Raw genomic sequence first — 72,089 nt, 5'->3', positions numbered from 1 at the left:
ATGCCACCTGTTCCGTACCCGGATTGAATATCTAGGGCACATAGTTTCAGCTGAATGGGTAAAACCATCCCCAGAGAAGATTGCAGCGGTACGAAACTGGCCCACTCCAAAGACCGTAAACGAAGTAAGAGCTTTCTTGGGACTAACTGGCTACTACCGGCGCCGGAATTTCCTGAAGAACTTCACACACATAGTGAACCGGTTGCTGGAACTGTTGAGAGGGGTTCCATCTGGAGTGAAGAATCAGGAGATACAATGAAGAGAACGGCAGGAACAGGCATTTCATACTCTAAAAACTGCCCTGACAGAGGCACCAGTGCTGGCCCATGCCGACTTTTTGCAGCCCTTCATTCTTCATACGCATGGCAGCCTGCAAGGACTAGGAGCAGTGTTGTCACAAATCCAAGATGGAAAAGAATGGGTGATTGCATATGCGAGTCGCTCCCTCCATGACTCCGAACGAAATCCCGACAATTACAGCTCATTCAAGTTGGAGCTGCTGGCAATGGTGTGGGCTATGACCGAAAAATTTGCGGAATATTTGGCAGGGTCCGAAGTGCTTCTGCATACTGACAATAACCCATTGGCTCATCTGGAGAATGCGAAGTTAGGGGCCTTAGAACAACGCTGGGTAGCAAGAATGGCAAAATTTCCATATGAAATCACTTACGGCCGAGGGGCCAAAACCACCCATGCAGACGCCATGTCCAGAGTCCCAGATTGACACCCTGATCCCAATTGGGTTGAAGAACTTAAGGATGAGGAAGTTCCTGTTTTTCGAGGTACTGTCAGGATATTGACAGCGACGCAGGATTAGGTACCGGCGGGTGTTCCAAAAAGTATCCTGAGACAGCCTCGTGATAAATGGGTAAGAATTCAACAAGAAGATGAGGAACTCACACGGATCTGGTCTTGCGTGGCCCAACAACAACTGCCCAGCAAGAGCGAGAGAGAAACTCTGACCACTGGGGCTTTGCAAATACTTTGGCAGTGGGAAAGTTTACATGTGAAAGACGGGCTCCTATACCGGCAGATTCAGCTACAGAAAGCTTTGCCCATTATCTGGCAAGTGGTGATTCCGGAAACACTGGTGCATGAAGAGGCCAATGAACAAGGAGCACACTTTGGTCCTGGAAAAACTCTACACTGGCTGCAAAAAACAGTTTATCATCCCCTACTGAAAACTGCGGTTGAAGAGGTGTGTCGGCAATGCAGGAACTGTGAGCTGACCAAACCACCAGAGCATCAGCCCCATTAGACATGCTGATGATTGACTATATAACAATAAGACCAGCTTGCCAAGGATATGAACACTACCTGGTGATGGTAGATCATTTCACTAAATTTGCGGTAGTGACTTCAACTCGAGATCAAACTGCAGAGTCTGCAGCACATACCATCTGCAAAAACTTCATTCAGGTATATGGATGTATGAAGGGAATACATTCAGATCAGGGAGCCTGCTTCCTGGGGAACGTAATGGAAGAGCTGCATCATTTATACCAGATTGAAAAGTCGCGAACGAGGCCTGTGAATGTTTTAACCGCACCCTCATCCAAATGTTGAGAACCTTAGATGAGGATCGTAAGGCCCGTTGGCCAGAGTTTGCACCAGAACTGGTGTGGGTATATAATAACAGAGTCCATAACACCACGGGACACACACCTTACTCCCCTATTTTTCAGCCGAGTCGGCAAAGAGATTACTGTGCTGGAGTTAGACCCTGAAGAGGATTACCCACGGACGGAGGTGTCCAATTGGGTGCGAGAATATCGGCATCGGCTTCAGACCCTGCACCGCCTAGTAAAGACTAGGTTTCAAGAATTGGAACATGTTGCAGCCACTGCGAGGGACAGCTTTGCAGGCCGGAGATCGGGTGCTGTGAGAGACAAGCATCCACGAAACAAGTTTGGTTACCGGTGGGAGAAACACCACACCGGGTCATGTGTCGAGTCTATTAAATCCAACCCGAAGAAGAAGAGAGTACCCACTTCCCATGTGGTTCATTGAAACATTGTTGTGAATTCTGCTTTTGGGCTCCCTCCGGTGGTTGTAGAGGGTAATGCAGTTGTGCCTGGACTGCAGGATTGGACAGGTGTATCTACTAATTGCAAGACTGACTGGGGTATATAGCTTTGCAGGACTCTTTAGTCCCTGCCAGTTGTCCATTGTTTTTGGAGGATTCACTTCCCTGCTGGTCTCTCCAGTTTGCTGTGCTTTTCTACAAAGATAAGTCCTGGCTTTGTTTTTGCTGTCCACCTGCTGTGGACCTTATAGTTCTGTGCATTTTCATGTTTGTCTTTTCCAGCTTTGTCTGTGAAGGATTTTTTGCAGCCAAGCTGTGTCTCTGGAGATGCAGATATACCCTCCATGTCTTTAGTCAGATGTGGTAATTTGTATTTTCTGTGGTGGATATTTTCTAGTGTTTTTTACTGACCGCATAGTACTCTGCTCTATTCTTTCTTTTTAGCTAGTATGGCCTCCTATGCTAAATTCTGATTTCATGTCTGCGTATGTTATTTCCCTCTCCTCTCACCATCAATATTTGTGGGGGGCTATCTATCCTTTGGGGATTTTCTCTGAGGCAAGATAGGTTTCCTGTTTCTGTCTTTAGGGGAAGTTAGTTCTGAGGCTGTGCCGAGGGGTCTAGGGAGTGTTAGGTACCCCCCACGGCTACTTCTAGTTGCGCTGCTAGGTTCAGGGTTTGCGGTCAGTACAGGGACCACCTTCTCCAGAGTCCATCTCATGCTGCTCCTAGGCCACCAGATCATAACAAACATGCTCCGGCCGTGTGTATCTCTTGATCAAATTGTAAAAGAAGAAGAAGAGACTCCTCCTGCTGAGAGCCCTGTTATGACCTGGTGGTGAGGACAATAATGGATCTGGTGGTTAAGAGCACACGGAATGACCTGATAGTTACTAATAATACAGGACAAGCTCTGAGACGTGGGAACTCTGCTGACCGCAATCCCTAATCCTATCACACACACTAGAAATAGCCGTGGAGCGCTCCTGACGCTCCCTAGGCGCCTCGTCACAGCCTAAGGAACTAGCTAGCCCTAAAGATAGAAAAATAAAGCCTACCTTGCCTCAGAGAAATTCCCCAAAGGAACAGGCAGCCCCCCACATATAATGACTGTGAGTTAAGATGAAAATTACAAACACAGAGATGAAATAGATTTAGCAAAGTGAGGCCCGACTTACTGAACAGACAGAGGATAGGAAAGGTAACTTTGCGGTCAGCACAAAAAACTACAAAAAGACCACGCAGAGGGCGCAAAAAGACCCTCTGCACCGACTCACGTTGCGGAGGCGCTCCCTCTGCGTCCCAGAGCTTCCAGCAAGCAAGACAAAATCAAAATAGCAAGCTGGACAGAAAAAATAGCAAACAGAGAAAAACAAGCAGGAACTTAGCTTCTGCTGAGAAGACAGGTCACAAGAACGATCCAGGAGTGAACTAGACCAATACTGGAACATTGACAGGTGGCATGGAGCAATGATCTAGGTGGAGTTAAATAGAGCAGCCAGCTAACGAATTAACCTCGTCACCTGTGGAAGGAACCTCAGAAGCCGCCGCCCCACTCACAACCACCAGAGGAAGCCCATGGACAGAACCAGCCGAAGTACCATTCATGACCACAGGAGGGAGCTTAACAACAGAATTCACAACAGACCCCACCCGTGAATCAAGTTGAGGAAGAAGAATGTGAAGAACAGTTGTCAGTGGAAGAAAAAGTAGAAATGACACCTGAGACATCTTAGACTTCAGAGACTCCTGTAATTCCCGAAATGACTGTTCAACCTGTATTGGGCGTGTCCCCAGCCCTGTCAGTCCAACCAAATTCATCCACCTCTCAGGACTCGACAGAGACTCCCAGTTTACGTTGCTCTGAACGTTCAACCGCAGGAACGTTTTGACCTGGAACCTTTCATCTGGAGATAAATTGTGCAAGGAATAGGAGAATGTAAATGCCTGCTGCAAGAGATCTCGCCTGCGGAATGGCGAGCACAAAGGAAGGGGAAATGTAAGGAGGAGAGCCAGCCTCGGCGTGCCTTGTGCGGGATGAGTCCAGAACCTTTGGTTCTGTCACCCAAGTTACAGGGGGGAGAGTTTAGTGCCCTGGACAGACCTTTGAACTTGAGATCAGGGGGCATGAAGGGTATAAGAGGAAGACAGTGCGTGGGAATGAGAGCTCAGTTGGCGGAAAGCTGTGCTGTGCAGAGGCAGAGTGAGAGCCCTCCGGCGCTGTTCAGTCAGGACAAAGTAGGCTCAAGTCAGAGAGGCTTACAGAGACTTACTGGAGACTGTAGGAAGAGACATCTCCTGAGATCCCTGACATCCACTCCCGCAGTGTCACTGAGCGTGAGTGAGCCCTTCCCAAGACCAGATTTCAGGTGGCGCAGTTCGAGTTTCAAGATCCCGGCCGTGAACAAGTGTGGCCATTGAACGTATGCGCTCCCGCCTGCATTAGTGTTGTGTCGACGCTTAAAAAGAAAGGACTGTCCTCTCTCCGGCGTGACCCATCTTGGAACCAGGACCCGCTAAAGGACATTTCAGGATGCCCGACGACACCGGAACCCGGGACCCATCACAGACCAGGACGTCGCCGGATTCTTCAAGCGTTCAGGCTGGAACGCCACCGCTATCTTCACTGAGACTGATTGTCATCCACGCCGGACTGATATGTTTGATACCCTTGAGCTTTCCTCAACTCTTTATTGCCCCTGCTATACCTACATCCACTAGACAGTTTTATTATCCTTTTCCCTCTCGTCTACTCTCTCCCTGCATGGAGCAGCGCTGTTTCATTAAATTCCTTTGGTAACCCTTGCTCTGCCTCATACCATTACTGCATCCTGATACCTGCTCACATGTGGACCACCTATGTGTAGCAGGACTTTATGATGTTGGGAGCTCGGAGCTCTGCTACTATGTTATCTGAGCCGGGAGTGACAGCGCCCTCTTCAGAACTGCTAGGTAGAGAGGGAATATGCAAGCCCAACAGGCACTGTTGGAGTTACTGCAATTAACCTGAAAAAGATGGAATATTTCTGTTGGACTGGAATCCCACCTTGACCAGTCTGGTTATGTGTGAGGGACCCAGACTTTGCTGCCATACAGGAGGATTGAGGTGATGATGACATACCAGATTTTTAGCGAGACCCTCACTAGCGGCTTCAGATGGTAGAGTTTCCTTTGGATGGCATAGAAGGTTTTCCAGGTTTGGTCAACTTGTTTGAAGCTCCCTGACTGGTGAATTTCTAGGCCAAGGTAGGTGTAGTTGTCTATTCCTGTAAGGGCACAGTTGTTTAGCACAAATGAAGGGTGCTGGTCTGATCTTGACTTTCTCCTTTGGAACACCATGATGTTGATTTTCTTTGGGTTGATCGGTAGTGCTCATGTGGAGCTGAATTTCTCTAAGATTTTCAGGTTGTCTTGGAGGCCTTTCTTGGTTGTTTCCCTTATACTATTATATATCATTTTGGAAGTATTACAACTTTCTTGGTTGATAGCAGCAGTAGGTCATCTGCATACAGCAAGAATTTCACCTGAAGTCATGATTCCAGAGAGGTGGCTAGCTCATTAATGTAAATGTTGAAGACCATTGGACTTCGGCTGCAGCGCTGTCTGACTCCGCGGCTCTGCTGGAAATTAACTGTCATGATGTGACATGACCCAATGGGGGGTTGGTCAACGGACAGTGTAACACACACACAACGGGATGGAAATAAGGAGAGGAAGGGCTCCCGACTGGGAAATGGGGGATGTCACAACCTGAGCTCAAACCTCAGCCTGTTCCTGCACTCCCATAATGCCCTAAGTGGGTCCTTCCCCCCACCACAGTCAGGAACCTCATCCCTCGCCGTCACCTAGCACTGCCCTGGCTAGTGCACTGGCTGGCAAGGGGGGCTAGCCACACCACTGTAGATAGTACCACACAGGGTACAGTGACAAACACGAAAGGGACATTGAATAAACACAACACTTAGCTTCCAGACACCGCTGTCAAGCTCCACACTGCAGATGACACAGAAACAGGACTCCAAACACCTGAAGTAGCTTACACCAGAGAGCTGCAACTGCACGGCTGGTCTCCATAGAGAATCAACAGTCAGCTGATGCATCAGGTGACCATTTTAATGATGGTGGGAGTGGTCACACCCCCATAAGCTGACCCAGCAACTCTGCAGTTACAGCAGATTGCCAGTTGGGGGAAAAACTGTGACATTAACCCTCGCTAGTCCTGAAAGGAAAAAGCTACATTTAAAACAGAGTGGAACCAGACCTGCCACGAATCCAAAAATGGATTGTGACATAAGTCATCCTTCATGGCTTGTCTCCCAGGGCCAGAAAGATTATACAGTCTGGACTTTGGTGGTTTAGCTCCGGGGGATAGATTAATAGGACAGTCATATGCACAATGAGGAGGCAAATCCTGACACCCCATCTCAGAGAAAATGTCCTCAAAACCAGACAAAAACGCAGCCTACATGGCTTGCCAAAACACCAATGGATTATGTTTCACCAACCAGGGAAGACCCAATACAATTGAGGTGGGAACACCGTCCAGGACATAGCAAGGCATTATCTTACAATGAACAGTCCCCACCCTCAGTCTTACATTATACACAATCTGAGTCAGAGCTTTCTGTGCAAGAGGTGCTAAGTCAATGACAAAGATGAAAATGGGCTTAACTAAAGTAGAGCAAGCAAGCCCATGAGTACTAGCAAACTCAGCATCAACCATGCTGACTCCAGCTACACTGTCAACAAATTCAGAAATATCCTCGGATTTGCTTTCCAGCACCACCTCTGCTGTCAGGACAAACCGGGAACTGCAGGTTGATGATAAATGCACCCCTTGCATATTCAACTCCAGACTACCAATGGTTAAACTAGTCTCCTTTTGCTTAGGTATCAAAGGACAGCCCTAATAAAATGTCCCTTTTTTCCACAATAAAACACACTCCCTTCTTTTTGCGAATCTCCGGGGAAATGTATGAAGCAGAGGCACCCTCTAACTGCATGGGTTCCTCTACCTTCCTCAGAACTGGTTCACTGCCAGACCGCTCCCCTGGCAACAGGGCAATACCCCAAAAAGGAGGCTCTGGAGGTCTTACCCACCTTTCCCGGAGGCATCTAACAACACATGTAGCCAACGACTCAGCAGTCCCCAAGGACTCAGGAGTTTTATACATTGCCAAAGCATCTTTCAACCTTTTAGTAAGGCCCTGAAGAAATTGACTTCTGAGAGCCAGATCATTCCATTTTGTATCAGTTGCCCATCTGCGGAATTCGGAGCTATATGTCTCCACTGACCAATTCCCCTGCTGAAGACGACATAACTTGGATTTAGCCAAAGGGACTCATCAGGGTCATCATAGATAAGGGCTAGAGCCCCCAAAAATCCCTACGCAGACTGGAGACAAACCGAATCCTACAGCAAAGAGAAAGCCCAAGGATCTCCTTGCAGCAGAGAGATCAAAACACCAATTAGTTGCTCCTCATTTCTGGAGGAGTGAGGACAAAGTTTAAAATACAGTTTGCAAGTTTCCTTGAACACAAAAAACTTGTCCTTACCTCCTGAAAACCTAACCGGGAGGGCAACCTTGGGTTCAGGCTGGACTGGCCTACCGGCAGAGACCCCAACATTAGCGACCTGCAGCCGCTGTTGCTGCTACTGAATGTCATAGTGGAGGTCATTCACTCCAGAGACAGACAGCGTAGCTGCTCTGCCAGCCTTGCAAACGGATCCACAACCAAAAGAAGAAAAAACACACCCAAGGGAAAAAACACACAAATAAAACCACTTGTCAGTTTTTTGTTTTTTTTTCTAAATATGCACGGCCGGTGATAATGTCACGCACAGTGTGGGAAGACTAAGTGCAACACGAAGGGATGAGAGGAAGGAACCCCAAACACAGAGACCTTCTGCAGCTAGATCGAGAGCAACTGCCTGTTGCATCTGACACACCTGTGACATCAGGGGTAGGAACACAATAATATAGTCCACCAGTATTACATTGTCATCAAAAATTCTTACAGCCAGAAGTGCTGCAGCGTGAGTGTGAACAGTTGAAGGATTTTGTTGCGGAAAGTCTGGAGAAGGGACATATCTGATCCTTATCTTCTCCCGTGGTGGCAGGGTTCTTCATCGTGATGAAAATAGATGGTAGTCTACCTCCCTGTTTAGAATTAAACCAATCCAATTGGTTTAGAATTACCATCCAAGATCCATACCCTCTTCCTCTGATTACAGATCTGTTCAGCCAGGTTGTGGGACCTAAGGTGTTCTCCAAGTTGGATTTAAGGGGGGCATACAACCTGGTTAAAATCAGAGAAGGGTATGAATGAAAAATGGTGTTCAATGCCCCTGAGGATCATTTCGAGAGTCTGGTCAGGCCTTTCGGTCTGACCAATGCACCTGCAGTATTCCAACATTTTATTAATGATATTTTCCATCATTTGGTGTGCAGATTTGTAGTGGTCTATCTGGGTGATAATTTGGTTTACTCACCTGATGTGGAGACACATCGGAGGCATGTTAAACAGGTGCTGCAAATATTAAGGGATAACAAACTATATGCCAAGCTAGAAAAATGTGTTTTCGCCTTCAAGGAGGTACAGTTTTTGGGGTACCTGTTGTCATCTTCGGGTTTCCAGATGGATCCGGACAAGGTCCATGCTGTGCTTAATTGGGACTATCCAGAGATCCTAAAGGCTCTACAACATTTTCTGGGCTTTACTAATTTTTGCAGGAAATTCATCGAAAGTTATTCATTAATTGTGAAACCCCTTACTGACATAGCAAGGAAGGGGTCGATTTTTCTAAACGGTCGGATGCTGCCCTGCAGGCTATTTACTCCTTAAAGAGCTTTGCCACGGTCCCTATGCTCAGTCAACCCAATTTTTCCTAACGCTTTGTTGTGAGGTTGATGCGTTGGAGGTGGGGGTTGGGGCTGTGTTGTCTCAGGATCTGTTCCCTGGTAAATGGCATCCATGCACTTTCTTTTCTAAGAAATTGTCTTCGGCTGAGAGAAATTATGACGTGCGCAATAGGGAGCGTTTACCGTTCCCTGGTAAATGGCATCCATGTGCTTTCTTTTCTAAGAAATTGTTTTCGACTGAGAGAAATTATGACGTGCGTAATAGGGAGCTTTAAGCGATTAAATTGGCATTTGAAGAATGGCGACATTGGTTGGAGGGGGCTGTCCATCCAATTACTGTTATTACTGACCATAATAATCCGCTAAACGTCGCAACCCTAGGCAAGCTAGATGGTCCCTGTTTGCATCTGACACCGCTGTGACATCAGGGGTAGGAACACAATAGTATAGTCTACAACTATTACATTGTTATCAAAAATTCTTACAGCCAGAAGAGCTGCAGCGTGAGTGTGAACAGTTGAAGGATTTTGTTACGGAAAGGTTCAATTTTGTTGTCACTATCCGTCCAGGGGCAAAAATGTAAAGGCTGATGCTTTGTCCCGAAGCTTCCCTGGGGGTGGTGACCATGAAAACCCTGGCCGATTTTGTATTCATTTTGGCATTGTACCCTGAGCTGGAGATTGAGGTGTTGGAGGCCCAGGGGGATGCCCCTGCCTCCTGCACTTCAGGAAGGTTATTTGTACCATCTAATCTGCCCTGCAAAGTAATGAAGGAACATCACAACTCTGTGCTTGCTGGTCATCCAGGTGGTAAGGCAGCTGCGGACCTCATTTCTCATAATATTTAGTGGCCGTGGTTGCATCGGGATGTGGTTGAACACGTATCTGCTTGTAGTATCTGCGCGTGTTCTAAAGTATCGTACACCCATCCATCTGGTACTCTTCTTCCACTACCTATTCCTAGCAGGCCATGGACACACTTGTCGATGGATTTTATTACTGACCTACTGGTATCTGCAGGCAAGACTGTGCGTTTGGTGGTTGTAGATAGGTTCAGTAAGATGGTTCACTTTGTTACATTACTGGCACTTCCGAATGCCAACACTCTTGCTCAGGTGTTTATAAATGAGATCGGGGTTCCCTCTGATGTCCTGTCAGATCGGGGGTCCCAAATTGTTTCCAACTTCTGGAGGGCATTCTATTCTGGACTGGGTGTGCAGCTGGCCTTTTCCTCTGCCCTCCATCCCCAGTCGAATGGACAGATCGAGCGTGTTAATCAGAATTTGTAGACTTACCTCAGGTGTTTTGTCTCAGATAATCAGAAGGATTGGTCATCCTGCTTACCGCTGACAGATTTTGCTATTAAGAATCATCATCAGAAGTCTTCCAGTAGGTCACCGTTTTTTGGTGCATACATTTACCATCCACAGTTTTGTACTTTTAGCTGGGGAGGAGCTTTGGGAGTTCATGAGGAGGAACGTTTTGCTTTGTCGCTGTCTTTGGTGTTGTGGTGGTGGGGGGTTCTCTGAGTAATTTGAAGATTATGGGAGACCGGTACAAACGTATTGCTGACAGAAAACTCTTGCCAGGTCCAGACCTGAATGTGAATGACTTTCTGTGGAATATCAAGTTGAGTGTTCCTTCCTGGAAGTTGGGTCCTAGATTTATTGGTCCCAATAAAATAACCACCCTCATTAACCCAACAGCATTTCATCTTGAGCTAACCCAGGCTCTTAAGATCCACAATGTCTTGCACTGGTCTCTGCTCAAGAAATATGTGGAACCTCTTGAGTCCTCACCCCTACCACCGCCCTTAATAATGGTTGATGGTAATCTAGAGTTTCAGATTTCAAGGATTGCAGATTGTCCCCTTCAACATCGTTCCCTACAATACTTGGTGCACAGGAAGGGTTATGGTCCAGATGAAAGGATGTGGTTTGGTTTTCAGCATAAGTGGTGAATGTCCCAGGCTGGTTCTTTCATTCCACACCTCTTATCCTGAGAATCCTGGTCCTGAGTGTGCGGAGGCCACTCATAGAAGGGGAGGGTACTGTCATGGGTGTGTCAGGTGCAACTGACAGTCGCTCTGCATCTGGCTGCAGAAGGTCTCTGCGTTTGGCATTGCAGACTCCTTCTTAATCCTTCTGACTTTTGGACCCAGTGGCAACCTCCCTCCGACTCTAATTGACACACCTGAATCTGGGTGTTTATAGACTCTCAGTCTGCCGGTTATATTCACATTTTCCCTTGTGAAAGCTTGGAGCTATAGCAGTCGGCTTACTTCCTCTTTGGTGAACTTGGAGGACGTTTGCTGTAACCTCTCTGGAGTCTGCTCAAGTTAAGTTTTTCTCCCTTGTTAGTCTCCCTGCTTGTCTTTAGTGTACAGTGGGGACTGACCAGTGTACATCCCCGCCCTTCCCTTTTTAGGGCCTATCTCTAGGGATATACAGGGCTTAGGTTTCCTGCTTGGCGGTTGGTGTGGAAACAAGGGACTGTAGGGTAGGCAGGGTGCTATTAGATCTGCTTAGGGGTCTCCACTCTCCCTTTTCCTAGTGTTTGGGCTTCTTTCCCCTCATCCCTTCGTGTTGCACTTAGTCTTCCCACACTGTGAGTGACACCTGAAGACACCAATCACCCTGTGCTGTATATTATAATTTGAATAGTGTCATGCGGTTTCAGATATATTTTGTTATTTACAGTGTGTAACAGGTAAAGTTTAAGATTTAGGATGTAATTTAGTGACCATAGGATAAAAGACTTCTGTAAGCATTATAAAGATAATATGTTTAATGTATGTAAATGTGATGTATAATGTTTGTGAAGGAGATTTGCCCAGCCACATGCTATAGGGATAGACATAGTTAACGTTCAGGACTATCACATAGTGGGAGGGGCAAGCCCCAGTAAAAAGGGAATGCTTCCTGATTGTTAATCAGATAGGGAAATACAGTAACCAAGGTCAAGTTCAAGTTGCAGTGGGCGAGTATTTATCATTCGTGGTAGTAGGAAGCCTTATCAGAATCCCTTGTAGATATTTTTGCAATGTCTGAAGTACAAGTACTATGAAGAGTGCCTTATCTTCTAGCATGCAACCGACAATGGGTGTGGAACCACGAGAGGGGAAGGTAAAAGATCCAGGGTGCACTGCACGACAGGACAGGTAATCCCTGGGGCTGACAGGAACATTAACTATAGGGATAGTCCAGGAGAAACAGATAGTAATGTGTTGTGAATTCCACTCTTGGGCTCCCTCCGGTGGTTGTAAGTGGCACTTTTGTGAGTTTTGCTCTTGGGCTCCCTCTTGTGGTTTCAAGTGGTATGGCTGCTCCTTGGATTTAGCTGTCAGCAGCTGCTTCTACTGATTGTCTTTTCTGCTCGGCTATTTATGCCTGGCTCTTTCCTTCAGCCAGTGCCACTTGTAAATGGTTCCTGGTTGGATTCACATCTCTTTGGATTTCCCTGTTATCCTGACCAGTTCAGCAAAGCTAAGTTCTTGCTTGCTCTTTTCTGTCCACAGATTGAGGACTTATCCGTTCTGTGCTTTCTATGTTTGTCCAGCTTATCAGTATGAATTATCCTTGTGTTGCTGGAAGCTCTGGGAAGCAGATTTACCCTCCACACCTTTAGTCAGGTGTGGAGATTTTTGCAATCTCTGCGTGGATTTTTGTAGTGTTTTATACTGACCGCACAGTATTCCATCCTGTCCTATCTATCTAGCTAGACTGGCCTCCTGTGCTCATCCTGGTTTCATTCTGTGTATGTCTTTTCCCTCTCCACTCACAGTCATTATTTGTGGGGGGCTAATCTATCCTTTGGGGATTTTCTCTGAGGCAAGATAGTTTTCCTGCTTCTATCTTTAGGGGTAGTTAGCTCTTAGGCTGTGACGAGGTGCCTAGGGAGAGTTAGGAGCATCCCACGGCTACTTCTAGTGTTGTGTTGAGCTTAGGGACTGCGGTCAGTACAGATACCACTTCCTTCAGAGCTCGTTCCATGTTGCTCCTAAACCACCAGATCATAACAGTACAAGTGGCCATAAATGAATTAAATGCATCTCAAAAAGAAGGGAAAAATTCTGAGCCATTTTTTTTCTGTGCTCTCTTTTTGTCTTTTTATTCCTCTTGACCTTTGGGTGGTGCAGGATTTGTGCTCTGCACCACCCAAAGGTCAAGAGGAATAAAAAGACAAACCCTGAATGGATGTTCAGGGTTTGTTTTCTCGTGTGGATCAACTTGCTGCAAGAGTACAGAGTATCCAAGATTATGTTGTCCAGACTCCGGCTTTGGAGCCTAAAATTCCTACTCCTGATTTGTTTTTTGGAGACAGATCCAAGTTTTTGAACTTTAAAAATAACTGCAAATTGTTTTTTGCTTTGAAACCCCGTTCTTCTGGCGATCCCATTCAGCAAGTAAAAATCATCATATCCTTGCTGCGTGGTGACCCTCAGGACTGGGCATTCTCCCTTGAATCAGGGGATCCGGCATTGCTGAATGTAGATGCATTTTTTCAAGCACTCGGATTATTGTATGATGAACCTAACTCTGTGGATCATGCAGAAAAAACCCTGTTGGCCTTGTGTCAAGGTCAGGAAGCGGAAGAATTATACTGCCAGAAATTTAGGAAATGGTCTGTGCTTACTAAATGGAATGAGGATGCTCTGGCTGCTATTTTCAGAAAGGGTCTTTCTGAAGCCCTTAAAGATGTTATGGTGGGCTTCCCTACGCCTACTGGTTTGAGCGAGTCTATGTCTCTAGCCATTCAGATTGATCGGTGTTTGCGCGAGCGCAAAGCTGTGCACCATATGGCAGTGTCCTCTGAGCAGAGTCCTGAATCTATGCAATGTGATAGGATTTTGACTAAAACAGGACGGCAGGAATTCAGACGTCAGAATAGGCTGTGTTTTTACTGTGGTGATTCTGCTCATGTTATTTCTGATTGCCCTAAACGTACTAGGAGGGTCGCTAGGTCTGTTACCATTAGTTCTGTAGAGCCTAAATTTCTGTTATCTGTGACCCTGATTTGCTCATTGTCGTCCTTTTCTGTCATGGCATTTGTGGATTCAGGCGCTGCCCTGAACCTAATGGACTTAGAATTCGCCAGGCGCTGTGGTTTTTCCTTGCAGCCTTTACAGAGCCCTATTCCTTTGAGGGGCATTGATGCTACTCCATTGGCCAAGGATAAACCTCAGTACTGGACGCAGATGACCATGTACATGGCTCCTGCACATCAGGAAAATTGCCGTTTTCTGGTGTTGCATAACCTGCATGATGTTGTTGTACTGGGTTTTCCATGGTTACAGGAACATAATCCGGTGCTGGATTGGAAAACTATGTCTGTGACTAGTTGGGGTTGTCAAGGGGAACATAGTGACGTTCCTTTGATGTCAATTTCCTCTTCCCCCTCTTCTGAGGTCCCTGAGTTTTTGTCGGATTTCCAGGATGTATTTGATGAGCCCAAGTCCAGTTCCCTTCCTCCACATAAGGACTGTGATTGTGCTATTAACTTGATTCCAGGTTGTAAGTTCCCTAAAGGCCGACTTTTCAATCTGTCTGTGCCAGAGCATGCCCCATGCGGAGCTATGTTAAGGAATCTTTGGAGAAAGAGCATATTCGTCCGTCTTCGTCACCATTGGGAGCGGGTTTCTTTTTTGTTGCTAAGAAGGATGGCTCCTTGAGACCCTGTATTGATTATCGTCTTCTTAATAAGATCACGGTCAAATTCCAATACCCCTTGCCTTTTCTTACTGATTTGTTTGCTCAGATTAAGGGGGCTAGTTGGTTTACTAAGATTGACCTCCGAGGGGCATATAATCTTGTGCGTATTAAACAGGGTGACGAATGGAAAACTGCATTTAATACGCCCGAAGGCCATTTTGAATTAGGGTTGAGCGAAACGGGTAGTTCATTTTCAAAAGTCGCCGACTTTTGGCAAAGTCGGGTTTCATGAAACCCGATCCGACCCCTGTGCGGGGTCGGCCATGCGGTACGCGACTTTCGCGCCAAAGTCGCGTTTCAATGACGCGAAAAGCGCCATTTCTCAGCCAATGAAGGTAAACGCAGAGTGTGGGCAGCGTGATGACATAGGTCCTGGTCCCCACCATCTTAGAGAAGGGCATTGCAGTGATTGGCTTGCTGTCTGCGGCGTCACAGGGGCTATAAAGGGGAGTTCCCGCCGACCGCCATGTTACTGCTGCTGATCTGAGCTTAGGGAGAGGTTGCTGCCGCTTCGTCAGAAGCAGGCATAGCGTTAGGCAGGGTCCATTAACCACCAAACCGCTTGTGCTGTAGCGATTTCCACTGCCCAACACCACCTTCGGTGTGCAGGGACAGTGGAAGCTACATTTTTTTTTTTTCCCCCTCAGCGCTGTAGCTCATTGGGCTGCCCTAGAAGGCTCCCTGATAGCTGCATTGCTGTGTGTACGCCGCTGTGCAAACCAACTGCTTTTTTCAAAGCACAAATCCTCTTGTTCCTTCCTTTCTGCACAGCTATCTTTTTGATTTGTACACACTTTTTATTTAATTTGTGCATCAGTCCACTCCTTATTGCTGCCTGCCATACCTGGCTGAGATTACTGCAGGGAGATAGTAATTGAAGGACACTCCCTGTTTTTTTTGTTTTTTTTGTGGGAGATTAAGATTGACATTTCTGCTAGAGTGCCATCCCTGTCTGTGTCATCTCTCACTCAGTGGGCCATAGAAAGCCTATTTATTTTTTTGCTTGATTTGGGTTATAAAATCTACCTGAAAAAATCACTACATCAATCAGTGGGAGAAAAATATTGGCCTCAGGGCTTGTGTGCCACTCTTGACTCCTGTGTGCATCATCACTCACTCAGTGGGCCATAGAAAGCCTATTTATTTTTTTGCTTGATTTTGGTTCTAAAATCTACCTGAAAAAATCACTACATCAATCAGTGGGAGAAAAATATTGGCCTCAGGGCTTGTGTGCCACTCCTGACTCCTGTGTGCATCATCACTCACTCAGTGGGCCATAGAAAGCCCATTTTTTTTTTTTTTTGCTTTATTTGGGTTCTAAATTCTACCTGAAAAAATCAATAAATCAATCAGTGGGAGATTAATATTGGCCTTTGGGCTTGTGTGCCAGTCCTAAGCGTGCCATCTCTCTCTCTCAGATAGTGGGCCATAGAAAGCCTATTTATTTTTTATTTTTTTTTATTGGGTTTATAAATTTTCCCTGGAAAAAAAAAAAAAAGTGGGAGATTAATATTGGCCTCTGGGCTTGTGTGCCAGTCCTGAGCGTGCCATCTCTCTCACAAATAGTGGGCCATAGAAAGCCTATTTATTTTTTTTTTTTTGGTTTTATAAATTCTCCCTTACAAAAAAAAAGGGAGATTAATATTGGCCTTTGGGCTTGTGTGCCAGTCCTAAGCGTGCCATCTCTCTCTGTCTCTCAGATAGTGGGCCATAGAAAGCCTATTTATTATTTTTTTTATTGGGTTTATAAATTTTCCCTGGAACAAAAAAAAAAAAGTGGGAGATAAATATTGGCCTCTGGGCTTGTGTGCCACTCCTGACTCCTGTGTGCGTCATCTCTCACTCAGTGGGCCATAGAAAGCCTTTTTTTGTTTTATTTGTTTTCTAAATTCTCCCTGAAAAAATCATTTTATTTTCTTTGGTTTCTAAATTCTTCCTGAAAAAATCATTTTATTCTATTTTTTTTTTTTCCTAAAGTCTCCCTGAAAAAAAAAAAAAAAAAAATCAGTGGGAGATTAATATTGCCCTTTCTGCTTGTGTGCCAGTCTTGACTCCTGGGTGTGCCATCTCTCTCTCTCTCTCCAATTGTGGGCCATAGAAAGCCTATTATTTTTTTAGCTTGATTTGGGTTCCAAAATCTACCTGAAAAAATCACTACATCAATCAGTGGGAGATAAATATTGGCCTCTGGGCTTGTGTGCCACTCCTGACTCCTGTGTGCGTCATCTCTCACTCAGTGGGCCATAGAAAGCCTTTTTTTGTTTTATTTGTTTTCTAAATTCTCCCTGAACAAATCATTTTATTTTATTTGGTTTCTAAATTCTTCCTGAAAAAATCATTTTATTCTATTTTTTTTTTCCTAAAGTCTCCCTGAAAAAAAAAAAAAAAAAACAAATCAGTGGGAGATTAATATTGCCCTTTCTGCTTGTGTGCTAGTCTTGACTCCTGGGTGTGCCATCTCTCTCTCTCTCTCCAATTGTGGGCCATAGAAAGCCTATTATTTTTTTAGCTTGATTTGGGTTCCAAAATCTACCTGAAAAAATCACTACATCAATCAGTGGGAGATAAATATTGGCCTCTGGGCTTGTGTGCCACTCCTGACTCCTGTGTGCGTCATCTCTCACTCAGTGGGCCATAGAAAGCCTTTTTTTGTTTTATTTGTTTTCTAAATTCTCCCTGAAAAAATCATTTTATTTTCTTTGGTTTCTAAATTCTTCCTGAAAAAATCATTTTATTCTATTTTTTTTTTTTTCCTAAAGTCTCCCTGAAAAAAAAAAAAAAATCAAATCAGTGGGAGATTAATATTTACATTTGTGCTTCAGTGACAGTCCTGCGTGTGTGGCATCTCTCTCATTTGTTGCCACCAACAACAGAGTGTGTAACATTGTGCCTGATTTTCGTTGTGGTCTCACTCACCTGTAAAGGGGTAGCTAAATCATACTGAAGTTATAGCTTAATTTGTGTGACAGCAACAAATACCGTTAGTTTGTTTACGTTTTTAAAACAATGAGGAAGTATGGTGGAAGAGGTCGTGGCCGGGGGCGTTCATTGTCAGCTGGTAATGAGGGTAGTGGTAGTGGTGGAGCATCAGCTGGTCGTGGGAAAAAAAATATTGCACCTAAGTCTGGAGCTGTGGAGCCAGGTTCGTCGTCTGGCTACACAAGGCCTCGAACGCTCCCTTTTCTGGGAGTAGGAAAACCGCTTTTAAAGCCGGAGCAGCAAGAGCAAGTTTTGGCTTATCTTGCTGACTCAGCCTCTAGCTCTTTTGCCTCCTCTCGTGAAACTGGTAAATGTCAAAGCAGCGCGTCGTTAGTGGATGTTCACGGTCAGGGACAAGTCGCTTCCTTGTCCTCTTCAGCAAAAACAACAACAGAGAAGAATGCAGCAGGCGACACAACGGGTTACTCCATGGAGCTCTTTACACATACCGTCCCTGGCTTAGAAAGTGAAGCAGTTAACAGTCCATGCCCATTACAAGTTGAATCTGACATGGAGTGCACTGATGCACAGCCACAGCCAGACTACTATGCTGGTCCTTTGACTCAGACCACAACATTGCCCTCGCAGGGTAATGATCAAGAATCAGACCCTGATGAGACTATGTTGCCCCATCACGAACGCTATACCACCGACCGACACGGTGACACAGACGAAGTTGCACACGAGCTACAAGAAGAGGTAATAGATGACCCAGTTCTTGACCCCGATTGGCAGCCATTGGGGGAACAGGGTGCAGGCGGCAGCAGTTCTGAAGCGGAGGAGGAGGGGCCGCAGCAGGCATCAACATCGCAACAGGTTCCATCTGCCGGGCCCGTATCTTGCCCAAAACGCGTGGCAAAGCTAAAACCTGTTGGAGGACAGCGTGGCCATCCGGTTAAAGCTCAGTCTGCAATGCCTGAAAAGGTATCCGATGCTAGAAAGAGTGCAGTCTGGCATTTTTTTAAACAACATCCAATTGATCAGCGCAAAGTCATCTGTCAAAAATGTTCAACTACCTTAAGCAGAGGACAGAATCTGAAAAGTCTCAATACAAGTTGCATGCATAGACATTCAACCACCATGCATTTGCAAGCCTGGACTAACTACCAAACGTCCCTTAAGGTTGTAGCACCCTCGGCCAATGAAGCTAGTCAGCAACGCAACATCCCTTCCGGCAGTGTAGGGCCACCATTTTCCGCACCACCTGCAGTATCTGTGCAGGTTTCTTTGCCAGGCCAAAGCCGTCAGGGTCAGGGAATCACCAGTTTCGTAGTAGGAAACACTGCATCTAGGGCACCGGTGGCAACAATACCATCTCCCACCGTCTCTCAGTCTGCCATGTCCACCGGCACCCCCGCTAGTTCCACGATCTCCAGCTCTCCAGTCCAGCTCACCCTACATGAGACTATGGTTAGAAAAAGGAAGTACTTAGCCTCGCATCCGCGTACACAGGGTTTGAACGCACACATAGCTAGACTAATCTCGTTAGAGATGATGCCCTACCGGTTAGTTGAAAGCGAAGCTTTCAAAGCCCTGATGGACTACGCTGTACCACGCTACGAGCTACCCAGTCGACACTTTTTTTCCAGAAATGCCATCCCAGCCCTCCACCAGCATGTTAAAGAGCGCATCGTCCATGCACTCAGGCAATCTGTGAGCACAAAGGTGCACCTGACAACAGATGCATGGACCAGTAGGCATGGCCAGGGACGTTACGTGTCCATCACGGCACACTGGGTAAATGTGGTGGATGCAGGGTCCACAGGGGACAGCAAGTTTGGGACAGTTCTGCCTAGCCCACGGTCTAGGAAACAATTGGCTGTAGCCGTTCGCACCCCCTCCTCCTCCTCTTCGTCCTCCTGCAGAAGCGAGAGCTCGTCCACAGACCGCAGTCGCACAACCACTCCATCCGCAGCTGCCACTGTTGCACACCAGGTCTCCCATTATGGGGCAGCTACTGGCAAACGTCAGCAGGCTGTATTGGCTATGAAGTGTTTGGGCGACAACAGACACACCGCGGAAGTTCTGTCCGAGTTCTTGCAGAAAGAAACGCAGTCGTGGCTGGGCACTGTAGATCTTGAGGCAGGCAAGGTAGTGAGTGATAACGGAAGGAATTTCATGGCTGCCATCTCCCTTTCCCAACTGAAACACATTCCTTGCCTGGCTCACACCTTAAACCTGGTGGTGCAGTGCTTCCTGAAAAGTTATCCGGGGTTATCCGACCTGCTCCTCAAAGTGCGTGGACTTTGCTCACATATCCGCCGTTCGCCCATACACTCCAGCCATATGCAGACCTATCAGCGTTCTTTGAACCTTCCCCAGCATCGCCTAATCATAGACGTTGCAACAAGGTGGAACTCAACACTGCACATGCTTCAGAGACTGTGTGAACAGAGGCGGGCTGTTATGTTTTTGTGGGAGGATACACATACACGGGCAGGCAGTAGGATGGCAGACATGGAGTTGTCAGGTGTGCAGTGGTCGAAGATTCAAGACATGTGTCAAGTCCTTCAGTGTTTTGAGGAATACACACGGCTGGTTAGTGCAGACAATGCCATAATAAGCATGAGCATCCCCCTAATGCGTCTGCTGATGCAAAGTTTGACGCACATAAAGGATCAGGCGTCTGCAGCTGAGGAAGAGGAAAGCCTTGATGACAGTCAGCCATTGTCTGGCCAGGGCAGTGTTCAGGACGAGGTAGCGGGCGAAGAGGAGGAGGAGGACGAGGAGGATGATGGGGATGATTATATTTTTAATGAGGAAGCTTTTCCGGGGCCACTGGAAATTGGTGGCGCGGCAAGGCCGGGTTCTGGTTTTTTGAGGGACACAAGTGACGTTGATTTGCCTGAAACTGCCCCTCAACCAAGCACAACCGCAGATTTGAGAACTGGAACTTTGGCCCACATGGCGGATTATGCCTTACGTATCCTCAAAAGGGACACACGCATAACTAAAATGATGAATGATGACGATTACTGGTTGGCCTGCCTCCTTGATCCTCGCTATAAAGGCAAATTGCAAAATATAATGCCACATGAGAACTTGGAACTAATATTAGCAACCAAACAATCAACTCTTGTTGACCGTTTGCTTCTGGCATTCCCTGCACACAGCGCCCGTGATCGTTCTCACACGAGCTGCAGGGGCCAGCAGACCAGAGGAGTTAGAGGGGCAGAAATCAGAAGTGGCGTTGGCCAGAGGGGTTTTCTGACCAGGTTGTGGAGTGATTTTGCTATGACCGCAGACAGGACAGGTACTGCAGCATCAATTCAAAGTGACAGGAGACAACATTTGTCCAGTATGGTTACAAACTATTTTTCATCCCTTATCGATGTTCTCCCTCAACCGTCATTCCCATTTGATTACTGGGCATCAAAATTAGACACCTGGCCAGAATTGGCAGAATATGCATTGCAGGAGCTTGCTTGCCCGGCAGCTAGTGTCCTATCAGAAAGAGTATTCAGTGCTGCAGGTTCAATACTAACAGAAAAAAGGACTCGTCTGGCTACCCAAAATGTAGATGATCTAACCTTCATTAAAATGAACCACAACTGGATTTCGAAATCTTTTGCCCCACCTTGCCCGGCTGACACCTAGCTTTCCTATGAAAAGGTCTTGCCTGTGGACTATTCTGAATGCCTTTTCCAATCTCGTAATTTTCAGCACCTGATTGTCCAGCATACGACATGTTTACACCTCACTAAATGGCCAAACTCCCCACACGGGGCCGTGGTATCGACACTTGGCGACAGCACCCGTGAGAGTGCAGTTTGTCTGAAGAGGTGGGTGAGCCCGCTTTTGGTCGACGGCACTGCCACTGGGTCCCTCCTAGTACAATAAAGTGTCTCTGGCGGTGGTGGTGTGCACCCAACGTCAGACACACCGTTGTAATATGAGGGGCCCTGGGCCTGTACCGCCGGCCACAAGACAGTTTCCCCCCACCCCAGCTCAAACAGTGCTCTACCACTTGCAAAATTATCTCACAGCTCCACCAATGTTTAGTCTATGCGCTGACATCCTTCAATGCCTGCCACTGACAATACCATTGTATTGACATTTTTGTTATGTTAGGCCTTCGATGCCTGTCTGTGGTCACTCCTTCCACTAGGCCTCCACTGACCACACCACTGCTGCCCGTGTACCCCTGGAACCAATTTAAAATTGCCTACAGCCATGTGTTATTATTTTAGGCCTTCGATGCCTGTCTGCGGTCACTCCTTCCACTAGGCCTCCACTGACGACACCACTGCTGCCCGTGTACCCCTGGAACCAATTTAAAATTGCCTACAGCCAGCCCAATTTTTTTATTTTAGGCCTTCGATGCCTGTCTGCGGTCCATTCTTTCAACTACTACTACACTGACCAGGGCACTGCTGCCCGTGTACCCCTGGAACCAATTTAAAATTGCCTACAGCCATGTGTTATTATTTTAGGCCTTCGATGCCTGTCTGCGGTCACTCCTTCCACTAGGCCTCCACTGACCACACCACTGCTGCCCGTGTACCCCTGGAACCAATTTAAAATTGCCTACAGCCATGTGTTATTATTTTAGGCCTTCGATGCCTGTCTGTGGTCACTCCTTCCACTAGGCCTCCACTGACCACACCACTGCTGCCCGTGTACCCCTGGAACCAATTTAAAATTGCCTACAGCCATGTGTTATTATTTTAGGCCTTCGATGCCTGTCTGTGGTCACTCCTTCCACTAGGCCTCCACTGACCACACCACTGCTGCCCGTGTACCCCTGGAACCAATTTAAAATTGCCTACAGCCATGTGTTATTATTTTAGGCCTTCGATGCCTGTCTGCGGTCACTCCTTCCACTAGGCCTCCACTGACCACACCACTGCTGCCCGTGTACCCCTGGAACCAACATCAGAAAATATAAAAATAAGTATTTTGCTTATAAAAAAGAAAATACTGGAGAGATATCAAATGCAGACATTTTAACATTAAAAACAAACACATACAACAAAAATCTGGTACAGTACTAAAAATGGCCACCAGCTACAATAACTTTCTCCTGCAAGTAGTTAACTGAAAGGTTTTTTCAATTTTAAACACAGATATGGCATCCACCGAGTGTTGTCCTGTCGCGTCTTCTTTATATTATTGCCAAGAAGATGCAAAACAATGAAAATAATAAAATCATTATTTACCAAAAAAATAGAGTAAGTCAAAACCACATTGCAAATAAACATTCATTACAAATAAAGAAGCAGGGCGTGTCCGAGGGTGAGTATATACCTAATAAGAATATAATCACCCTCGGACGCGCCCTGCTTCTTTCCGACAGCCTTCCTTCCTAAGAATCAGCCCTTCCGTGGTGTGGAGAGAGGGTTTGTTACACTCCAAGGTGTTCCCCAGGTTGCCTTTCCTGAGCTTCGATCTTCCGGCTCTCGTTTAGTAGTTGTTGGAAACTACGCTGCATTGGGCCTACAAATTGGGTATGGGGTGTAGAGAGATGGTGTGTTCCACTCCAAGGTGTTCCCCAGGTTGCCTTTCCTGAGCTTCGATCTTCCGGCTCTCGTTTAGTAGTTGTTGGAAACTACGCTGCATTAGGCCTACAAATTGGGTATGGGGTGTAGAGAGATGGTGTGTTCCACTCCAAGGTGTTCCCCAGGTTTCCTCGCCAATGCTTCGATCTTCATGCTCTCGTTTAGTAGTTGTTGGAAACTACACTGCATTAGGCCTACAAATTGGGTATGGGGTGTAGAGAGATGGTGTGTTCCACTCCAAGGTGTTCTCCAGGTTGCCTTTCCTGAGCTTCGATCTTCCGGCTCTCGTTTAGTAGTTCTTGGAAACTACACTGCATTAGGCCTACAAATTGGGTATGGGGTGTAGAGAGATGGTGTGTTCCACTCCAAGGTGTTCCCCAGGTTTCCTCGCCAATGCTTCGATCTTCATGCTCTCGTTTAATAGTTGTTGGAAACTACACTGCATTAGGCCTACAAATTGGGTATGGGGTGTAGAGAGATGGTGTGTTCCACTCCAAGGTGTTCTCCAGGTTGCCTTTCCTGAACTTCTATCTTCAGGCTCTCATTAAATTGTGGTTAAACGGAACAACTGCATTTGGCGTACTAGTTGGTTTGGGGCCTACTATCGGTGTCTGCCACTCCTTGCTGTTCTCCTGGTTTCCTGTCCTGAAATTCCGTTTTCAGGCGCTCGTTAAGTAGTTGTTAATGTTAGACTGCATTTTGCCTACTAGTTGGGTTGGGGCCTACTATCGGTGTCTGCCACTCCTTGCTGTTCTCCTCCACTGAACAAAGCTGTGCCGCCTGTTTACTACGGTTGCCAATTTTGAACTGCATTTCAACTACTTACTGATTTGGGCCTACTCTCTGTGTCAGCCTCTCATTCCAGTTGTCCTCCACTGCAATGCCCCCTGGTTATTCCTGTGTTACCAATTTTGAACTGCATTTAGCCAACTTTATTCTTTGGGCCTATATCTGTGTTTCCTCCTCATCCTGCCCATTGCCCAGCCAGTGATAGATGAGTCTGCTGGTACATTGACCCATAACGCAACATTCCCCATGCACGCTACACAACAACATTGTGACCCTGCTGAAAGTCAGGTTGCTCTTCCCGCATACCATACCACCTTACACGGGGACAAAGAGGAAGGTGCAGATGAAAGTGCAGGTTCCTTCATCAGGTGGGGGGGAGGAATACTAGTTGGCGACGTCACTGGCACAGGGCCTCTCATAGTACGCAAAAGTGTTGCTGCCGGTGGGAGGCGCCCCCGCCGTGCAAACACACCGCTGTACTTTGAGGGGCCCTGTGCCAGTGCCAATGCCAACGAGTGGGCCCCCCCTGCTTGCTCAGGTTCACAGCACTTGCAAAGTTGAAATACTTACCTCTCCCTGCTCCACTGCCGTGACGTGGTCCAGATTTCCTGGGCCCACTAATTACTTGAACCAGCCCTACCCACCACAACTTTAGCCAAATGACCCCCAATTTCAAATGCCTTCCAATTATTATAAGGTAAATTACGCTTGACAAGCTTCATTAAGAAGAATGGATGGTTTTGACATTAAAATGGGCACTCTAGGTGTTTTCCTGGCCCCCACTCACTGCCGACTATGCTGCCCCATTGACTTGCATTGGGTTTCGTGTTTCGGTCGATCCCGACTTTACGTCATAATCGGCCGATTTCACTCGACCCGACTTTTGAGATAGTCGGGTTTCGCGAAACCCGGCTCGACTCTAAAAAGGTCAAGGTCGCTCAACTCTATTTTGAATACCTTGTGATGCCATTTGGGCTCTCTAATGCTCCATCTGTGTTCCAGTCCTTCATGCATGATATTTTCCGCAATTATCTTGATAAATTCATGGTTGTATATTTGGATGATATTTTGATTTTTTCTGATGATTGGGAGTCTCATGTGAAGCAGGTCAGGATGGTGTTCCAGATCCTTCGTGATAATGCTTTGTTTGTGAAGGGGTCTAACTGCCTATTCGGAGTTCAGAAGGTCTCTTTTTGGGGTTTTATTTTTTCTCCCTTGTCTATAGAAATGGATCCTGTTAAGGTCCAAGCTATTCATGACTGGATTCAACCCACATCTGTGAAGGGCCTTCAAAAATTTTTGGGCTTTGCTAATTTCTATCGCCGTTTCATTGCCAACTTTTCCAGTGTTGTTAAGCCCCTTACTGATTTGACGAAGAAAGGCGCTGATGTGACGAATTGGTCCTCTGCGGCTGTTGAGGCCTTTCAGGAGCTTAAACGCCGATTTACTTCTGCCCCTGTGTTGCGTCAGCCGGATGTTTCTCTTCCTTTTCAGGTGGAGGTCGACGCTTCTGAGATTGGGGCAGGGGCCGTTTTGTCTCAGAGGGAATCTGATGGTTCTTTGATGAAACCGTGTGCTTTTTTTTCCAGAAAGTTTTCGCCTGCGGAACGCAATTATGATGTCGGCAATCGGGAGTTGTTGGCCATGAAGTGGGCGTTTGAGGAGTGGCGACATTGGCTTAAGGGAGCTAAGCACCGCGTTGTGGTCCTGACTGATCATAAGAATCTGATTTACCTCGAGTCGGCCAAGCGGCTGAATCCTAGACAGGCTCGATGGTCCCTGTTTTTCTCCCGTTTTGATTTTGTGGTCCGTATCTTCCGGGATCTAGGAATGTTAAGGCTGATGCCCTCTCTAGGAGTTTTTTGCCTGATTCTCCTGGAGTCCTTGAGCCGGTTGGCATTCTTAAGGAAGGGGTGATACTTTCTGCCATCTCCCCTGATTTGCGGCTGGTGCTTCTGGAATTTCAGGTTGATAGGCCTGACCGCTGTCCTGTGTGGAAGCTGTTTGTTCCTGGTGGATAGACAAGTAAGGGGATTTCTGAGGTTCATTGTTCAGTGTTGGCTGGTCATCCTGGGATTTTTGGTACCAGAGATTTGGTTGCTAGGTCCTTTTGGTGGCCTTCCTTGTCACGCGATGTCCGTGCTTTTGTGCAGTCCTGTGGGACTTGCGCCCGAGCCAAGCCTTGCTGTTCCCGCGCTAGTGGGTTGCTTTTGCCTTTGCCGGTCCCTGAGAGGCCCTGGACGCATATTTCCATGGATTTTATTTCGGATCCTCCTGTTTCCCAGAAGATGTCTGTTATCTGGGTTGTTTGTGACCGGTTCTCTAAAATGGTCCATCTGGTACCTTTCCCTAAGTTGCCTTCCTCTTTTCGTTTGGCTCTTCCAGCCTCTTTTGCCATTCATAATGTTTTCCATAGATCTTTGTTGCGGAGATATCTGGTGCCCGTTGTTCCCTCGGTTGACCCTCCTGCCCCGGTGTTGGTTGAGGGAGAGTTGGAATATGAGGTTGAGAAGATTTTGGATTCTCGTTTTTCGAGGCGGAGGCTTCATTATCTTGTCAAGTGGAAGGGTTATGGCCAGGAGGATAATTCTTGGGTTGTTGCCTCCGATGTCCATGCCACCGATTTGGTTTGTGCTTTTCACTTGGCTTGTCCTGATCGGCCTGGGGGCTCTGGTGAGGGTTCGGTGACCCCTCCTCAAGGGGGGATACTGTTGTGAATTCCGCTCTTGGGCTCCATCCGGTGGTTGTAAGTGGCACTTTTGTGAGTTTTGCTCTTGGGCTCCCTCTTGTGGTTTCAAGTGGTATGGCTGCTCCTTGGATTTAGCTGTCAGCAGCTGCTTCTACTGATTGTCTTTTCTGCTCGGCTATTTATGCCTGGCTCTTTCCTTCAGCCAGTGCCACTTGTAAATGGTTCCTGGTTGGATTCACTTCTCTTTGGATTTCCCTGTTATCCTGACCAGTTCAGCAAAGCTAAGTTCTTGCTTGCTCTTTTCTGTCCACAGATTGTGGACTTATCCGTTCTGTGCTTTCTATGTTTGTCCAGCTTATCAGTATGAATTATCTCTGTGTTGCTGGAAGCTCTGGGAAGCAGATTTACCCTCCACACCTTTAGTCAGGTGTGGAGATTTTTGTAATCTCTGCGTGGATTTTTGTAGTGTTTTATACTGACCGCACAGTATTCCATCCTGTCCTATCTATCTAGCTAGACTGGCCTCCTGTGCTCATCCTGGTTTCATTCTGTGTATGTCTTTTCCTTCTCCACTCACAGTCATTATTTGTGGGGGGCTAATCTATCCTTTTGGGATTTTCTCTGAGGCAAGATAGTTTTCCTGCTTCTATCTTTAGGGGTAGTTAGCTCTTAGGCTGTCACAAGGTGCCTAGGGAGAGTTAGGAGCATCCCACGGCTACTTCTAGTGTTGTGTTGAGCTTAGGGACTGCGGTCAGTACAGATACCACTTCCTTCAGAGCTCGTTCCATGTTGCTCCTAAACCACCAGATCATAACAGTAATGCTGAAGATGCACTGTATTAAGGAAATGGAAACTAAGAAGTGTTGTGTCCAATACTGCTTGTTACAATCTGATGAACTTCAACTATCCAGTAAATGTTTGCTTGTTAAAATGAACTCCGTGGCTCCTGAGTTATGTGCAATGGGTCCTGAAGATGAAGAAAGTGAAGGTCTGCAACCTACAAGTGGGTGTAATGCACCCCAGATCTGGTAGCACATTGGTACTGGGACACTATTTTCTTGCAAAGTGCATGGGCGTTATGTCGCAGCAGCTCATCCATGGCTACTGCCCTCGGTCACTCAACATTTGGCGTAGTTGGCAGGATTCAAACATTCATCAAGGAGCTTGATCTTAGTCGTTCTGCTAGTTACCAGGTATCAAAAGTTGGCCTCAAAGGGAGAAGTCAGTACCTATGAATGAATTCCAGCATATAATGGGGTTCATCAAAGAATTTGGGACCTACCACCATATTCTCTTTGACCGTTGACTTTATTTGTTTTATGTGAATTGATGGCTTCCAGGTTCCAGAATGGTTGAGAACAGTCATGTTGATAGAGGGGTGAATGAAAGCATCTATTATTCGTGGTAGTGGGAAGCCTTACTGGAATCCTTTGTGAACAGTTTTGCAATATCCAGAGCTTAAAGCTTGGTAAGGGTATGTTCACACGTTCAGGATTTCCATCCTTTTTTTTTCAGGACAGTTTTTTTAAAAAACTGCAGCTCTTGGCAGAAAACGCAGGTCCTTTTTTTGGTCCTTTTTTTGTCCTTTTTTGATGCGTTTTTTGATGCGTTTTTTTATCCTTTTTTTATGGAGTTTTCTATGCAGAGACTGTGTGTTTCCTAGGAAGCTTTTTAGGGCTAAAATGGCTGAAAATACCCTAACCCTACCCCTAACCCTAACCCTAACCCTAACCCTACCCCTAACCCTACCCCTACCCCTAACCCTACCCCTAACCCTAACCCTACCCCTAACCCTACCCCTAACCCTACCCCTAACCCTACCCCTAACCCTAACCCTACCCCTATTCTAACCTTAGTGGAAAAAAAAAAAAATTCTTAATTTTTTTATTGTCCCTACCAATGGGGGTGACAAAGTGGGGGGGGGTGTCATTTACTATTTTTTTATTTTGATCACTGAGATAGGTTATATCTCAGTGATCAAAATGCACTTTGGAGCGAATCTGCCGGCCGGCAGATTCGGCGGGCGCACTGCGCATGCGCCCGCCATTTTGCAAGATGGCGGCGCCCAGGGAGAAGACGGCCGGACGGACACCGGGACGCCGGGTAAGTATAAGGGGGGGAGATTAGGGCACGGGGGGGGGCATCGGAGCACTGGGGGGGTGCATCGGAGCACGGGGGGGAGGGCATCGGAGCACGGGGGGGCGGGATCGGAGCACGGGGGGCAGCCACACTCCGCCCACGCACTTCCGCCCGCTCCCCCGCACTTCCTGCTGCAGCGGTTCTGCACATCAAATCGCAGTAAAACCCGCAGATATATTTTTGATCTGCGGGTTTTACTGCGATTTTGACCTCACAATGGAGGTCTATGGGTGCAGAACCGCTGCGGTTCAGGAAAAAGAAGTGACATGCTCCTTCTTTTTTGCCGCAGCTATTCTGCGCGGCTTTTTAAACGAAATTACGGACCATGTGCACAGCAGTGACTGTTTTCCATAGGGTTACATTGTTATGTACCCTGCATGGAAAACTGCTGCGGAACCGCAGCGGCAATACCGCTGCGGTTCCGCAGTAAAAAACGCACTGTGTGAACATGGCCTAAAGGTACTATGAAAAATGCCTTATCTGTTGTGAATTCCGCTCTTGAGCTCCCTCCGGTGGTTGTAAGTGGCACTTTTGTGAGTTCTTCTCTTGGGCTCCCTCTTGTGGTTTCTAGTGGTATGGCTGCTCCTTGGAGTTAGCTGTCATCACCAGCTGCCTCCACTTATCGTCTCTTCTGCTCGGCTATTTAGGCCTGGCTCTTTCTTCAGCCAGTGCCACTTGTAAATGGTTCCTGGTTGGATTCACATCTCTTTGGAGTTCCCTGTTATCCTGACCAGTTCAGCAAAGCTAAGTTTTTGCTTGCTCTTTTCTGTCCATAGATTGTGGACTTATCCATTCTGTGCTTTCTATGTTTGTCCAGCTTATCAGTGTGAACTAATTTTGCTTGCTGGAAGCTCAGGGAGGCAGATTTGCCCTCCACACCTTTAGTCAGGTGTGGAGATTTTTTGTAAACTCTGCGTGGATTTTTGTAGTATTTTATACTGACCGCACAGTATTCCATCCTGTCCTATCTATTTAGCTAGACTGGCCTCCTGTGCTCATCCTGGTTTCATTCTGTGTATGTCTTTTCCCTCTCCACTCACAGTCATTATTTGTGGGTGGCTAATCTATCCTTTGGGGATTTTCTCTGAGGCAAGATAGCTTTCCTGCTTCTTTCTTTAGGGGTAGTTAGCTCTTAGGCTGTGACGAGATGCCTAGGGAGAGTTAGGAGCATTCCACGGCTACTTCTAGTGTTGTGTTGAGCTTAGGGACTGCGGTCAGTACAGTTACCACTTCCTTCAGAGCTCGTTCCATGTTGCTCCTAGACCACCGTATCATAACAGTACAAGTGGCAAAAAATGAATTAAATGCATCTCAAAAGAAGGAAAAGAAAGTTCTGAACCATTTTTTTTTCTGTGCTTTGGTTTGTCTCTTTTTTTTTCCTCTTGATATCTGTGTGGTTCAGGATATATGCTTTGGCATGGATGTTCAGGGTTTGTTTTCTCGTGTGGATCAACTTGCTGCAAGAGTACAGAGTATCCAGGACTATGTTGTCCAGACTCCGGCTTTAGAGCCTAGAATTCCTACTCCTGATTTGTTTTTTGGGGACAGATCCAAGTTTTTGAACTTTAAAAATAACTGCAAATTGTTTTTTGCTTTGAAACCCCGTTCTTCTGGTGATCCCATTCAGCAAGTAAAAATCATCATATCCTTGCTGCGTGGTGACCCTCAAGACTGGGCTTTTTCTCTTGAAACAGGGGATCCGGCATTATTGAATATAGATGCATTTTTTCAAGCGCTCGGATTATTGTATGACGAACCTAATTCTGTGGATCATGCAGAAAAAACCCTGTTGGCCTTGTGTCAAGGTCAGGAAGCGGTAGAGTTATACTGCCAGAAATTTAGAAAATGGTCTGTGCTCACTAAATGGAATGAAGAGGCTCTGGCTGCTATTTTCAGAAAAGGTCTTTCTGAAACCCTTAAAGATGTTAAAGTGGGCTTTCCTACGCCTGCCGGTTTGAGCGAATCTATGTCTCTAGCCATTCAGATTGATCAGCGTCTGCGCGAGCGCAAAGCTGTGCACCATATGGCAGTATCCTCTGAGAAAAGTCCTGAACCTATGCAATGTGATAGGATTTTGACTAGAATAGAACGGCAGGAATTCAGACGTCAGAATAGGCTGTGTTTTTACTGTGGTGATTCGGCTCATGTTATCTCTGATTGCCCTAAGCGTACTAAGAGAGTCGCTAGGTCTGTTACCATTAGTTCTGTAGAGCCTAAATTTCTCTTATCTGTGACCCTGATTTGCTCATTGTCGTCCTTTTCTGTCATGGCATTTGTGGATTCAGGCGCTGCCCTGAACCTAATGGACTTAGAATTCGCCAGGCGCTGTGGTTTTCCCTTGCAGGCTTTGCAGAGCCCGATTCCTTTGAGGGGTATTGATGCTACACCCTTAGCCAAGGATAAACCTCAGTACTGGACACAGATGACTATGTACATGGCTCCTGCACATCAGGAAGATTGCCGTTTTCTGGTGTTGAATAACCTGCATGATGTTGTTGTACTGGGATTTCCATGGTTACAGGAACATAATCCGGTGCTGGATTGGAAAACTATGTCGGTGAGTAGTTGGGGTTGTCGAGGAGTATATAGTGACGTTCCTTTGATGTCAATTTCCTCTTCCCCCTCTTCTGAGGTCCCTGAGTTTTTGTCGGATTTCCAGGATGTTTTTGATGAGCCCAAATCCAGTTCCCTTCCTCCGCACAGGGACTGTGATTGTGCTATTAACTTGATTCCTGGTTGCAAGTTCCCTAAGGGCCGACTTTTCAATCTGTCTGTGCCAGAGCATGCCGCCATGCGGAGTTATGTTAAGGAGTCTTTGGAAAAGGGGCATATTCGGCCCTCTTCGTCACCATTGGGAGCGGGTTTCTTTTTTGTTGCTAAGAAGGATGGCTCCTTGAGACCCTGTATTGATTATCGTCTTCTTAATAAGATCACGGTCAAATTCCAATACCCCTTGCCTTTGCTTACTGATTTGTTTGCTCAGATTAAGGGGGCTAGTTGGTTTACTAAGATTGACCTCCGAGGGGCATATAATCTTGTTCGTATTAAACAGGGTGACAAATGGAAAACTGCATTTATTACGCCCGAAGGCCATTTTGAATACCTTGTGATGCCATTTGGGCTCTCTAATGCTCCATCTGTGTTCCAGTCTTTCATGCATGATATTTTCCGCAGTTATCTTGATAAATTCATGGTCGTATATTTGGATGATATTTTGATTTTTTCCGATGATTGGGAGTCTCATGTGAAGCAGGTCAGGATGGTGTTCCAGATCCTTCGTGATAATGCGTTATTTGTGAAGGGGTCTAAGTGCCTATTCGGAGTTCAGAAGGTCTCTTTTTTGGGTTTTATTTTTTCTCCCTTGTCTATAGAAATGGATCCTGTTAAGGTCCAAGCTATTCATGACTGGATCCAACCCACATCTGTGAAGGGTCTTCAAAAATTTTTGGGCTTTGCTAATTTCTATCGCCGTTTCATTGCCAACTTTTCCAGTGTGGTTAGGCCCCTTACTGATTTGACGAAGAAAGGCGATGATGTGACGAATTGGTCCTCTGAGGCTGTTGAGGCCTTTCAGGAGCTTAAACGCCGATTTACTTCTGCCCCTGTGTTGCGTCAGCCGGATGTTTCTCTTCCTTTTCAGGTTGAGGTTGACACTTCTGAGATTGGGGCAGGGGCCGTTTTGTCTCAGAGGGAGTCTGATGGTTCTTTGATGAAACCGTGTGCTTTTTTTTCCAGAAAGTTTTCGCCTGCGGAACACAATTATGATGTCGGCAATCGGGAGTTGTTGGCCATGAAGTGGGCGTTTGAGGAGTGGCGACATTGGCTTGAGGGAGCTAAACACCGTGTTGTGGTCCTGACCGATCATAAGAATCTGATTTACCTCGAGTCGGCCAAGCGGCTGAATCCTAGACAGGCTCGATGGTCCCTGTTTTTCTCCCGTTTTGATTTTGTGGTCTCGTATCTTCCGGGATCTAAGAATGTTAAGGCTGATGCCCTCTCTAGGAGTTTTTTGCCTGATTCTCCTGGAGTCCTTGAGCCGGTTGGCATTCTTAAGGAGGGGGTGATTCTTTCTGCTATCTCCCCTGATTTGCGGCGGGTGCTTCAGGAATTTCAGGCTGATAGGCCTGACCGCTGTCCAGTGGGGAAGCTGTTTGTTCCTGATAGATGGACAAGTAAGGTAATTTCTGAGGTTCATTGTTCAGTGTTGGCTGGTCATCCTGGGATTTTTGGTACCAGAGATTTGGTTGCTAGGTCCTTTTGGTGGCCTTCCTTGTCGCGCGATGTGCGTGCTTTTGTGCAGTCCTGTGGGACTTGCGCCCGGGCCAAGCCTTGCTGTTCCCGTGCTAGTGGGTTGCTTTTGCCTTTGCCGGTCCCTGAGAGGCCCTGGACGCATATTTCCATGGATTTTATTTCGGATCTTCCTGTTTCCCAGAAGATGTCTGTTATCTGGGTTGTTTGTGACCGGTTCTCTAAAATGGTCCATCTGGTACCTTTGCCTAAGTTGCCTTCCTCCTCAGATCTGGTTCCATTATTTTTTCAGCATGTGGTTCGTTTGCATGGCATTCCGGAGAATATTGTGTCTGACAGAGGTTCTCAGTTTGTCTCTAGATTTTGGCAGGCCTTTTGTGCTAGGATGGGCATTGATTTGTCTTTTTCTTTGGCGTTTCATCCTCAGACTAATGGCCAAACTGAGCGAACTAATCAGACCTTGGAGACCTATTTGAGATGCTTTGTGTCTGCTGATCAGGATGATTGGGTGTCTTTCTTGCCGTTGGCCGAGTTTGTCCTTAATAATCGGGCTAGTTCGGCTACTTTGGTTTCACCTTTCTTTTGTAATTTTGGTTTTCATCCTCGTTTTTCTTCTGGGCAGGTTGAGCCTTCTGATTGTCCTGGTGTTGATTCTGTGGTGGACAGGCTGCAGCAGATTTGGACTCATGTGGTGGACAATTTGACGTTGTCTCAGGAAAGGGCTCAACGTTTTGCTAACCGCCGTCGGTGTGTTGGTCCCCGGCTTCGTGTGGGGGATTTGGTTTGGTTGTCTTCTCGTCATGTTCCTATGAAGGTTTCTTCTCCTAAGTTTAAGCCTCGGTTTATTGGTCCTTATAAAATTTCTGAAATTATTAATCCGGTGTCTTTTCGTTTGGCTCTTCCAGCCTCTTTTGCCATTCATAATGTTTTCCATAGATCTTTGTTGCGGAGATATATGGTGCCCGTTGTTCCCTCGGTTGACCCTCCTGCCCCGGTGTTGGTTGAGGGAGAGTTGGAATATGAGGTTGAGAAGATTTTGGATTCTCGTTTTTCGAGGCGGAGGCTTCATTATCTTGTCAAGTGGAAGGGTTATGGCCAGGAGGATAATTCTTGTGTTGTTGCCTCCGATGTCCATGCCACCGATTTGGTTCGTGCTTTTCATTTGGCTTGTCCTGATCGGCCTGGGGGCTCTGGTGAGGGTTCGGTGACCCCTCCTCAAGGGGGGGGTACTGGTGTGAATTCCGCTCTTGGGCTCCCTACGGTGGTTGTAAGTGGCACTTTTGTGAGTTCTGCTCTTGGGCTCCCTCTTGTGGTTTCTAGTGGTATGGCTGCTCCTTGGAGTTAGCTGTCATCACCAGCTGCCTCCACTTATCGTCTCTTCTGCTCGGCTATTTAGGCCTGGCTCTTTCTTCAGCCAGTGCCACTTGTAAATGGTTCCTGGTTGGATTCACATCTCTTTGGAGTTCCCTGTTATCCTGACCAGTTCAGCAAAGCTAAGTTTTTGCTTGCTCTTTTCTGTCCATAGATTGTGGACTTATCCATTCTGTGCTTTCTATGTTTGTCCAGCTTATCAGTGTGAACTAATTCTGTCTTGCTGGAGGCTCTGGGAGGCAGATTTGCCCTCCACACCTTTAGTCAGGTGTGGAGATTTTTTGTAAACTCTGCGTGGATTTTTGTAGTGTTTTATACTGACCGCACAGTATTCCATCCTGTCCTATCTATTTAGCTAGACTGGCCTCCTGTGCTCATCCTGGTTTCATTCTGTGTATGTCTTTTCCCTCTCCACTCACAGTCATTATTTGTGGGGGGCTAATCTATCCTTTGGGGATTTTCTCTGAGGCAAGATAGCTTTCCTGCTTCTTTCTTTAGGGGTAGTTAGCTGTTAGGCTGTGACGAGATGCCTAGGGAGAGTTAGGAGCATTCCACGGCTACATCTAGTGTTGTGTTGAGCTTAGGGACTGCGGTCAGTATAGTTACCACTTCCTTCAGAGCTCGTTCCATGTTGCTCCTAGACCACCGTATCATAACACTTATCCTCTGTCTTATGGGGCACATCGGATGTGGAACCACAAGAAGGGAAGGTAAGGGATCCCAGGAGCACAGAAGGAATGGACAAGAAATCCCTGGGGCTGTTAGGAGCAGTAACTATTGGGATAGTCCAGAAGGAATGGATAGCAATGCTGAAGATGCACTGTAGTAAGGAAATAGGAACTAAGAAGTCTTGTGCCCAATACTGCATGTTACAATTTGATGAACTTGAACTGCCCAGTAAACCTTTACTTGTTAAAACGAACTGGGTGTCCCCTGATTTGTGTGTGGTGACTCCTGAAGATGGAGGCCTGGAGAAAGCGAAGGCCTGCAGCCTACAGACATTGAGTGTGATGCACTCCACACCTGGTAGCACATTGGGACTAGAATACAATTTTCTGACCCTTGGTCACTTTACAACATTATAGATCTTTCCTCCTATTCCACTCTCCAGCAGTTTCAGGAACAAGCACCGGTGCCACACTGAGTCAAAGGCCTTTTTAAAGTCCACGAAACAGGCCTATAACTTCCCATACTTTGTGTTGTTGTTGATGTGCCATTGAATGAGGCTGTGTAGAGTGTAGATGTGACGCCCCAGTGTCCTGGTCATCACAGTGACATTGCTTTCCTCATGGGGAGAGTGCTGTTATGCTTGGAGGCAAGGAAGGATAACTTTCACCAGGTAAACACAAACATGCAACATGTTCACACTCCAGGCCACAAGGGGGAGCTTTTGATCCTATTCCTAGGTGACTACCCTATATACAGTTAGGGCCAGAAATATTTGGACAGTGACACAATTTTCGCGAGTTGGGCTCTGCATGCCACCACATTGGATTTGAAATGAAACCTCTACAAGTGCAGATTGTAATGTTTAATTTGAAGGGTTGAACAAAAATATCTGATAGAAAATGTAGGAATTGTACACATTTCTTTACACACACTCCACATTTTAGGAGGTCAAAAGTAATTGGACAAATAAACATAACCCAAACAAAATATTTTTATTTTCAATATTTTGTTGCAAATCCTTTGGAGGCAATCACTGCCTTAAGTCTGGAACCCATGGACATCACTAAACGCTGGGTTTCCTCCTTCTTAATGCTTTGCCAGGCCTTTACAGCCGCAGCCTTCAGGTCTTGCTTGTTTGTGGGTCTTTCCGTCTTAAGTCTGGATTTGAGCAAGTGAAATGCATGCTCAATTGGGTTTAGATCTGGAGATTGACTTGGCCATTGCAGAATGTTCCACTTTTTGGCACTCATGAACTCCTGGGTAGCTTTGGATGTATGCTTGGGGTCATTGTCCATCTGTACCATGAAGCGCCGTCCAATCAACTTTGCAGCATTTGGCTGAATCTGGGCTGAAAGTATATCCCGGTACACTTCAGAATTCATCCGGCTACTCTTGTCTGCTCTTATGTCATCAATAAACACAAGTGACCCAGTGCCATTGAAAGCCATGCATGCCCATGCCATCACGTTGCCTCCACCATGTTTTACAGAGGATGTGGTGTGCCTTGGATCATGTGCCGTTCCCTTTCTTCTCCAAACTTTTTTCTTCCCATCATTCTGGTACAGGTTGATCTTTGTCTCATCTGTCCATAGAATACTTTTCCAGAACTGAGCTGGCTTCTTGAGGTGTTTTTCTGCAAATTTAACTCTGGCCTGTCTATTTTTGGTATTGATGAATGGTTTGCATCTAGATGTGAACCCTTTGTATTTACTGTCATGGAGTCTTCTCTTTACTGTTGACTTAGAGACAGATACATCTACTTCACTGAGAGTGTTCTGGACTTCAGTTGATGTTGTGAACGGGTTCTTCTTCACCAAATTAAGTATGCGGCGATCATCCACCACTGTTGTCATCCGTGGACGCCCAGGCCTTTTTGAGTTCCCAAGCTCACCAGTCAATTCCTTTTTTCTCAGAATGTACACAACTGTTGATTTTGCTACTCCAAGCATGTCTGCTATCTCTCTGATGGATTTTTTCTTTTTTTTCAGCCTCAGGATGTTCTGCTTCACCTCAATTGAGAGTTCCTTTGACCGCATGTTGTCTGCTCACAGCAACAGCTTCCAAATGCAAAACCACACACCTGGAATCCACCCCTGACCTTTTAACTACTTCATTGATTACAGGTTAACGAGGGAGACGCCTTCAGAGTTAATTGCAGCCCTTAGAGTCCATTGTCCAATTACTTTTGGTCCCTTGAAAAAGAGGACGCTATGCATTACAGAGCTATGATTCCTAAACCCTTTCTCCGATTTGGATGTGGAAACTATCATATTGCAGCTGGGAGTGTGCACTTTCAGCCCATATTATATATAATTGTATTTCTGAACATGTTTTTGTAAACAGCTAAAATAACAAAACTTGTGTCACTGTCCAAATATTTCTGGCCCTAACTGTATATTGTGGTGTAGAGGGAAAGTAAGTCAGATAGTGCCAGAGAGCAGACTGGAGCAGTCTGAGGCAGGAAGAACATATGAGGAGCCGTGTGTTATGAACTGGTGGTTTAGGAGCAACATGGGACGAGCTCTGAAGGAGGTGGTACCTGTACTGACCACAGTCCCTAAGCTCAACACAACACTAGAAGTAGCCGTGGGATGCTCCTGTCACTCCCTAGGCACCTCGTCACAGCCTGAGAATTAACTGCCCCTAAAGATAGAAACAGGAAAACTATCTTGCCTCAGAGAAAATCCCCAAAGGATAGATAGCCCCCCACAAGTAATGACTGTGAGTGGAGAGGGAAAAGACATACACAGAATGAAACCAGGATGTAGCACAGGAGGCCAGTCTAGCTAGATAGATAGGACAGGACGGAATACTGTGCGGTCAGTATTAAAAAGTACAAAAATCCACACAGAGTTTACAAAAATCTCCACACCTGACTAAAAGTGTGGAGGGTAAATCTGCTTCCCAGAGCTTCCAGCTTAACTGAATTAATCCATACTGACAAGCTGGACAAAACATAGAATGCACAGAACGAATAAGTCCACAACATGTGGACAGAAAAGAGCAAAGAAAGGACTTATCTTTGCTGAACTGGTCAGGATATCAGGGAAATCCAAGAGAGATGTGAATCCAACCAGGAACCATTGACAAGTGGCTCTGGCTGAAGGGAAGAGCCAGGCATAAATAGCCGAGCAGAAAGACAATCAGTGGAAGCAGCTGCAGACTGCTAAATCCAAGGAGCAGCCATTCCACTTAAAACCACCGGAGGGAGCCCAAGAGCAGAACTCACAAAAGTGCCACTTACAACCACCGGAGGGAGCCCAAGAGCGGAATTCACAACAGCCGTGCAGCCATGAGAAAGTGCTGCAGCTCCTTGACAGAGATAATACTGAAAGCAGAACAGATTGCAGCGAGCATGTAGGAGAGTGAAGCACAGGAGAGGGACATCAGGGGAGGACAGCTGCGAATGAACAATCCCCCTCTGAAGCGGATACAACCGGTGGCCGGAACACCGAGGTTGTAAGGAACTCTAAGACTTACAGCAGAGACCGGCAGGGCAGCTGAACTGCAAGTTAACTGTCCGCCTCAATACCCAGGAGGCACAGTGACACATAGAGCCCAGGTCATGATAGAGACCCTGTAAAAAGGCTTGAGTCACCTGTCATACTGGTTTGTGTCCTATCCTATATGGGGGGTAGAGAGAAGAACTGTGAGGACCTTATCAGAAGCCATAGGCAGTAAGGGACTACAACACCACCGCACTAGAGGAAGGCTTTTAACTCCATCTGGATAAGGGGACTCCCAACTTGCCTCCAAGCTGGCCGGACCCTGCCTGCCCTGTGATCTGGTACCCTGGACTGTTGCTGCCTGAAGTCTTCAGTAAACAAGGTAAAGAGACTGAAAACCTGTGTCCTCGTTCTTTACTGCACCATTCACCACCTTCCATCTACACTCCGGGAGCCCTGGGGATATACTTCACCTGCGAGAAGTTATACCATCTAGCTGCCATAACATCACCCCAGAGGACCTCATAAAGCAGCATCGATCAACACTGACCTTATACCACTGGTGGCGTCACGAACATAAACTTTATCCAATTTCCCTTTTACATGGGCGCCCAGGGCCAGGGACCGGGTCACCACTGTGACATTCCCCTGTGAACACCGGACCTGGTTCTGAGTACCCCACGGCCCTGGCAGGAGACTCATAGATGTGGTGAGTAGCACAGTGTTTGGTATGAACCCTGCTTCTTGGCTTTTGCTGAGATTTTTGTGCTCGGTGAGGAAATTGAGAATCTCCTTATTACATGGTTACTGTTACTGTTACTTATTACAGGCTACTGTTGAAGAGTTTTTCTATCTATCTATCTATCTATCTATCATGAATACAAAACAAAAGCAGTACTCATCAAATCGATAAAAAAGTTAGAAGTCCTTTATTCCTTACTTCAGGACATGGACAGGGCATGCAGGGAGGCAGAGGAATGCGGAGAGAGAAGGAAGCAGGATGACAGCCATTTCACATTAATCCAATGCTTATACGGGTCCAGCACCCGTCTATCTATCTATCTATCTATCTATCTATCTATCTATCTATCTATCTATCTATCTATCTATCTATCTATCTATCTATCTACCTTTCCTGCCTCTCTTTGGTTTGTGGGTGGCTATTTATTGGTGCCACTCCTGGTAGCATTTGTCAGTGATAGTTCCAGTCCCTGTTTGAGCAGCTGACCCATGTACCCTAGTGATCCTTCTGCCTCTGATTATCTGTATTTGTGCCTGACCCGTTCCCCATCCCTGACTTAGTGTGTGTTTGGTGGTTTCCTACAGTGTATGACTCGGCTTGGATTCTGAACCCTGACCCCTGCTTTCTGTCTCTGTTACTACGTTTTCCGTCTGGCTTTGACTCTTTGTCTCCTACCCCGACTACGTTTTTGTCTCACGTTTTGGATCCCGCACTCCCATCTGGTTCCGATTTCTGGCTTGTGTCTGACCACATCCATTGCTGTGACCTCTGGTAATTTGTCTTTCTGTTTGTTGTTGACAACTCTGCTGCCTCCTGGTGGCTCTCCTCGCTTTGCACTGTGGTGCTACATGGTGAGTACTACTTTTTCCCCTTACCCGAGCCCCCTGGTGGAGGTTGAGTGCAACTGCCTTGCAGTTGCATTACATCGATGCTTTTTTATTGTTTTTATTGAAGAGTTGCTTGCGTCATACTTAGTGTTAATTTTGTGAAGAGTACTGCCAATTCTCTGTGCTGCTGCTAAACCCAAATCCTTTTATCAGTTTGTGATATTGGACCTAGACACCACTCTTGACACAGGCTTCACTGCCTGAAATACTTTGTGCAGCTGTTGTGACCTGATTTACTTCTGTGTTCTGTCTCCCTAACCACACAGCTAGACATCACCCTTGACTCAGGTCGCCTTGACTTCACTGTCTGAAATAGTCCACCCAGCTGTAAGCTGATTGACATCAATGTCCGTCTCCCTGATTTCCCATCTAGACACCCCCCTTGACACAGATCACCTTGCCTTCACTGCCTGAAATGCTGTCCAGCTTTTGTGACCTGATCGACTTCTGTGCCTTTTCTACCTGACCTCACATTTAGATACCGCCTTTGATATGGGTCACCTTGACTTCACTTCCTAAGTTTCTCCGCCCAGCTGTTGTGACTTGATTGACTAATCTGTCCTTTCTCCACTCACTGTCAACCAGTACATGAAAATAAGTGAAACACGCTGTGTAGAGGCCAGTTTGTGATATTAATGAGTTTATTTGCATAAGAACAAGCAGATTATTCCAATATATATAATGAAATGATACAAAATGACACTTCTAGATGCTCACAGTTTCCCCTAGGCCTCGATGGCATATAGCGATATCTTCATTATAGACAAATATTGACTTTTAAAATTGCATGACCCAGAATCCTTTCCTGCAGACATCACTGGGATAATATTTGTTCAGAAATGATGAAATGTATCTATACAAATGAAATGACTTATTTAAAGGGTGACTCCACATTACAGTGGAAATTCCTGTTCACCCAAAGGATTAATCTTTTAAATCTGGAGCGCTATAGATTTCCTTATTCCCGCCTCCTTAAAGTTGTCAAGCCCCTCCTATATTAGGCTTTTTATGTATAGATATGCGATAAAAAGGGGGAGAAGCATGACAAGCCATTGTGTATAAATCAGGAATAGCTGCTTACTTACCACTGATTGTTGAATACTAAGGTACTTTCAAAATGGCACCCAATTAATTAGAGTAGGCTTTCCACTTTAAAAAAAAATCCACTTTATCTATGTGGCAAATATCACATAATGTGAACATGGGCCACAAAAATAGAAAACACAAAGAATTAGACCTGGCAGTGATAAGAAATTCATATATTGGTCAACTCTATGTGAAGCTGCACCTTCAATTAACACTAATAGCAAAATAACAGATGGGGGACCTTGGGTCTTCTTATCAACATATGTTCTTCATCTTTCAACTAAATTCATGTTGCTTTCTGTAAACCATGAACAAGATGCTTGATGACTCGGCTGTATCTAGTACTTTGAGTGCACAGGGGTGCATTGTTCTAAACTGTCTGTAAGTCTGTTTATCAAATATAAACCTAGATTTGCCACAAGGCAGGCCTCATAATGCACGTTTGCAAGGAATATTGTAAAAGACCCAAAGCCAATTAAAAAAGTACACCCTTGGGTTCTCGAAGTACTAAACAGAGACCCAAATTTTGTAAATTGCCATCCATCACTAGCACCTTGATATTATATGTTCATATCATATGTTATATGGGCAGCACAGTGGCTCAGTGGTTAGCACATCAGTCTTGCAGCGCTGGGGTCCTGGGTTCAAATCCCACCAAGTACAACATCTGCAAGGAGTTTGTATGTTCTCCCCATGTTTGCGTGGGTTTCCTCCGGGTACCCCGGTTTCCTCCCACATTCCAAAGACATACTGATAGGGAATGCAGATTGTGAGCCCCACAATTTGACGGCGATGATAATGTGTGCAAACTGTAAAGCGCTGCGGAATATGTTAGCGCTATATAAAAATAAAGATTATTATTATATGTTCTTTATTGCTCAAATAAATACACGTTTCTTTCTGGAGGCCATGAACAGGTTGCTGTTAATTACTCTGGTGCTGCACCTAGTACTTTCAGTGCACAGGGGTGCACTGCTCTGATAATCAATGTAAAGCTTATATATACCACAAGGTGTCTCATTATGCACATATGATTCACTCTGTTACAATGAATATTGAGCTGATAGTGAAAGACCCAAAGTCAATTCAACAAGGTACACCCTTGTGCTCTCAAAGTACTAAATTGAGACCCAAATATCAGTAAATTACCCCTCACTAAATATTTGTAATATGATATTTTTGTTTGTTTTCTACAGGAAAAAATATATGATATGACCATAATAATTAGAGGTGAAGGTTCCCTTTAGTTGTATATTTATAGTGCCTAAGGTGACATTTATATAATCATAGATTACCTATTATATTTTGTGCTTCTATTCTTTGCTACAATTTTTAGTATAAAATGAATCATGCGTCTTTTACTTAAAAAAAACATTTACAAATATAACAAGATATAGGTGTAAAAAAAAATATATATATTTTTAAAAATAACATTTGATTGACCTTTCGAAACAGCGGCTAAGGTCAACGCCAAAAAGTTGTACAGCATTAAGGTAAAATTGCTTCCGCCTTGTTGGCACCAGACTATGCCACTTCCCAGCCATGAGATCTGTGGCCAAATTTGGCAGCACCATCTTCAATGTTGGCTGATTGCTTTGACCCATTTGTTGTCTCTCAGGATCAATAAAACATAGATATCCAGGTGTCACTATGCATGTGTCTGCTGCTCAGGATCCTCAGTGAGCACAGCGATATGGCCTTCTTCATGAGGTACCTGGAATAATAAAAATATGTCGGCGTTCAGATGTAGCAGAGTTGACTTTTTTCACAGATTTTTTTAAAATATTATTTTAAATTTAAAAAATAGTATTTTGCTACCATCTACTGGTGGCGAGTGAAACTGCAATTGCCATAGGCTGCTGGAGAACAGGTGTAAAAAAAATTAGGGAGTAATGTTGTAGGACCCTTGTTTTCTTCAGAGGTGGAACATGCAGTTGTATCTTAACTATGTTTGATGTTGTCCACTTAGTTTTTATTACCACTTTCGTGATCCTTGTATCTGGAAACCATCAGCAAGATGCTATCCACTAATGTGGAAGTCTGCAAACTTGAAGAAATCCTAACCTCCCCCCCAAAAAAAATAAAAATGCCCAATAACAACAACACCACCTTGGTTTTTTTCCGTTTTTGAGTTTTTGTTTTTTGCTCCCCTTCTTTCCAGAGCCATAACTTATTTTTTATCAATATGGCCGTGTAAGGGCTTTCTTCTTGTGGAACGAGTTGTACTTTTGAATGACACCTTTTGGTTTTGCCATATCGTGTACTGGAAAATGGGAAACAAAAATCAAAGTTCGGTGAAATTGCAAAAAAGGGCAATTTCACAATTAATTTTTTTCCCATGTTCACTAAATGCTAAAAATGACCTGCCTTTGTGATTCTCCAGGTCATTACGAGTTCATAGAAACCAAACATGTCTAGGTTATTTTTTATTTAAGTGGTGAAAATAATTGTTTGTTAAAAAAAAGTTGCAATTTTCGTGATCTGGGGTCGGGTGAAGGCTTAGTTTTTGTGTGCTGAGCTGACGTTTTTAATGATACCATTTTGTTGTGTGTACAATCTTTTTATTGCCCATTATTGCATTTTAATGCAATGTTGCAGCAACCAAAAAACATAATTCTGGCATTTTGATTTTTTTTTTTTGCTACTCAGTTTACAGATTTGATTAATTCTTTTTATATTTTGATAGATCGGGTGATTCTGAACACGGCGATACCAAATATGTGTATTTTTTTATATATTTTAATTATTTTATTTTAAAGGGGATGATTTTAAACTTTTATATTTTTTTATTTTTTTATATTTGTAAAAACATTTTTTTTTTTTTACTTTTGGCATGCTTCAATAGTCTCCATGGGAGATTTCAAGCTGCCACAACCCGATCGGCTCTGCTATATACAAGCGATGATCAGATCGTCTGTGTGTAGCAGAAATGCTCACTTGCTAAGAGCGATGACCACTGGGTGGTGCTCATAGCAATCTGGCTATGACAACTACAGGGGTCTCCTGCAGACCCTGGGTTGTCAAGCCAACCCATTAGCTACCCGCAGTCATGTGACACGGGCGCCGATGGGTGGAATTAGTGATGCATTTCTGGTGCAAGCATGTTAAATGTTAAATGCAGCTGTCAGAAATTCCACCTGCGGCTGTTAGGGGCACATGTCAGCTGTTCAAATCAGCTGACATGTGCCGGAAAAGTTGCAGGCTCATCGCCGGAGCCCGCAGCAGACAGGGAGAGCCCACCTTAGATGTAACTATATGTCTATGGTTGGAAAGCGATTAAGGGGGTATTTCCATCGTTATATATGGATATTTCAGGATAGTACATGTAAAAACAAGCACTTATGCAATTTACTGCTTATTGAAATTTTCAACCGTTCTTAAAATATCAACACTTATCTTTTGTTTACAACCTGTTGCCATGGAGACCGACCTTCGCTGCTAGACAGAAGAACATGCGTAGTACTTATAATCTCTTTTCTATCTAGCTTCTAAGCACTGTTCCAAAGCTGTCATGGATTGCTGGAGTGCGCCCTTAACTCTTAATCCAGTCCAGCTTCAAAGTAGTGGTTACAAGCTAGACAGCAGTGGTGGTCGGTCTCCTTGGCAATGAACTGTAAATATGTTAATATCTCAAGATCGGCTGCAAATTTTAATAAGCAATAAATTGCAAAATTGCTTGTATTTACAAGCTCCATCCAAGAATATCCCTCTATACGAAAATGGGAATAAACCGTAAGCTATAGCAGAATTAAAGAGAGACTATGAAAGATCGGTTAACAGTATAAGACCTGCTTGATGATGGTTTCCATGTACCAACTGATATTTTTTGACACTGTACAATATAAAAACAGTTGATAAAGATAAATTATACACTTTTCTTCCATCAAGCCTCACCTCCCAATAAAGAGAATCATCAAAACATTCAGCATCAGACGGAGCTCCAAAGATGGGTAATTTCAACATAAATCCTGTCCGATAAATGTTAAAAAAAAATCTGTATTATGTTTTTTTTTCACAATTTTCAAGTTTTTAACTAAAAATTATAATTCCCTTTTAAAATGTTCAAAATACGTTTACAATATTTCCATATGGTGCAGCTGAAATATATGACATTTTTTAGTTAGTTAATAAGGGAGAAAAAAAATCATACAATGAACAGCAAACAGCATGGGGTGATCAAGTACAATGATCAACAGATCTCTGGTCGATTGTGGCGATCCTAGCATGATGTGGTAACATGTCGCCACCTAGTGGCTGCATTATAGAATGCAACAACATAAATCCCTTTGCTGTGAACATAGTTCGCAAACTATATATATATATAAATATATATAAATATATATATATATATATATATATATATATATTATATCTTTAGAATTGAAAGTCTCCACTGATATCTGAATAAAATAACTCACCTACAATAATTCCCCCGAACAGAGCAAATCCCAGTGCTACCATAAGGGCAAGACCCTGATAGACAGCTTGAGAATGGGCCGTGCGCGTAGAGTCAGCAATTAAAGGGAACACATCACTCATTCTGGAGGAACAAAAATGGGAAAAAAAGGAAATGTTTTGTATATATGGTATAAAGCAGAAAGAAAGATAGGTAAATAAATATGTATAGATGGATAATAGAGTGATGGATAGACAGACTCACTCACCCACCACCATAGATGTCGGCAGTCGCTGTAAATGCCACTACGGCTCCAATCATTGCCCCCAGGATGCCAGGCATACCGTGCAGGTTGTGGACCCCACATGTGTCCTGAATCTTCAGCTTGGAGTCCAGGATCGGCTGCAGATAAAATAGGAGAATAAAACATAACCACGAGAGAATGGGGGCCTAACCTGAAGGGGCAAGAACAATTACAAAGCAAAGCATGTAATGAGAATGCTCCAGATTACTATTAAGTCTGTCAGATATTTTACAATACAAACTGCATACATTATGAAAAAGATCTCTTGGACATGATCAAGCTGGTGTACTAACTCTTAAAGGGAACCTGTCACCCCGTTTTTTCAAGATGAGCTACACCTGTGGTGTTCGGTCAGGGTGACCGACGCTGCTGTGGGGTCCACTGGGGTGATGGAATAGCAGCTGGATGGTATACCTTCCCACAGGTGAAGTATGTCCCCAGGGCTTCCCAGTTAGGTGGATGGTGATGGTGTGAGGTGCAGTCAATAACGAGGACACAAGGTTGCAGTCTCTTTACCTTTTACTGAAGGCTTCAATATACTCAGTCCAGAGCACGTTCAACCGGGCTATCAGAGACCGGCCGGTCCGATGGGCACATCCAGAGTTTCCCTCGCAGATGGAAATCGTTGCCTACCAATAGCGCCTGTGTGTTGTAGTCCTACCCTGCTGAGCATTCGGAATAGTCCTCACAACTGCTGTTCTCCTTCGTTCGTTCTCTACAGCTTTCTCTCTCTCTCTCGTTCCTTGGTTCCAGATGTTGCTAGTTTCTAACAACCCCCAGATATGTTACGGCTAGGACGTCACCCGTTTGACGGGAAGGCTTGGAGGTCTTCCGGGACCCTAGAGACGCCCCTCTCCCAATGTTGCCCCCAATGTCTTTGTAGGTGTAGCAGGTAGACAGCCAACCTATAATCAACTGTCCAGCGGAATTTGAAGTAAGGCCTGAAGTCAGTTACTCCTAAGGTGATCCGGCCACCGACTACGCACCTCAGTAAGATGTTGCCTTCCTCTCTCGGCACGACTCTTACTGGCTCTCCTTTGTGCTGATCTCGTTTACACTGTTCCACAATATTCTTCCCCTCTTGTCTCTTTCTTAGGATACCGCCGCAAGGTGTGCAGGCGCGGTTCCGTAACGTTCTGTTCTGTCGCTAGGCACCTGCCAGGTTCCCACGCCTGACAGGGACCCCCCTGTATCTTCTCCCCGCAACACCCCCTGCCATGGGATGTTGCCTGGTTCCAACCCAGTCAGCTTCTGACTAACTTCCTCCCCAGCTCCTAGTTTTACCAGTGTGAGGAGTGGCCCAATAAATAAAGCCTTTTTCTCCCTCTAGTGGCCGGAGTGTGAAGTGTAATGTGTTCTGGTGATACCTGGTCAGGAGAACTCTTTAGTGCCATCGGACGTACCGCTACTCGCTTTGGGGCCATACTGCAACGACCAGGTCTCTGGGGCGCTGCACACTAATTCAAAGCCCAGCTCTGCCCCTATTTAACGGTATTTGTAGCTCATCTTGAGAAAACGGGGTGACAGGTTCCCTTTAAAATCCTAGCAAAAATGGCTACCTATTGTTATTTGAAAGTTTAAACTCAATATCTGAGCAGACAACTTTAATTGACAGATCCTCAGGGCTCCTCTTCCCTGCTGCTGCTGAATTCTCACACTGCTCAATACATACTGCAGCTGTCAGTCAGCCTCAGTGGACACAGACTGAAACACTTTCAAATGTGATATGTCATTATTAGTCATTAACATTAAGTACTTGCATATATCGTATATAGCGAAGGCAAAAAAAAAAAAAATTGAGGTAACCACGACAGATTGTGTATGCATTTTCTAATTTACTACTGGACAACATAATAGTGAAGATTGTACTCACTGTCAAAAATTTGTATCCAAGAGTAGAAATAATACCGGCTAGAGACCCAGCAATCATGGCACCAAAGGGAGTCAACATCATTTCTGCAGAGGTTCCCACTGCAACACCACCAGCTAAGGCTGCATTCTGAATGTGAACCTAAAGGGAGGAGACATCACATTTAGGTAAGGAAACACACTATTGTATATTCTCGTACACAGGGGGATGTATTATAGTAGTTATATATTCTTGTACATAAGGGCAGTAATATAGTAGTTATATTCTTGTACATAGGGGCAGTATTATAGTAGTTGTATTCTTGTACATAGGAGGCAGTATTATAGTAGTTATATTCGTGTACATAGGAGGAGTTTTATATTAGTTATATTCTTGTACATAGGAGCGTATTATAGTAGTTATATTCTTGTACAAAGGAGCAGTATTATAGTAGTTATATTCTTGTATATAGGGGGCAGTATTATAGCAGTATATTCTTGTACATAGTGGCAGTATTATAGTAGTTATATTCTTGTACATAGGAGCAGTATTATAGTAGTTATATTCTTATACATGGGGGCAGTATTATAGTAGGTATATTCTTGTACATAGAGGCAGTATTATAGTAGTTATATTCTTGTACATAGGAGCAGTATTATAGTAGTTATATTCTTGTACATAAGGGGCAGTATTATAGTGGTTATATTCTTGTACATAGGCGTAGTATTATAGTAGTTATACTCTTGCACATAGGAGCAGTATTATAGTAGTTATATTCTTGTACATGGGGCAGTATTATAGTAGTTATATTCTTGTACATAGGGGCAGTATTATAGTAGTTATATTCTTGTATATAGAAGCAGAATTACAGTAGTTATATTCTTGTACATAGGAGCAGTATTATAGTAGTTATATTCTTGTACATAGGGGCAGTATTATAGTAGTTATATTCTTGTACATAGGGAGCAGTATTATAGCAGTTATATTCTTGTATATAGGAGCAGTATTATAGTAGTTATATTCTTGTACATAAGAGCAATATTATAGTAGTTATATTCTTGTACATGGGGCAGTATTATAGTAGTTATATTCTTGTACGTAAGAGCAGTATTATAGTAGTTATATTCTTGTACATAGTAAGCAGTATTATAATAGATATATTCTTGTACAGAGGAGGCAGTATTATAGTAGTTTTATTCTTGTACATATGGGACAGTATTATTTTAGTTATATTCTTGTACAGAGGAGGCAGTATGATAGTAGTTATTTTCTTGTACATAGGAGCAGTGTTCATATTAGTTATATTCTTGTATATTTCTCTTTCTTACAAAATACACTTATTATGAAAACTATGTCCTCCGAGGGTAAATTAAATATGAAATGTTTGCTTCATCCAAATACATGATATAAATTATGCTCCTTTCGATGCTTACCATATCCAGCTTGCCTTCGTTATTTAACATAGATGACAAGGCAAATGTGGATAATGTGCAAGCAGCCAGAGAGTAGTAGGTGTTCATCACTGTCCGATGTTGGTCATCTCCATGGGCTGTGACGGCAGAATTGAAGCTGGGCCAGAACATCCACAGGTAGATTGTTCCTAGGGGAAATTAAACATTTAAAGTGGAGTTCTAGTTAAAGTAATCCTTTGACATGTTGTTCGTAGATTGGCGTAGATTCCCCTATATTTTTGATAACCAGCCAGGCAAAACTCACAGCTGGGGACTGCAATCCCCAGCTGTCACCTTCAGCAAGACTGATTATCAAGAATAGAGGGGTCCACGCACTGTTTTTTTAAAATTATTTAACTAAATAATTTTAAAATAATGGCATCCCCCCACTTTTGACAACCAGCCTTGCTAAAGCAAACAGCTGGGACTGGTATTCTCAGGCTAGTAAGGTGCCATTGATATTGCCCCTCAGCCTAAAAACAGCAGCCGCCCATAAAAGGCGCATCTATATGATGCATCAATTCTGGCACTTTGCCTGTCTGTTCCCACTTGCCCTATAGCGGTGGCAAGTGGGGTTCATATTTCTGAGATGTCACCTTTGTATTGTCTGTTGACATCAAGCCCACGGCTTAGTAATGGAAAGGCGTCTATAAGACACCCCTATTACTAGTCCTATAGTTATATGGAAAATAAAGACACAGCCAGAAAAAAGTCCTTTATTTGAAAGAACTACACAGACTCCTTTAATGATTCTAAATTAAACGATACTCACGTCCAATGAAGCCCTCATCAACTGTAATAAAACAAAAATAAAAAGCAACCATATCCCCCACCGATCTGTCGTTCTGTCATAGTGAGATTCCCGCTAGCACAGTGAGAAAAATCCTCATGGCGAAGATAAACTCTCTGAGCTCAGTGCTGAACCGTGAGACTTTCTCACGGTGCTAACGGGGATCTCACCAAGGTCACCACAGTTTAGGGGCCTTGCTGGGAACTCAGCCTCAGTGACCCGCGGTAACCTCGATGACATCACCGCTAGCCACTGATGCTGCGCTCTCAGCAGCTCATTCATCGGTGGTTCTCAGCCTGGATGGTTGCATCTTGGCTCTGTCAAAGTTGAAAACTGTTTATCCCCAGACATGGATTATGCTGTGGGACGGAATGACGGACAGGTGAAGGATTACCAGCCTGAGAATATCAGCCCCCAGCTGTTTGCTTTAGCAAGGCTGGTTATACAAAATGGTGGGAACCCCACGTAATTTTTTAAAATTATTTATTTAAATAAGTTAAAAAAAAAACAGCATGAGGACCACTCTATTCTTGATAATCAGCCTTGTTGAAGCTGACAGTTGAGGGTTGCAGCCCCAAGCTGTGAGTTTTGCATGGCTGGTTATCAAAAATACAGGGGAACCCACTTCCATTTTTTTATTATTATTTATTTAGATGCACCAGCTGATGAATACTCCCATCAGCCACTCCTGCTCTCGCTTTTATTATCGGCAGCAAGCATAGCCTATTGGGAGCAGTAGTCCCATCAGCTGACACAAGTGACCAGAGGTAAGCTAATCCCTCTGATCACAGCTGCGGGCTCACACTGTCATTTGACAGCATGGGAATCGCAGCTGTCTGACTGGTGGTAATGATTTTACCACCGCTCAGAAGCGGTATTTGCAGCGCTGTCATGCACATGACAGCGTGGCAAACACTGGATATCTGAGGCCCCATTCAAGTGAATGGGCTCTGGATTCGAGTCCGGGTACTGTTTTTTAACTGTTCAGCCAAACCCGTTGGACCCAAAATCCAGGGGTATGTCAATCTCTAGTTATAATGGATAGTGATTACATGATTTTGAAGAGCTCACTATGGTGAAGACAAGTTTGGATTCTGCTATTTTGTTTATTGATCTAAATAAATAATTGCCCCAAATATTTGTGAAATGTAATTAGCGGGAATATACCTATCATGGCGAAGAGGTCTGAATGATAGACAGATCCTTCCCTCTTACGGCTCTTCTCCAGATGAGGTCTGTACAGCACACGAGATACCACTAGCCCAAAATAAGCTCCAAATGTGTGGATGGTCATTGAGCCCCCGGCATCTTTGGCCTTATGAATAGAGACCAGGGAAAAATGACATATCAAATATATAGTATGAGCCCTAAACTTATGACTCAGAAAGTAAATTTATGGTAACCCTCAGTATTCTTTGTGACATGGGTTTCTAGAAATGTGAGGACCACTGCAACTAGGAGTGAAGAGCTACATGGAGAAGAAGGGAGGAGCAACAGAAAAAGAAGGGAAGATATTGAGGGTTTTTAGAGCTGTAGAGACTCTGTTACAGTATGTAACCCATGTGGACAGTATCAAGATATGGCTACAAGACTTCAAACCTCTCAAGAATGGAAACCTGTGGGATTTCGAGCCTAAGTGGGTCTAGTATGCTTTTCATTCTTGACCTATATTACTGTTAACAAGTAGAAGAAGTCTATATGATAAGGGCAAGATTGGACATGATGACCTCTTTTGGATACTTTTATGGGCCCAGTAACTCTTTGTCACTTACCCCAACTATGTTGAGAATAATGTACTCGTTGATGCCAAAGAGAGTCACTTCAAATAGAGTCATGACGATCAGCTGGATAGGACTTGTCTTGCCAAGGAGCGCTCCGAAGGAGATGAGAACAGCTCCGGTGCAGAAGTCGGCATTGATCATACTAAGAAGAAAGGAGAACTATATGTAAGTGACTAAAAGTCTAAAAACCATCTCCTTGAACATGTCCTTCAAAACCATAACCTTTTAGAATGGTTCCTCAAAAACTCTGCTAGTAGAAATCTGGCTGAATAAGACCTAAACTCAATGTTCTCAAATGGATGGCCTACCTGCATTCAGCAATGGTGGTCCATTAGTACATAGATCACACAACCAGATCATGACAAAAACTGCCATATGGTATGAGGCAATGCTAGCGTGAACCACCAATGATAGTTTTGGTCTTCACTAAGAGATCTCGTTGTCAAGGATTTAATTTATGGCATTTGTTATGCTATCTTAGGACTATATGGCACTATTATTTGGTTATTATATGGCGCTATATTAACACTGTGCGGAACATTTAATTCAGCACTATACACGAGTACTGTTGTGTTAGAAATAAATTATAGAGTAGCATATTTTGGAGCCAGAGTCCCGTTCTTAGGATTGTTGGTACGACCAATCAGTAAGTTATGCCCTATCCTACGGATAGGTGATAACTTTCAGTTGTTTGAATGACTCTTTAGTTAACTAATCACTTAGTACTTAATAGGGACATATAAGAAATAGAGACCTGTCAACAGCAGCTTGTTGATGGTTTCCGAGAATACATGATTGTTTTAATGTAAAATTAAAACACGAAAAATATTTATATATTACTATATGTTTTAAATAGCTGATTATAATATTTGATACCAACTTTATAAATGTGAAACTAGACAAATAGTATAATGATTTATAATTCCCTCCCCCCCCAAAAAAATAACAATAAGGACACATAAGAATTAGAGATCTGTCAACAGAAACTTGTTAATGGTTTTCCAGGAACAACATTTATATGGTATATATGTATGACATGGATGTTTATTGCATCAATGACAATAGTTTAAATGTAAATCTAGGTTTGGACTAAAATATATTCCAAAAATACACCGTAATAAGGACACATAAGAATTAGAGCTCTGTCAACAGCAACCTTTTGATGGTTTCATTACATATGTAAAGGATTAATGTATTAGCTACCCACAGTGTAAATGTAAATCCAGGTTTGAATTGTAGTATAATGATCTGGAATCCTCCCACCATAAAATAATTTTTTTTTTAATAAAGACACATACAAATTAGAGATTTGTCAACTGCAACTTGTTGATAGTTTCCAGGAACTACATGATTGTTTTAATGTAAACCCCACAACACACGCAAATTAGAATAAATGTATTGTATTTATATGTCATAGATGATTATTACATTAGATAACCATAGTGAAAGTGTAAATTCAGATTTTGATTATTTTATAATCAGGGGCGGACACTGACATCTCGGGGCCCCTCTGCAAGAATTGTGGAGGATGGGGACACAGCAGAGAGGACTAATGTCAGCTCCCTGCTGCTGCCGTGCTGTGAGTTCTGCTGCCATGCAGGAGGACACAGACGGCAGCCAGTGAGCGCTCTCACCAGTCTTGCGGGGAAGGCGTTCATTAGCCAGCGTCTCTCCATGCATGATATGCCCCTTTTTGAACTCCTGCACTCTGCGCACCGCTCTCCCCGGCTCTGGGTATCCACATGATTACGGGCAAGAGTGAGAGGGGCCCGATGCTGCATGACACCGGGCACCTCTCACTCCCGCCCATATCTTCACTGAGTGGCCCCCATAGCGGCGACATGGTCTACCGCTATGGGCAGTACGCCCCTGCCTGAAAGGGCCCTCTCCACCTCCGGGCCTGCCGGTGCAGTTGCCACAGTATGTCCGCCCCTGTGTATAATAATTTATGGCCTTCCTCCATTAAATTGTAAGCATAAGAATTATTATTTCAATTTTTCTCTAAAAGAAAAAGGTTTTAAAAGGAAGTTTACTGATTTATTACAATTTAATTATTTATATATATATATATATATATATATATATATATATATATATATATATATATATATATATTTATCCAGTGAGGATTTGTAACTTATAGACCATGTCTGGCAGTGACAGGGTGCAGGTCTCAGGTTTCCATTGATCTATTGATATAGCCGGTTATGACATGCAGATCGCTGTTTTGGAGAAAGCATGGTTTAATTTAAAGGCTAAATTCCACCAACTGTGTTTTTTTGTTTTCTTTTAATTTATTTTTATTTTTTTTTATTTTTTCTATTTAATAAAATCACCTGCCGGATTACAGGGGTTGTAAACTTCTGAGCGTCCGTTTAATCAGCATAAAGCAATCACCAGTCCATTTCTTCTGTCCATGCAGACTATCATCAAGAGTGAATTAAAAGAAGTGATTACCAGAAATCCCCTACACTGACTCAAGTGAACACTGCCCCCAGTGGCCAGATTTTCATCAAGTGGCCAAAAAGAAATAAAAAAATGCAGAAATATTACAGCGGACGGTAGATAACTTTCGCTTTATCTCTTGCCAAGTACATTTCATCTTTTTTTTTTCCTCTTCGTTGAGGACTTGAAAAAAGAAAAAAATGTTGAGCAATGGTTCAAACAAACAGTGGATTTCTGCCAACTCCCAGCTATTTATTGATCAGTCTCAGGTGACCAGTTGTGATCATGACCTTATCACGAATCCTCACCTCTCTATACCAACATGGATTTTTCCATCATGGAAGCCATGAAAAAATCCTTGGATGAGCGTGGACCACTGGAGACCAAATGATGCGATCAGGAAATTGAAGGCAACGCTGCTGAAACCGTAAAGCTTTAGGAAAGTCATCAGAAAGCCGAAGCCTATAAAGATCATGGTGTGGACATCTTGGAAACCTAAAAAAAAATATATAAAATGGCGACTATAAACAATAAAAATGTAATGAAATCATTCCAAAAACATTTTGTTGTAATTACTATTAATATACACCAGAGGGCGAAATAACTCAATATTCAAACCTCTCTTTATAATCATTGGTTTAATAATTAAAAAGAAATTATAGCAAAAGATGTACCGAAAACATTTATAGTGGAGCCAAAGTCATACAGTATATTACTATACTTTTAATAAAATGCCATAATTACTGTATATATACAGTACAGACCCAACGTTTGGACACACCTTTTTCTGCATTTTCATAACTATGAAAATTGTACATTCACACTGAAGGCATCAAAAATTAACACATGGAATTATATACTTAACAAAAAAGTGTGAAACAACTGAAAATATGTCTTATATTCTAGGTTCTTCAAAGTAGCCACCTTTTGCTTTGATGACTGCTTTGCACACTCTTGGCATTCTCTTGATGAGCTTCAAGAGGTAGTCACCAGGAATGGTCTTCCAACAATCTTGTAGGAGTTCCCAGAGATGCTTAGCACTTGTTGGCCCTTTTGCCTTCACTCTGCGGTCCAGCTCACCCCAAACCATCTCAATTGGGTTCAGGTCTGGTGACTGTGGAGGCCAGGTCATCTGGCGTAGCACTCCCATCACTCTCCTTCTTGGTCAAATAGCCCTTACACAGCGTCGACCAATCAGCGACAGGCGCAGTCACAGTGTGATGTAGGCGAAAGCGCTGTGGGAGGAAATGGGCTGCAGGCTTTATTATTGATGCTGCCTATGCAGCATCAATAGTAAAAAGATATAATGTTAAAAATAATAAAAAAAAATAAAAAATTGTGCTATTCTCACCTTCCGGTGGCCCCCGAAGCCTTCCCCATCCTCGTGATGCTCTCGCCAGGTCTGTTCCCAGTAATGCTTTGCGAAATGACCCCAGATGACTTAGGATCATGCGAGACTGCTACGTCATCACGGGTTATTGCCGCAAAGCATCACTGGAAACGGACCTGGCGGGAGCATCGCTAACTCCTCGGCCGGATCCAGGGGCTGCCGAAAGGTGAGTATATAATTATTTTTTATTATAATTATTTTTTTTAACAGGGATATGATGCCCACACTGCTATATACTACATGGGCTGTGCTATATACTATGTGGGCTGTGTTATATACTCCGTGGCTGTGCTATATACTACATGGGCTGTGCCTGTGCTATATACTTAGTGGCTGTGCTATATACTACGTGGCTGTGCTATATACTACATGCACTGTGCTACATACTACGTGGATTGTGCTATATACTGTGTGGACTGTGCTATATACTATGTGGATTGGACTATATACTACGTGGCTGTGCTATACACTACATGGGCTGTGCCTGTGCTATATACTACGTGGACTGTGCTATATACTATGTGGGCTGTGTTATGTACTATGTGGACTGTACTGTATAATATGCAGGCTGTGTTATATACTACGTGGACTGTACTATATACTATGTGGCTGTGTTGTATACTACATGGACTGTACTATACTACGTGGACTGTACTATATACTATGTGGATTGTGCTATATACTACGTGGACTGTACTATATACTACATGGCTGTGCTATATGCTACATGGCTGTGCTATATGCTACGTGGGCTGTGTTATATGCTATGTGGCTGTGCTATATACTACGTGGGCTGTTATATGCTACGTGGCTGTGCTATATGCTATGTGGCTGTGCTATATACAACGTGGGCTGTTATATGCTACGTGGCTGTGCTATATGCTATGTGGCTGTGCTATATACTACGTGGGCTGTTATATGCTAAGTGGCTGTGCTATATGCTATGTGGCTGTGCTATATACTACGTGGGCTGTGTTATATACTATGTGGCTGTGCTATATGCTATGTGGCTGTGCTATATACTATGTGGCTGTTATGTACTACGTGGCTGTGTTGTATACTACGTGGACTGTACTATATACTATGTGGATTGTGCTATATACTATGTGGGCTGTTATATGCTATGTGGCTGTGCTATATACTCTGTGGTTATGTTATATGCTGCGTGGCTGTGCTATATACTGTGTGGCTGTGTTATATACTACGTGGCTGTGCTATATGCTATGCGGGCTGTGTTATATGCTACGTGGCTGTGCTATATACTACGTGGCTGTGCTATATACAGTGGGGCAAAAAAGTATTTAGTCAGTCAGCAATAGTGCAAGTTCCACCACTTAAAAAGATGAGAGGCGTCTGTAATTTACATCATAGGTAGACCTCAACTATGGGATACAAACTGAGAAAAAAAAATCCAGAAAATCACATTGTCTGTTTTTTTATCATTTTTTTTGCATATTATGGTGGAAAATAAGTATTTGGTCAGAAACGAACAATCAAGCTTTCTGGCTCTCACAGACCTGTAACTTCTTCTTTAAGAGTCTCCTCTTTCCTCCACTCATTACCTGTAGTAATGGCACCTGTTTAAACTTGTTATCAGTATAAAAAGACACCTGTGCACACCCTCAAACAGTCTGACTCCAAACTCCACTATGGTGAAGACCAAAGAGCTGTCAAAGGACACCAGAAACAAAATTGTAGCCCTGCACCAGGCTGGGAAGACTGAATCTGCAATAGCCAACCAGCTTGGAGTGAAGAAATCAACAGTGGGAGCAATAATTAGAAAATGGAAGACATACAAGACCACTGATAATCTCCCTCGATCTGGGGCTCCACGCAAAATCCCACCCCGTGGGGTCAGAATGATCACAAGAAAGGTGAGCAAAAATCCCAGAACCACGAGGGGGGACCTAGTGAATGAACTGCAGAGAGCTGGGACCAATGTAACAAGGCCTACCATAAGTAACACACTACGCCACCATGGACTCAGATCCTGCAGTGCCAGACGTGTCCCACTGCTTAAGCCAGTACATGTCCGAGCCCGTCTGAAGTTTGCTAGAGAGCATTTAGATGATCCAGAGGAGTTTTGGGAGAATGTCCTATGGTCTGATGAATCCAAACTGGAACTGTTTGATAGAAACACAACTTGTCATGTTTGGAGGAAAAAGAATACTGAGTTGCATCCATTAAACACCATACCTACTGTAAAGCATGGTGGTGGAAACATCATGCTTTGGGGCTGTTTCTCTGGAAAGGGGCCAGGATGACTGATCCGGGTACATGAAAGAATGAATGGGGCCATGTATCGTGAGATTTTGAGTGCAAACCTCCTTCCATCAGCAAGGGCATTGAAGATGAAACGTGGCTGGGTCTTTCAACATGACAATGATACAAAGCACACCGCCAGGGCAACGAAGGAGTGGCTTCGTAAGAAGCATTTCAAGGTCCTGGAGTGGCCTAGCCAGTCTCCAGATCTCAACCCTATAGAAAACCTTTGGAGGGAGTTGAAAGTCCGTGTTGCCAAGCGAAAAGCCAAAAACATCACTGCTCTAGAGGAGATCTGCATGGAGGAATGGGCCAACATACCAACAACAGTGTGTGGCAACCTTGTGAAGACTTACAGAAAACGTTTGACCTCTGTCATTGCCAACAAAGGATATATTACAAAGTATTGACATGAAATTTTGTTTCTGACCAAATACTTATTTTCCACCATAATATGCAAATAAAATGTTATAAAAACAGACAATGTGATTTTCTGGATTTTTTTTTCTGTTTCTCTCCCATAGTTGAGGTCTACCTATGATGTAAATTACAGACGCCTCTCATCTTTTTAAGTGGTGGAACTTGCACTATTGCTGACTGACTAAATACTTTTTTGCCACACTGTACCAAATGGGCTGTTATATGCTACGTGGCTGTGCTATATGCTATGTGGCTGTGTTATATACTACGTGGCTGTGCTATATGCTACGTGGCTGTGCTATATGCTACATTGCTGTGCTATATACTACGTGGGCTGTGTTATATACTACATGGCTGTGCTATATACTACGTGGCTGTGTTATATAATCAGTGGCTGTGATGCATACTACATGGACTGTACTATATACTACGTGGATTGTGCTATATACTACGTGGGCTGTTATATGCTATGTGGTTGTGCTATATGCTATGTGGCTGTGTTATATACTACTTGGCTGTGCTATATGCCATGTGGCTGTGCTATATGCTACATGGGCTGTGCTATATGCTACGTGGGCTGTTATATGCTAGGTTTAGGTTTACTGCACAAGTTCTGTCATACATATTCTAGAATACCCAATGCATTAGAATCGGGCCACCATCTAGTATATATATATATATATATATATATATATATATATTATACAAAATAATTTTACAATTCTTCACTTTCAGTTTTAGTTTAAACTAATCAAGATTATTAGAAAAATACTCCCTATGTACAAGAATATAAACTACTATAATTCTGACCCCTGTGTACAAGAATATAACTACTATAATACTGTCCCTATGTACAAGAATATAGCTACTATAATACTGCCTCCTATGTACAAGAATATAGCTACTATAATACTGCGCCTATGTACAAGAATATAGCTACTATAATACTGCCCCTATGTACAAGAATATAACTACTATAATGCTACCCCTATGTACAAGAATGTAACTACTATAATACTGCTCCCTATGTACAAGAATATAACTACTATAATACTGCTCCTATGTACAAGAATATAACTACTATAATACTACGCCTATGTACAAGTATATAGCTACTATAATACTGCTCCTTGTACAAGAATATAACTACTATAATACTACCCCTATGTACAAGAATATAACTACTATAATACTGCTCCCTATGTACAAGAATATAACTACTATAATACTGCTCCTATGTACAAGAATATAACTACTATAATACTACCCCTATGTACAAGAATATAACTACTATAATACTGCTCCCTTTGTACAAGAATATAACTACTATAATACTGCTCCTATGTACAAGAATATAACTACTATAATACTGCTCCTATGTACAAGAATATAACTACTATAATACTGCCCCTATGTACAAGAATATAACTACTATAATACTGCTCCTATGTACAGGAATATAACTACTATAATACTGCCCCCTATGTACAAGAATATAACTACTATAATACTGCTCCTATGTACAAGAATATAACTACTATAATACTGCCCCCTATGTACAAGAATATAACTACTATAATACTGCTCCTATGTACAAGAATATAACTACTATAATACTGCTCCTATGTACAAGAATATAACTACTATAATACTGCTCCTATGTGCAAGAATATAACTACTATAATACTACTCCTATGTGCAAGAACATAACTACTATAATACTGCTCCTATGTACAAGGATATAACTACTATAATACTGCTCCTATGTGCAAGGATATAACTACTATAATACTGTCCCTATGTACAAGGATATAACTACTATAATACTGCTCCTATGTGCAAGGATATAACTACTATAATACTGCCCCTATGTAGAAGAAAGTGACTAGTGAGTGTCTGTAGTGTTGGATGCTCTCCTTGTAGTTTTGTCGGTCAGTGGAGCCACTTTGTTCTCTATGTCCTTCCCTTTAATGATTCATCATGCCATTCAAGTATAATATTTTAATTTGCTCTGTTCCTCTCTGCGATGATCTGGAACAACAGCCTCTTGAAATCTATCAGGCATGAAATGTCCGGACCAGAGCGGTTCTCTACTGTAACCCTGGTCGAGAGTTCAAAGGAAAACACAACTGTCTTATTTGTCAGAGAGACTATGATTTTTTGCTGAGCCGTGTATCTAATCCGATCATGTGTGATACTGTCAGCTGAGCTTTATATCTAAGCCGATCTGGCCAGAGCTGGTCACATCCATGGATTTGTCATGTTGAGTGATGGCTTCATATGTTTCCATTCACTCACAGCAAGCAGATAGTTTTTCTCACTAGTGACAGCTGCTTGATTTTGCAGATAGGGATCTAGTACCCTCGTTCCTAACTCGTAACTCATTCCCATTTTCTGTTTACCACCCACCGCCCTTGAATAATTGACACAATTTCTTCTTTTTAATGTCAGGTCTGGTATTTCAGGTTGTATCATGAACATGGAGACTGCCTGTGAAATCTCACATGTGTTTTCATCATTATAGAACCTGTCGCTGACAGACAGTCGTTAAGCTCTCTTTACTTTTCTTCCAGGTGAAAGATTTCCAAATCCTGGAAAGTCTTTATACCTTCATGGTTTTACAGACCCACCAGGGAATAATTAGTTAAACACAATACTACCTGAGGTCATACACATAACTATTGGGCCAGCATTGACTCAATACTAAACAACAGGACCACTGGGGAGTGGTTGTTCAAGCTGGGGACCACCAGAGAAGTGCTGGTCTATTACAGGCCAAAAGGGACTAAATGCTTGACCAAAGAGCCTCCTGGCCACCTGGGAATCGTTGCTTAACAATAAAACTACCTGGAAGTGGCCTTAATTGAAAAGACCTACCCAGAGAGCCACATGTGAATAGATGGTTAACTTCTGGGCCTCCAGGAACTAGATACTTGGCCAAAAGACCACGACAGAGTGATTGCTTACGCACTGGACCACTAGGTAGTGAAAGAATTACTGTACAACCATCGGGAGAACATGAAATGGCCATAGGACTACCAGAAGGACTAGACACTTAACCACATGGCAACCTGGGAATAGATGCCAGCCAAAAGTGATTTCATAACCACAAGGCCTTTAGGGAGTCATTTCGAGTTACCTGGGAATAGTTGCTTAATCACATGGCCACCTGGGAATAGTTACCTAGCCATAGTGTTACATGAGATGCTTAACCACAGGGCAACCAGGGGTTCGTTGCTTAACCTTGGAGTCACCAGAAAGTGCTTGCTTAACCTCAAGGACACCAGATACTAAATGCTTGACTACAGAGTGCCATGAATATCAATGGTCTGCCAAGGACTCTATGCTTGACAATAGGGTCATCACAGAGTGGTTGCTTATCAAAATGTCCTCCAGTTAGTGAATGCCTTACTATGGGACAATTACAGGACCGCAGGACTACCAGACAGTAGATGTAGTAGACATTATGCCAAGTGCATGGGAAAACGGGTCACTCATGATCAGGAACTATCCCATTAGGTCCCTCAGAGTTTGGAAACTATCCCATAAGGCTAGGCAGTACTGAGTGCTATTCTATGAGGCCAGGTAGGACTAGACACTATCCCATGGGGTCATTTAAGAATGGACACTATGGTATCTTCCATGACTGGAAGCTTTCCTATTGGGTCACCAACATTGGATACTATTCCATGGAGGTCACTCCGTACTGGAATCTCTCCCACTAGGTCACAAGGACAGGTCACTATTGATTCGCTCCTCGGAGGTGGAGTACACAGTCCTGAGTCTATAGAGATCCGAATGTATTGGTTCAGGGGCAATTAACTGGAAATCTCTTTAACCAAAATGGAAAATGCCACCCGATTTTCAAGATGCACTATCCATATACGATAACTCCATCCATCCTCCATATGTCACATATCCTAAATAATGTATATGAGGGTGTGAGTGGTTATTATTTTAGGAAGGGCTCCCACTTCCCTCCAAAAAGTGCCTCCAAATATAATGACATTGGCTCTGCTTGCTGTCACTGAACAGGAACATTCTTGTTAAACTGCAGTTTGTTACAGACTGAGACTTTGTTACAATATATCAGCGCAGGTCAAATGTTTCAAGACCGTCAGGTTCTTTCTAGTCTGAAGCGAGTTCCAACAAAGCCCTCAATTCTGGTTTCCAATCAGTGACAGCAACCAGAGTTAATATGCAGCAAAAAAAAAAAAAGTGGTGAAATGACCCCTTGAAATTAAGGGCTAACGACCCCAATAAATGAGTGATCAGTACTTACTTGGATAACGATAGTAGAAATCATTATCGTAGTCAGAGACGTTTTCGTGGTGCCAAGCGCTGGCGTCCGTTTCGTGGTCGTACCGCACGAAGATGGCGAAAAGAATGATAGTGATGGCTTCGAGAATGAGGCAGAAGAGGGGAAGTTTGACCCTCATGTTGGTGGCGTGAGTGCCCATGGTTATTGGTGAATGAGCGCAGCACAAGAGGCAGAAAGTGAAGTCCTATAAGACTGAAACATTTAATGTCAGAGCTGATCCCGCCCTGCACTCAGTGCAAGGACTTCCCTACACGGGACACGGGGCACACCCTCCACCCCCTTGCCAGGACGTGTCCTAGCATATCTGACACTCCAAAGGTCTCCAAATCATGACACAATCCAACTACAAGATGAGCTTAGGTGTACGGGAATGTCAACTTACACACACCAAAGGCATTGATACAGCAGCTCAGCTCACACTGTCACTCATGGTAGCATTAGATACAACAGCTCCGCAGACAGTATCACACATGACAATATCAGCTTCATTTTACATTCACTTTACAACCTGTCTACATTTATAATAGGTGATCAACAGGAAGTGAAAATCGTGCCAGTGCGCAATGTCAGCTGCATTATCAGTTTTACACTGAGCTGGAAACATGGATCCTTTCTTACGAGTCACATATAAAAAATATTACAATAGTGCCCATATGTACAAGACAACAGCTACTATAATACTGCTTTTGTGTACAAGAATATAACTACAATAATACTGCTCCTATGTACAAGAATATACTGTAACTACTATAATACTGCTCCTATGTACAAGAATATAACTACCATAATACTGCTCCCTATGTACAAGAATATAACTACTATAATACTGCCTCCTATGTACAAGAATATAGCTACTATAATACTGCTCCCTATGTACAAGAATATAACTACTATAATACTGCTCCTATGTACAAGAATATAACTACTATAATACTGCTCCTATGTACAAGAATATAATTACCACAATACTGCTCCTATGTACAAGAATATAGCTACTATAATACTGCCCCTATGTACAAGAATATGACTACTATAATACTGCTCCTATGTACAAGAATATATCTACTATAATACTGCCCCTATGTACAAGAATATAACTACTATAATACTGCCCCTATGTACAAGAATATATCTACTATAATGCTGCTCCATGTACAAGAATATATCTACTATAATACTGCCCCTATGTACAAGAATATATCTACTATAATATTGCGTCCTATGTACAAGAATATAACTACTATAATACTGCCCCTATGTACAAGAATATAACTACTATAATACTGCCCCCATGTACAAGAATATATCTACTATAATACTGCTCCTATGTACAAGAATATATCTACTATAATATTGCCTCCTATGTACAAGAATATAACTGCTATAATACTGCCCCTATGCACAAGAATATATCTACTATAATGCTGCTCCATGTACAAGAATATAACTACTATAATACTGCCCCTATGTACAAGAATATATCTACTATAATGCTGCTCCATGTACAAGAATATATCTACTATAATACTGCCCCTATGTACAAGAATATATCTACTATAATATTGCGTCCTATGTACAAGAATATAACTACTATAATACTGCCCCTATGTACAAGAATATAACTACTATAATACTGCCCCCATGTACAAGAATATATCTACTATAATACTGCTCCTATGTACAAGAATATATCTACTATAATATTGCCTCCTATGTACAAGAATATAACTGCTATAATACTGCCCCTATGCACAAGAATATATCTACTATAATGCTGCTCCATGTACAAGAATATAACTACTATAATACTGCCCCTATGTACAAGAATGTAACTACTATAATACTGCCCCCTATGTACAAGAATATAACTACTGTAATACTGCTCCTATGTACAAGACTATAACTACTATAATACTGCCCCTAAGTACAAGAATATAACTACTAAAATACTGCCTCTATGTACGGGAATATAACTACTATAATACTGCTCCTATGTACAAGAATATTACTACTATAATACTGTCCCTATGTACAAGAATATAACTACTATAATACTGCTCCTATGCACAAGAATATAACTGCTATAATACTGCTCATATGTACCAGAATATAATTACCACAATACTGCTCCTATGTACAAGAATATAGCTACTATAATACTGCTCCATGTACAAGAATATAACTACTATAATACTGCTCATATGTAACAGAATATAATTACCACAATACTGCTCCTATGTACAAGAATATAACTACTCCTCATATGTACAAGACTATAACTGCTATAATACTGCTCCTATGTGCAAGTATATAACTACTATAAGAATATGTACAAGATTATAACCACTATAATACTGTCTCTATGTAAAAGAATATAACTACTATAATACTGCTCCTATGTACAAGTACAGTTGTGGCCAAAAGTATTGACACCCCTGCAATTCTGTCAGATAATACTCAGTTTCTTCCTGAAAATGATTGCAATCACAAATTGTTTGGTATCATTATCTTCATTTAATTTGTCTTAAATGAAAAAACACAAAAGAGAATGAAGCAAAAAGCAAAACATTGATCATTTCACACAAAACTCCAAAAATGGGCCAGACAAAAGTGTTGGCACCCTCAGCCTAATACTTGGTTGCACAACCTTTAGCCAAAATAACTGCGACCAACCGCTTTCGGTAACCATCAATGAGTTTCTTACAATGCTCTGCTGGAATTTTAGACCATTCTTCTTTCGAAAACTGCTGCAGGTCCCTGATATTTGAAGGGTGCCTTCTCCAAACTGCCATTTTTAGATCTCTCCACAGGTGTTCTATGGGATTCAGGTCTGGACTCATTGCTGGCCACCATAGAAGTCTCCAGTGCTTTCTCTCAAACCATTTTCTAGTGCTTTTTGAAGTGTGTTTTGGGTCATTGTCCTGCTAGAAGAACCATGACCTCTGAGCGAGACCCAGCTTTCTCACACTGGGCCCTACATTATGCTGCAAAATTTGTTGGTAGTCTTCAGACTTCATAATGCCATGCACACGGTCAAGCAGTCCAGTGCCAGAGGCAGCAAAGCAACCCTAAAACATCAGGGAACTTCCGCCATGTTTGACTGTAGGGACCGTGTTCTTTTCTTTGAATGCCTCTTTATTTTCTCCTGTAAACTCTATGTTGATGCCTTTGCCCAACATACTTTTGTCTCATCTGACCAGAGAACATTCTTCCAAAACGTTTTAGGCTTTTTCAGGTAAGTTTTGGCAAACTCCAGCCTGGCATTTTTATGTCTCGGGGTAAGAAGTGGGGTCTTCCTGGGTCTCCTACCATACAGTCCCTTTTCATTCAGATGCCAATGGATGGTATGGGTTGACACTGCTGTACCCTCGGACTGCAGGGCAGCTTGAACTTGTTTGGATGTTAGTCGAGGTTCTTTATCCAACATCCGCACAATCTTGCGTTGAAATCTCTTGTCAATTTTTCTTTTCCGTCCACATCTAGGGAAGTTAGCCACAGTGCCATGGGCTTTAAACTTCTTGATGACACTGCGCACGGTAGACACAGGAACATTCAGGTCTTTGGAGATGGACTTGTAGCCTTGAGATTGCTCATGCTTCCTCACAATTTGGTTTCTCAAGTCCTCAGACAGCTCTTTGGTCTTCTTTCTTTTCTCTATGCTCAATGTGGTACACACAAGGACACAGGACAGAGGTTGAGTCAACTTTAATCCATGTCAACTGGCTGCAAGTGTGATTTAGTTATTGCCAACACCTGTTAGGTGCCACAGGTAAGTAACAGGTGCTGTTAATTACACAAATTAGTGAAGCATCACATTACATGATTTTTCGAACAGTGCCAATACTTTTGTCCACGCCCTTTTTTATGTTTGGTGTGGAATTATATCCAATTTGGCTTTAGGACAATTCTTTTTGTGTTTTTTCATTTAAGACAAATTAAATGAAGATAATAATACCAAAGAATTTGTGTTTGCAATCATTTTCAGGAAGAAACTGAGTATTATCTGACAGAATTGCAGGGGTGTCAGTACGTTTGGCCACAACTGTATATGACTACTATAATACTCCTCCTATGTGCAAGAATATAACTACTATAATACTGCCCTCTATGTACAAGAATATAACTACTGTAATACTGTTCCCTATGTACAAGAATATAATTACTATAATACGGCTCCTATGTACAAGAATATAACTACTATGTACAAGAAAATAACTCCTATATTACTGCCCTTATATACAAGAATATAAATACTATAATACTGCTCATATTTACAATTATATAGCTACTATAATACTGCCCCCTCTGTACAGGAATATAACTATTATATTACTGCCCCTATATACAAGAATATAACTACTATAATACTGCCCCATGTACAGGAATATAACTACTATAATACTGCCCCTATATACAAGAATATAGCTACTATAATACTGAGCCTATATACAAGAATATAACTACTATAATACTGCCCCCTATGTACAAGAATATAACTACTATAATACTGCCTCCCATGTACAGGAATATAGCTACTATAATACTGCCCCTATGTACAAGAATATAACTACTATAATACTGCTCATATGTACAGCAATATAACTACGATAATGATAAAAACTCACCACCATATATTACAGAAATATTACCTTAAAATCGCAAAGCAATAAATAATAACCGCCAACACCAACACCGGAGCTACCGCCTCACCAACACCGGAGCTCCTGCAACCCTCAACCTACTGTCTCCTTCCCCATAATCCTGTAGAATGTAAGCCCGCAAGGGCAGGGTCCTCGCCCCTCTGTATCAGTCCGTCATTGTTAGTTTGTTTACTGTATGTGATATTTGTAACTTGTATGTAACCCCTTCTCATGTACAGCACCATGGAATCAATGGTGCTATATAAATAAATAATAATAATAATAATAATAAAGGAAATAAAATATTGTGTTGCTACATCACTTTACATAATAGCATTAGAAAACATTGACAAATCGTCATACATGGATGTTCCTCCAGGTTATATTACCTTGGTTACTCTTTATATCTTCTTATATACGACCTTGAGACTTTCTAGGATCTTGTACCTGACAGTATCACAAGACAGGACCTCCTTATTGATGAGCAGGCAGCACTGCGCACACCACAGGTGGTAGATGATCACCACACGTATTATATACAGGGAGCTTCTGTGATACGCCCTGAGCTCAGGCTGGAAGTCTCCGTACAGCAGCTGACCATATGACTGTCCCACCAGGTGCGTTAACTTTAGGGACGAGGACACAAACTCCCATACCTGCATACTAAAGGGACACTCTAACAGCAGATGCTCCATGGTCTCCAGTATATGGGGGCACTCTTCTCTGAGACAAGATCTGTCTGATACATTCCTGCACTTTAGATTATCTCTAACATACATGTTACCATGGAGCGCCAGCCACGCTACGTTTCTCATATGAGGGGGAACTCTGGAATCGAGCACGTATTTTGCAGCATGTTTTACATCTACCCTTGGGGCGCCTCTCAGTTGTACCTGGACACTGAAGTGAGAAGACAGGACATTCTTATACACTTCCTTTCTACTGAGCTGCTTGACATCATCATACAGGATCCTCCATCTAACGACCTTACTAATTATGTGGACACCATACCAAGAAACATTATTCTTTATTCGTCCTGAGATTCTCCTGATGGGGTACCCTACCAACTACACAGACACAACATGCTGGATCTGGCTCTTAACCCTTTAAGCCCCAAGGGTGGTTTGCACGTTAATGACCGGGTCAATTTTTACAATTCTGACCACTGTCCCTTTATGAGGTTATAACTCTGGAACGCGTCAACGAATCTTGGCGATTCTGACATTGTTTTCTCATGACATATTGTACTTCATGATAGTGGTAAAATTTCTTCGATATAACTTGTGTTTATTTGTGAAAAAATGGAAATTTGGCAAAAATGTTTACAATTTTGCAATTTTCCAACTTTGAATTTTTATGCCCTTAAATCACAGAGATATGTCATGTAAAATACTTAATAAGTAACATTTCCCACATGTCTACTTTACATCAGCACAATTTTGGAACCAAAATTTTTTTTGTTAGGGAGTTATAAGGGTTAAAAGTTGACCAGCAATTTCTCATTTTTACAACACCAATATTTTTTAAGGACCACATCACATTTGAAGTCATTTTGAGGGGTCTATATGATAGAAAATAGCCAAGTGTGACACCATTCTAAAAACTGCACCCCTCAAGGTTCTGAAAACCAAATTTAAGAAGTTTATTAACCCTTCAGGTGTTTTACAGGAATTTTTGGAATGTTAAAAAAAAATTAACTTTTAACTTTTTTTCACAAAAAATTTACTTCAGCTCCAATTTGTTTTAATTTCCCAAGGGTAAGAGAAGAAATTGGACCCCAAAAGTTGTTGTGCCATTTGTTCTGAGTACGCTGATACCTCACATGTGGGAGTAAACCACTGTTTGGGCGCATGGCAGAGCTCGGAAGGGAAGGAGCGCCGTTTGACTTTTCAATGCAAAATTGACTGGAATTGAGATGGGACGCCATGTTGCGTTTGGAGAGCCCCTGATGTGCCTAAACATTGAAACCCCCCATAAGTGACACCATTTTGGAAAGTAGACTCCCTAATGAACTTATCTAGATGAGTGGTGAGCACTTTAACCCACCAAGTGCTTCACAGAAGTTTATAATGCAGAGCTGTATAAATAAAAAATCTATATTTTTTCACAAATATGATATTTCGCCCCCAATTTTTTATTTTCACAAGGGTAAGAGAAGAAATTGGACCCCAAAAGTTGTTGTGCCATTTGTTCTGAATATGCCAATACTCCACATGTGGGGGTAAACCACTGTTTGGGTGCATGGCAGAGCTCGGAAGGGAAGGAGCGCCGCTTGACTTTTCAATGCAAAATTGACTGGAATTGAGATGGGACGCCATGTTGCGTTTGGAGAGCCCCTGATGTGCCTAAACATTGAAACCCCCCACAAGTGACACAATTTTGGAAAGTAGACCCCCTAAGGAACTTATCTAGATGTGTGGTGAGCACTTTAACCCACCAAGTGCTTCACAGAAGTTTATAATGCAGAGCCGTAAAAATAAAAAATCATATTTCTTCACAAATATGATCTTTTTGCCCCTAATTTTAATTTTTCTAAGGGTAAGAGAAGAAATTGGACCCCAAAAGTTGTTGTGCCATTTGTTCTGAGTACGCCGATACCCCACATGTGGGGGTAAACCACTGTTTGGGCGCATGGCAGAGGTCGGAAGGGAAGGAGCGCCATCTGACTTTTCAATGCAAAATTGACTGGAATTGAGATGGGACACCATGTCACGTTTGGAGAGCCCCTGATGGGCCTAAACATTGAAACCCCCCACAAGTGACACCATTTTGGAAACTAGACCCCCTAAGGAACTTATCTAGCTGTGCTTTGACAGCTTTGAACTCCCAAGTGTTTCACTACAGTTTATAATGCAGAGCCGTGAAAATAAAATGTTTGTTTTTTTTTCACAAAAATTATTTTTTAGCCCCCAGTTTTGTGTTTTCCCAAGGGTAACAGGAGAAATTCCACCCCAAAAGTTGTTATCCAATTTGTCCTGAGTACGCTGAAAACCCATATGTGGGGGGGGGAACCACCGTTTGGGCGCATGGCAGTATTTACACAAGAAAATCCCATGGCAGACAAAATGACTAGTGATAAAAATTCCCAATTAAATGTCATCTGCTTAACCCAGCGGCGGCATCTAAAAATCACTAAAATTGACAAATCTCCGGGCCCGGATGGGATACACCCTCGAGTACTGCAGGAATTAAGTACAGTCATTGATAGAACATTATTTTTAATCTTTAAAGACTCCATAATAACAGGGTCTGTACCACAGGACTGGCATAAAGCAAATGTGGTGCCAATATTCAAAAAGGGGACAAAAACTGAACTCGGTAATTATAAGCCAGTAATCTTAACCTCTACTGTGGGTAAAATCCTGGAGGGCATTCTAAGGGATGCTATACTGGAGTATCTGAAGACGAATAACCTCATGACCCAGTATCAGCACGGGTTTACTAGGGACCATTCATGTCAGACTAATTTGATCAGTTTCTATGAAGAGGTAAGTTCTGGACTGGACCAAGGGAACACAGTGGATGTAGTGTATATGGACTTTTCAAAAGCTTTTGATACGGTGCCACACAAAAGGTTGATACATAAAATAAGAATAATGGGGATAGGGGAAAATATGTGTAAGTGGGTTGAGAGCTGGCTCAGGGATAGGAAACAAAGGGTGGTTATTAATGGAGCACACTCGGACTGGGTAGCGGTTAGCAGTGGGGTACCACAGGGGTCAGTATTGGGCCCTCTTCTTTTTTAACATATTTATTAAAGACCATGTAGGGGGCATTCAGAGTAGAATTTTAATATTAGCAGATGACACTAAACTCTGCAGGGTAATCAATACAGAGGAGGACAATTTTATATTACAGGATGATTTATGTAAACTAGAAGCTTGGGCTGATAAATGGCAAATGAGCTTTAATGGGGATAAATGTAAGGTCATGCACTTGGGTAGAAGTAATAAGATGTATAATTATGTGCTTAATTCTAAAACTCTGGGCAAAACCGTCAATGAAAAAGACCTGGGTGTATGGGTGGATGACAAACTCATATTCAGTGGCCAGTGTCAGGCAGCTGCTACAAAGGCAAATAAAATAATGAGATGCATTAAAAGAGGCATAGATGCTCATGAGGAGAACATAATTTTACCTCTATACAAGTCACTAGTTCGACCACACTTAGAATACTGTGCACAGTTCTGGTCTCCGGTGTTTAAGAAAGACATAGCTGAACTGGAGCGGGTGCAGAGAAGAGCGACCAAGGTTATTAGAGGACTGGGGGGTCTACAATACCAAGATAGGTTATTACACTTGGGGCTATTTAGTTTGGAAAAACGAAGACTAAGGGGTGATCTTATTTTAATGTATAAATATATGAGGGGACAGTACAAAGACCTTTCTGATGATCTTTTTAATCATAGACCTGAAACAGGGACAAGGGGGCATCCTTTACGTTTGGAGAAAAAAAGGTTTAAGCATAATAACAGACGCGGATTCTTTACTGTAAGAGCAGTGAGACTATGGAACTCTCTGCCGTATGATGTTGTAATGAGTGATTCATTACTTAAATTTAAGAGGGGACTGGATACCTTTCTGGAAAAGTATAATGTTACAGGGTATATACACTAGATTCCTAGATAGGGCGTTGATCCAGGGAACTAGTCTGATTGCTGTATGTGGAGTCGGGAAGGAATTTTTTTCCCCAATGTGGAGCTTACTCTTTGCCACATGTGTTTTTTTTGCCTTCCTCTGGATCAACATGTTAGGGCATGTTAGGTTAGCATATGGGTTGAACTAGTTGGACTTATAGTCTTCCTTCAACCTTAATAACTATGTAACTATGTAACTATGTGAAGAAGCGCCATTTGGAATGCAGACTTAGATGGATTGGTCTGCAGGCGTCACATTGC

General features: G+C 43.4%; 1 protein-coding gene across 1 annotated transcript; it reads right to left on the bottom strand.

Annotated features, from left to right (window-relative positions):
- Nucleotides 1–40,679: 40,679 nt before the first annotated feature.
- On the bottom strand, nucleotides 40,680–62,759 carry RHBG (Rh family B glycoprotein). The gene is made up of 10 exons (XM_069727708.1): nucleotides 62,513–62,759; nucleotides 54,467–54,653; nucleotides 51,705–51,855; nucleotides 51,100–51,247; nucleotides 49,125–49,291; nucleotides 47,716–47,853; nucleotides 45,807–45,940; nucleotides 45,561–45,682; nucleotides 45,037–45,110; nucleotides 40,680–42,856 (listed from the first exon to the last, which is right to left on the bottom strand). The coding sequence occupies exons 1-10, from the start codon at nucleotides 62,688–62,690 to the stop codon at nucleotides 42,791–42,793; spliced, it is 1,365 nt and encodes a 454-aa protein (XP_069583809.1). The 5' UTR covers nucleotides 62,691–62,759; the 3' UTR covers nucleotides 40,680–42,790.
- Nucleotides 62,760–72,089: the final 9,330 nt, after the last annotated feature.

Source organism: Ranitomeya imitator, chromosome 1, assembly GCF_032444005.1.
Source record: "Ranitomeya imitator isolate aRanImi1 chromosome 1, aRanImi1.pri, whole genome shotgun sequence".
NCBI classification, from domain to species: Eukaryota; Metazoa; Chordata; class Amphibia; order Anura; family Dendrobatidae; genus Ranitomeya; species Ranitomeya imitator.
The sequence above is the reverse complement of the archived record's forward strand: the minus strand, read 5'-3'. Positions and strand labels throughout refer to the sequence as shown.

Excerpts from the sequence above, each read along its gene's own strand:
- RHBG (XM_069727708.1), bottom strand. The coding sequence starts at position 62,690 with ATGGGCACTCACGCCACCAACATGAGGGTCAAACTTCCCCTCTTCTGC. Across the intron at positions 45,941-47,715 it reads TTGGATACAAATTTTTGACA|CCGATCCTGGACTCCAAGCT; the intron begins GTGAGTACAATC and ends TTTTATCTGCAG. Across the intron at positions 45,111-45,560 it reads GTTCGGGGGAATTATTGTAG|GATTTATGTTGAAATTACCC; the intron begins GTGAGTTATTTT and ends TTTATCGGACAG.